The sequence below is a fragment of the Neophocaena asiaeorientalis genome, unplaced genomic scaffold (genome assembly GCF_003031525.2).
Source record: "Neophocaena asiaeorientalis asiaeorientalis breed wild unplaced genomic scaffold, Neophocaena_asiaeorientalis_V1.1 scaffold25, whole genome shotgun sequence".
In the NCBI taxonomy this organism is placed as follows: Eukaryota; Metazoa; Chordata; class Mammalia; order Artiodactyla; family Phocoenidae; genus Neophocaena; species Neophocaena asiaeorientalis.
Genome location: NW_020172492.1, coordinates 4,025,027 through 4,075,658, shown reverse-complemented (window position 1 = coordinate 4,075,658; position 50,632 = coordinate 4,025,027). Strand labels below are relative to the sequence as shown.

Below are 50,632 nucleotides of genomic sequence, written 5' to 3'. Positions count from 1 at the left end.
TATATATATATATATACTAAATATTCTTTAATTTCATTTCTGCAAATGTTTTGAGCTCCTAGCTGGCATCCTTAAAAGGGATCCCTGTGAATCTTTAAGAATAACTATTTTCTTAAAATCAATAATTCAAAAAGATTGAAAATAAATTTTCTTTTAGATTTGTTAACGTTTTTTTTTAATATATACAATTTTAGAGGAATTAAAGCATTAACTACAGGAGATCAAAGACTTGGAAAGACTAAAGCACATGCTACTGGTGATCAAAGGCTCTGATAATTCCGGATCTTCTTTTCTACTGACCTCTGGGAATTTGTAAGAATAAATCACTTAATATCTATCATCTCTGCCTTTTTTTTTTTTTAATGTAAGTTATGGTCTAGATCAGCATTTCTTAGATATTTGGGTTTCATGAAAAAAAAGAAGGTGGAAGCTGAACCAACTTTGAGTTGCCGTTTCTTTTTTAATAAGAACATAAAATAAACAATCCTACAAACTGCCATCTCTAGTTACAATATTTCATTAAAAACATTTTAACATTAAAAAAGGCAAAAGGACAAATTCAGAATAAGTGCTTCATATTAAAAATAGATACTATTAAAAAATAGTTTAAGGAAAAAATTACATATGATCTTTTATTCCCATTTTCATCATGGATTGGTAAAAATTTTACAAATGTCTGAAGTCATTCCATGGACCTGTGCTTAAAAATCATTGAATTAAATGCTTCTTACTATCCCCTTCAACTGTGAAACTCTATGATCTATCTTCTTATTTTGATACAATATGTTAAGCAAATGTGATTAACATTACATAGCATTATGTCAGTTAAATGTAATTTACCTAATTCAATGTATTTAAATAAGTAAAAATACTTAATTTTAAGAACAAGGGAAAATATGATTGGTGTAGCACTTTGCCACACACATTTTAACGCGTACTACACACGTTAAAGACCTTTTTAAAAAGTTCCTGTGGGAAATGACAGTGTCATTTGGGTCTAGCATCATTCTGGTTGCACAAACTAGAAAGAGAAGTTGCGCTGTGGTAATACTAGTCTTTATCTCAGAGACCAAGAGTCATTTTGCAAATTTGTAGTATCATTTCCCTAAACAACTCCGGACTGAATTGTACTTTAGTTCCTCAGTTCTATATTTTTGCAGAGGCAGAAACCCAAGCTCTTGATTTTCTTTTTTAAAGTGTTGCTGACGGGTTGAGATAACTTTTTACTCCATTATGTATAACCATGGAATAGCATTAACAAGTGAAAGATGTAATAAATTAGACATCTCTACATTTTAGAGAGAGAAGATGGCAACATCATTGTTTTTCTTTTCTCAATTAAATATGTGTGAACCAAAAGAAAAAACTTTTTTCAAGTTAATATATGGTTCAGGAAAAGAAGAAACAAGCAAAGAAGCCAAAATCAGGTAAAAATCATAATTTTTTTAAGTTAGCCTTATACTTTTAAAAACATGATTGACATTGAATATTTGTTAGCACTTGTTTTTAAAATATCTGGTTGAAAATATATTGATTGTAATATTACAACTGAAAAAAATCTATTTATTAGGAGTAAATAGCTGTTAAATCTAAAAGTGTTTTTATTTTATTTTTTAAAGTGCAACAATTTTAACCACACAGGAGAACTTGTAATAATATTTATTGAAATATAATCTCAAATACTTTAAAGTCACTGAGGGGAAATAAAACAAGTATATTTCACATATGCTATCCTAATTCCTCCATAAACAGTATTTAAATGAAATTCTTAAGAAAACCACTGAGCGTGTCCAGAGTGAGGGAGGTGGGTGAGAAGGGGTGTCCAGGTGATTACCAATCCCAAATCTGTTTGTCAGTCAGAAGGAGAGATTTCAATTGTCATCCAAGTTGTCCTGAAGCTAATGCCTTTTCATTACAGAGCTAAGGAAAAAAGAAATAGGCTAAGTCTTCTTGTGCAGAAACCTGAGTTTCACGAAGATACTCTTTCCAGCAGATCTGGGCAATTGGCCAAAGAAACAAGGTGAATAACTTGTAATTATCTGGGGGGGACATTTTGCTGATTCTATCGTTAAAGATTTAAGAAAGATGAAATTAGGGATTACCATTTTATTGGATATTACACAGTAATATAAGGAAGGGTTAGCGATCTCATTTCAAAAAAACTAGATATATTCCATAAAATTAAACCATTTTAATAGCTTGAATTAAGTAATCTCATAAAAGTTTAAAGATGCTCTTTTAAAATTATATGCCTGCCAATTTTAAATGATATATTTTACTCCTTCATCACTTTGTATTTTAAACTGATGAAATACTCATTAATTTAAGAGTTTGCACAATGTCATTGAGAAATGCTATTCATCTCTTTCTTCAGTAGTTTGGAAAAAATGCCCTAGGTACAGTATCAAGTAAAGCACAAAAAGGGATGTTTTGTAACTTGTAGCCATTTCTTTAGTTCAAACAGAAAATGGAATAACTTTATACACTAGGATAATATAAATTTTTCCAAATATGAACAATAAAAGATCCAAGACAAATATATTCAATTATCAACATTTCTAAAATATTTGTTGTATTAAGAATGTTTCCTATTTCTTACCCTTTTAAAACTTCATTAGTCAAACTTCCTGTATCTGTTAAAAAAATTGTTGCATATTTTGGTAAGAGTTTCAAGGAAATTGCAGTTTTAAAAAAGTTTGACTGAAAGACACTGTTAGATTAGGTTCTCTTATTTGCCAAATTAAGAAAGATAATTGACCTGATTTCTTTGTTTTTAACCTAACACATGATTATTTTTCCCTAGAAAATAAAATAATTCATGAGAAAATAATGTTATTTTAACACATTGTTTTATAGGCAAAACCCAAAAGAAAGTTGACCAATGTTTTTGAACTTTCCAATATAAATACAATTTCCATTGTATAATAATCAAAGGAGAAATCCTGTGAAATATGACTGAAAAGAGCAGTATGATAGCACATGTTAGAGAAGATTCATAAGTAGAGTTTCTGCACACTCCATTATAAAACATTGTTTCTTGAACAGAATCTCTCCTGAAGAAGCAGTGATATGGGGTGAATCATTTGACAAACTGCTTTCCCATAAAGGTTAGTGCTACTTTTCCCAAATACTTTATTCTTTAATGGAAAAGTATACAAAATATGTGTGTAACTATACAAAGCAGGCTGTCATAAAAATTTAGTCTGATTGATAATTTACAGCAATACGAGTTTTTGATCCACAGAAATAACTAAATAATAGAACAGTCAGCTAATAAGAGTATTTTAAAAATACTCTTATTTTATTAAGAATTAATTATCGTGGGGCTTCCCTGGTGGCGCAGTGGTTGGGAGTCCGCCTGCCGATGCAGGGGACGCGGGTTCGTGCCCCGGTCTGGGAGGATCCCACGTGCCGCGGAGCGGCTGGGCCCGTGGGCCATGGCCACTGAGCCTGCGTGTCCGGAGTCTGTGCTCCGCGACGGGAGAGGCCACAACAGTGAGAGGCCCGCGTACCGCATCCAAAAAAAAAAAAAAAAAAAAAAAAAAGAATTACTTATGGTGGATGAAATATTTCTTGGTGCTGGATGAATAGTTTCATATTTTCAGTGTTTTTAGTTTGTGAATGAGATCCTTGGTTTTATTAAATCCCAGATTATCTGTGTTATTTTTACTGTTAAGTGATCAAAAATCTAAAGCAGCTCTTTTCATGGATATTTAGGAAAACTTCAGGAAAATATATATTGTTTTAATTTTATAAATGCTTCACTCTTTGCATCAGTCGTCAGAATTTTGCAGAGTAGTTGAGAATCAGGTGGGCATTTAAGGTGGAGCTTTGTAGATGAGATGGAAAGTGAGGACAAACACTGAGTTTGTCCAAGCCCAGGTCAGAGGACAGGCTGCCTGGATTGCTAATCCTTGGAGTCAACTGCATAAGGAAACAGCTGAGTAAGCATTTTTTCCTGGCCTTTATTCAATCCACAGTTTCTTTCAGGGAGCAAAACTGACAGAGTGAACTGAGTAGGCAATGAGGCTAAGCAACCACAGGGTTCATTGCTTTCCACGTTAAACCAGGCACAGTCTGCTTAAGAAGCAACACTTTATCACTACCAAATAGCCACACACTTCCTCTAGCCCACAGCTTTTATTTGTATCTCCAAATTCTTCTATTCCTTACTGCATTTCTTTGGGTTAGCCTGAGGCTAACTACTGTTTACAGCGTTGCCAGTGGTTTTCTCATCCTAAGGTGTCTACTGGAAGCAGGAGCTCCTGTTGCTGGGAGTGCAGTACTTGCAGTTCAGCCTCAAGTACTGTGCACTCTTTGATGAAACCAACTTTTCTAATCTGTCTTCATGTCCTGTAATTTTCTCCTAATTGTCCATCCACCTATAAGGTTTTGGTGACCGGTTCATGTTCCCCTGGATTTACTGACAGAGAATCCTATTTCTGCAGACTCTCCCTGAAGACCTTCCCTCTTCTAATGAAAACAGATTCTGCCTCTGAATTGTAATATTGACTCAGAGAAAGAAAAGTATAGGTAGAGAAATCAAGGCTTAAATTTAGGCAAGGATGTAGTGACAATGGAGGGTAGTGGTAAGAAAGGAAGTTCATACTGAAAAAAATTTAATGTGTTACTCCATCCTCATTTCACCTTAATGATCTATCACTCCCTATTTTGGAGAAAAATAATGTGAACAGCTTTCTCCAACTTTTCTTCATTCCCAATATCCACCCATTGCCAAATATATGTAAAACCTATCTCCCATTCTCATTATCTCCTCTGTCACTGTCTTGGTTCAGGTATTTATCTAATTACAACCTGTGTAAAACTTTCCTCCCTAATTCATGCCCCCCAAACTTATTTCTTCTTTTAATCTCCTATTATTTCCACCATTTGGGCACAACTCAGCCCTTGAGCCTCTTCACTAGTCAGAGCAAGGAAAAAAAGAAGTGGAATTCATTTTTTTTTCCAGTTTGAATGTTTATTATAAGGAAACATGTCTTTTCATCTGTGGATCGCCAAACCCAGCACATCACCTGGTAAATATTAAGTGTTCGAATAATATAACCAAATTTGTTGCTAGGAAAAACTGTCCTGGGTCCCTTTCGAGATTTGAGCTCTGGTTCTCTTCTGCCTCACAATCACTTTCCTAATCACTTTCATATTCAGCCCCCTCAACTGTAAATGGAGATCACAATGTCTTTAGCTCCAATAGAAATAAATTTCTGTCAGGATTAAATGAGATGAGTAAGAAGCCAATCACTGTTTTCTGTTTCTTTTTTTTTTTTTAACATCTTTACTGGAGTATAATTGCTTTACAATGGTGTGTTAGTTTCTGCTCTGTAACAAAGTGAATCAGCTATACATATACATATATCCTCATATCCCCTTCCTCTTGCATCTCCCTCCCACCCTCCCTATCCCACCCCTCTAGGTGTTCACAAAGCACCGAGCTGATCTCCCTGTGCTATGTGGCTGCTTCCCACTAGCTATCTATTTTACGTTTGGTAGTGTATATATGTCCATGCCACTCTCTCACTTCGTCTCAGCTTACCCTTCCCCCTCCCCATGTCCTCAGGTTCATGCCCTACATCTGAGCCTTTATTCCTGTCCTGCCCCTAGGTTCTTTAGAACCATTATTATTATTATTTTTAGATTCCATATATATATGTTAGCATACGGTACTTATTTTTCTCTTCCTGACTTACTTCACTCTGTATGGCAGTCTCTAGGTCCATCCACCTCACTACAAATAACTCAATTTCATTTCCTTTTATGGCTGAGTAATACTCCATTGTATATATGTGCCACATCTTCTTTATCCATTCAGCTGTCGATGGACACTTAGGTTGCAACAAGCCACTAACTGTTTGACACTACACAAATGTAAATGGCTTCTGCTATCATGAAAAATAATTATCAACAATAAATTTAATAATCTTTTTCTGTTTTGCAACCTGCTCCCAGCTGTATAAACATCACTTACAGGGTTAAATTTCAATGGAAAGAAATATATAAGCTGGACTTTTCTTTAACTTAATACATTGGTATATAATAATTTCATCATACTCTCACGACCCATTAGAGAGAATAAAGGTTCTCTCTAGGCAATTAGTCCTACAGAAAATCCTCCCCTGGCATTCTCTAATCATGTTGCTTTACAAGTAGTCAAAACCAAATGGAAAAAAATCTGCTCCTCTCTGTTCTCTACTGGTGGAAATATTAAAGTTCTGTAAAACAGCAGCAGTTGGAACCTAGAGGGCGTAGCATGAATAACAAAAATCAGCACTGACCCACTTAGACATTATTATCATTGCTCATGATCAAAGTGCTAATTAAATTATACTGGATTCATAAAAAATTATGTTAATGGTATTCTTTTAATCAATCCCCAAAATTCAGTTATTCTAAATTGCAAATCTTATTGTACTATTAAATTATAAAGCTTAAAATAATCACCTAAGAAAGTCTCATGGGTGCAATGGTCAAATTCAGCTCATTTCTATTGACTTGACTGTAGGCCAAAAAGAAAAAAAAAAGGAAAGTTCCTATACTCATGCACACACAAACACACACACACACTTCAAGACCTTGCTCTATCAGATTTTATAGAATTTCCGTTTCGTTAAATGTGTAAGTTTCTCAAATTCTGTATGCCATATCTATATAAAGGAAATGGAAAATGTATTAAATTTATTCAAATGGGAAGTGAAGTGATAAGTCAAACAAAATACATCAGAAAATTTGAGTATTTATTTGACAAAAAAATGCCTGATACTAAAACCACTGCAGAATAATTATTAGCATCTTTAGGAAAGGAGCAGAGTAGATGGTTCTTATGCTAGATTTTAGGGGATTAATAAAAAATTCACTAGCTGGACAAAGAGAGAAAGAGATCATCCAAGCAGAAAGCCAACATAGGCATGGGGCATTAAACAGTGCAATTTATTTAGCGAACTAGAGAGAAAGTAATTCTTTATTGAGAAACATAATTTGAAAAAGGGTGGCTTAGGGTAACAGGTAATAGATGAAACTTAAGCAGAAAGAACAGTGTTTTTGCTGTGTTCCACAGAAACCAAGGAATCCATGGAGTGTTTTGATAATTCCACTATTATATTCAAATTTCATTCCTAAAATGTAGCTTAACTCTTTTAAAATTAAAAAAAGCACAGAAGGTAAAATCCAAGGAAATATAACCAAAGTAGGGACTTTAGTTAATAATAATGTATCAGTATTTTTTTTATTAATTATAACATATGTAGAGGCTTCCCTGGTGGCGCAGTGGTTAAGAATCTGCCTACCAATGCAGGGGACACGGGTTTGAGCCCTGGCCCGGAAAGATCCCACATGCCGCGGAGCAACTAAGCCCGTGCGCCACAGCTACTGAGCCTGCGCTCTAGAGTCCGCGAGCCACAACTACTGAGCCCACATGCCACAACTACTGAAGCCCACACTCCTAGAGCCTGTGCTCCGCAACAAGAGAAGCCACTGCAATGAGAAGAAGCCCACGCACCACAATGAAGAGTAGCCCCCGCTCGCTGCAAGAAAGCCCGTGTGAAGAAATGAAGACTCAATGCAGCCAAAAATAAATAAATAAATATATATAAAAAAAATTATAACATATGTATCTTACCAATGTAAGATGTTAATAATAGCAGGGATCTGGAGGTGTGGGGTGTGTGGAAGCTCTGTCCTATCTGCATAACTCTTCTGTAAATCTAATCTATTCTAAAAGTAAATGTTATTTTAAAAAATGAACTCAAATATGTTATACAGTAAATTTAATACACTGCAGTCCATCAATAATTTAGCCTCCGTTCCTCATTTGTTTCTCTGCAGATAGGTAATTTTTTTCCTGCCTTCCCTGTTTATTGACAAATTTGCCTGAAACTGCAAAATGAATCATAAAAATCTATGATTTAAAACCATATATGACAATAATTTCTAAATGTTGTTTAAGAAAAACAAAAAGAATAAACCAAAAACCAGTATCAGACTGTCATTCATAATCAATTTCAAACTTAGTTATCAGTCTTCTTACCAATTGACTTTATGAAAATAAATGTTACCAATATGAACTTAGCAAATCAATTAATTCCAATAAAATTACATATATATGTATATTACACTCACATATTTGTGAGTGTTTGTATGCATATATTTATATGGTTCTGTGTAAGACAGCTTTGAAAGTAAAACAATGCTGCTGATAATACATAATTTTGAAAACAATTGGATAAATAGTTTAAAAAATGCCTGTAGAACTTGCAATGTTTCATGTAGGCTTTAGAAAATCATTACATGAAATTATGTCGATGTGTGCAAGATCTCAACAGGCAGAGGAAAAGGTTATTCCTGAGTAGAGAAAAAGGCAGGAAAAGGGCTAGAGAAATAAGCGATTTGCGCTTACTGGGCTTATAACCTAGGAAAGCAAGCAGGTCGCATTCACTGAGGTAAAGAGTAGTGAAAAATCACATTGGAAAATCAAGTTGGGGACAAACTCAAGAAGAGTTTGTTTGTTAGAAAGCTAACTCTGATGGATAGAAAGGTAGAATTCTATGCATATAATAGGACTACCTACAAGGTTGTTACAAATATCAAAGTTAACCTCAACGTAAGGGCTATTTTGGAAAGAAAATGGAAGAACTTGGTGACTGAATGAATGTGTGCTTATGTTGTAAAGTGAGGTGGTGAAGAAACAGGAGATGAAGAAAAAGGAGCCAAAGATCTCTAGATTTTGTTCCATATTAATAGGAAGGTAAGAATGCCTTTTATAGATCAGAAATAGAGGTGGAAAAAATAGATTTGGAGAAGATAACAGGTGAGACTTTGAACTTTTTTAGTTGCTGGTAAACTTTATCAGCAGTTTTGCAGGGTTTTATAGGCACACACCTAGAATATAGAAGCATGATTGATTATGGAAACATTTTCTAACCATCTCACATACTTGATAAGTAAAGATTTGAAAGAGAAGGTTATTTCCTATGAAGGGAGTCTCTGTCAATAAAAAAAAACTTCCAACTACTACCTGTTTATTTTCCTGTACATCCTTTTTTCCAGTCACTGCAAATAATTCCAGTATTTTTAGTCTTTTTATTAACAACTATTTGCTTGGACTTTTTGCACTTTAAATTGTGATTATATATACTAAGCTTAATTTTGAGATTAATTCATGATAAGGTAGGATAAAAGGAATATGTGAGTCATTTCACCCCCGTGATTTAAAAACATGAACTGATGATACTGTGGGAAGTACATATTACTGACTTTGAGGAAAGGCTGCAAGAAAGTGCATACCTCTCTTTTGGGGAAGGAAATTAGCACTTCTCCTTACACTTTTCACCTTGTGGCTCTTTAAGCTGCCCTTTCCAATTTTCAGTTACCAGTTTTCTGCAAGATAAGGGATTCCAGGATTCTACAAATTTAACTTTCTGAATCAAGCTGACCCATAACAAACATGCAATTACTTTATCTATCTAAAAAATAAAAGTAAGTAAACTCCAGTCTAGATTATAAATGGGCCACACAAACAAAGCATTATTGCACAAGTAACCACCACATTCTGTGGCAGGTCCAAAGTCAAATATCAAAGGAGAAGCAAGGCAACCTAGTACCTAAGATACCACACTGTATTTGGGTTTCCAACTTCTGAGTTCCTTGACTTTTTGTTTCATTTGGTTTCTTGGCATCAGAGAAATACTCCAACAGATGTCAGAGTTTCAATTTAGAAACATGCAATTACAAGCATTTCATATTTGTATGACACATTGAGCCAGCTTCTTCCAGTGTGAATTCTAATCCCGGGTTCTATCAAGCGCTTTTGGCAGGTGTCTTCACCACTGCTTCGTTCTAAAGGACTGTTTAGTAAGTTACTGCCTCTGTGTGAGAAACGGTTCCATTGTGACCTGACTTCATGCAGCTGCCCCAAGTGAGTAAGAGGAACAGGAAGTAACTAGTGTGCTGGGATAATCCTGCACGATATTATGTATTATTTGTTTTAAAAGTCATTTACTTAAACTTTTAAATAGATGAACTACCTTCTCATTCATCATTAATTTGTTTCTTGAAGCAGTATTTATTCTCCCCTATTATATTCATATTATGGCAACAAGATCCATTCACTTTAACTCACCAGGAGCACTTTTAACACACAGCGCTTTTCCTTACGTTAATGCTGTGACTTCATTTTGAATGTCTGTATCAAACTCAAGACTAAGCACGGTGGTACTCCAAAGCCCAACGGCTGCTACAGAGCTGACACTCACTCATGCTTTGTGAATTAGTGAAGGACTATTTAAGTAGCATTCATGTTATTTTCTGGAAGGCTTCTATAGTCATCTTAAGTAAGCTGATTTTTCTCTGCTGCTCCAAACAGAATTAGTCACCCCTGCAATTCTCATTTCTTAGTCCTTGGTCTATACATGCCTGTCTTGCCTATTAATCTCCATATTCCTCAACAGTAAAGACTTTGTTGTTTCATGGCAGTTGAAAGACAAATGTTCTATAATTATAAACAAAATAAACCTGGATTCAAACCCCTGTGCTGTCTTTTCCCAGCGGTAAGATTCAGGGCAACTCAATTTTCTGAACCTCAGCTTCTTCATCTGTATAAATGGGTAGAACAGGACTTAACTCCTTAGGGCTGGTGTGAAAATTAAATGGAACTGCCTCAATAAAAGGCATATAGCAGTGTGCCACGGCCTTAGCAAAGACTCAAAACTTCTAACTATTGTAATTAATATCATTGCATTTTCAGTTTATAATACCGTCCTCAGGTTCATACTGTTTCACAAATAATTAAAAGATAGACAAAGGAAGTTATTTTTAATAAGTAACAATTTCAGTTGTCTGGCATATGGATGATCCCTTCTAGGTGTCAATACAAAAAGTTTCTTATAATTGAGATTAATAGGAAAAGTGATGACCATATCCTCCTAAAATTGTCACAGCAATTTATCAACTTGCTTTAGGAACAATTTGGTATTTAAAAACTTATCAATCATGCTTATATATGACATATGGATAGAATAAAATGAAATCCCAAAAGCATTTCCCTTCACTGGGGTCAAAGCAACTTTATTCATAAGCCCAATAAAGCATATTCTTAATTTCCTCTTTCCCATCTAGGTCTGACCTGGAACAGGCTGTTCTGTTGTAAGACAGCAGGCATTTCATTTGCTAACCTTGCTTTAATTTCCATTTAAATAGTAACAGAGGAGCAAGTAAGAACAAGACAGTTGTCTCTCACTGTGGGAGGGGAAGAGGCAGGACCCACATCATCAACACACAGGGCAATACCACCCAGTGACAGGCTTTTCAATATCAAAGTGCACATTTCCATACGACCACTTTTTTTTTAATTAGGATTACCTGAAGATGTTCTCACCATCATTTTGCTGTCTTGCTTCCAATTGTTTCCTAATATCTAGTCAAGGAATCCTCCTCAGAAATCTACTTTACAGCAGCTACCGAGCAAATAAGAAATTTCAGAATTCTATTAAAAAAATACAAAGTATCTATCAGTTGTGAAGATAATTATGAGATAAATTAAGAGAATATACATATAGTTAGGATTCAATCCAGCAAAAAGTGGATGTTAATTGGAGGAAAAAAGGGCAAACATTTTAGAAATTTTAAAGAGGAAGGAAGTATGGGTGCTAAGCAGAGGTTTTTGATTACACTAAAAATTCATCAAGGGGAAATTCTCAATATATTTTTTTAAAGTTCTGGCCAGAGGCTGGGGCATGACTATGTAACTACCTAAAGTTTGGTTTAAGCCAATTGGTCTACAGATGGTTGTTTTTGTTGTGACTTTTCTTTCACACACCTAAACATTGCCCACATTTCAAACTCTACTTCAATTTTGATTTAGGGGTTGAAAGGCATGTTTTGCCTTAGTCTCCTTGTTTCCTTCTGGGATCATTACACAAGAAGAAGAAGGAAAAAAGAAAGACAAAAAGTAAAACCAGAGATTAGGCAACAAAACGATCTTTCTAGTCGCATAAATGGAAAAGGAAGAAGTTTTCAAGCTGTTGCCAATCAGTAGCCAAATGATGCTCATTCAGCCTATTTTCTAAAGTCATCAGCCTGGGGCTCCAGCTTTACTTGAAAGTCTGAAAGGTTGCTGCTGCGATGTAGCTTTCCAAAATTAGAGGAATGTAACCTTCGACAATAGTAATGACTCAAACTGCTTTTTTACAAGTTCAGGTACTGAGCTACAGAGGGTAAAAGAGTTGTGGAAAGGAAAGTCAAACATACCGCACTGAGGAACAGTAATCCCTAAGAGTGCTGGTGGGTTAACAAGTCAGGGTAAAACCCACTTGTCTGACTCCCTGTTTTTCACTTTGATAGCTATCTTGGCTTAAAAATAATAAAAACAGAGACAGATCATTAACTTTACTCTGAGAATATATACATTTGTAGGTATTTGGGGAAAATCTTCTATCTGTCAAAAAGCTTCAAGGAATCATTATCCATTTACATTTGTCTGCTACATTCTGAGCAAAGCACACTACACAGCATGAGAACTGGATCTTGAAAATCAAACACTAACTGTGCTAAAGAAATAAGAACAAGAGTGGTTCAATATCACTCACATTGATCATTCTTCCTTCTCCTCAGAGACTAGAACTTGTTGACTTAAGCAGGAAGCGCTTAGAACTAAGGCCTCCTTAAGACAGCTGTGTTTGACTAGGAATTATCTTACCAGCATCTAATCACTGTGGACAAGTTCTGGGTGGCATGTCAGTCCTATGATGCCTTCTCAAATCCTTGCTGAGACTGACCTTTGCTTATCTTCCTAGTTTCTTCGCTAAGGTTTAACCACTAACATCTGGTGCTCAGGATCAATTTACCAAGGAAAAGGAATGGCAGACTCTCCCCTCACCCCAATGAAAACACCAATGGAAGGAGCAGTGGAGTAGAAGAGGCCGGCCCACAGGGCTCCTCTATCATGGTAGTGTTTGGAGAGATCCCATACCTACCACTTAGGGAATGTCTGTAGGTTATGCCATTTCTGGCTGTTGTTTTCTTACATTAAGTTCCTGGATCTCTAATATAATCAAACAGTTGCTTTCAGCATTAAAAACAAAAATGAGAACACAATGCTTCATGACAAACAGGACAAGTTCTAGATATAGGAGAAGTAAATGGTGACATGTAATACATGATTTGAGGACTATAGTAGTTTCTTGTGGCTGTGTAACAAGCTATGATAACTTTAGGGACTTACAACACAAATATATTATCTTACAGTTCTGTAGGTCAGAGGTGTAGCACGGACCTCACTGGAAAAAAAATCAAGGTGTCATCAGGCTGTTGTCCTCTGTGGAAGGTCTTGGGGAGAATCCCTTTCCTATCCATTTGGGTTCTTGGCAGAAGTCAGCTCTTTGCACTTTTGGACCAAGGTCTCCATTCTCCTGCTGGCTCTAAACTAAGGCCACTCTCACCCTCTGGAAGCCACCACACTCTGGCTCTTGACCATCTTCTGCCATCTTGAAGGGCAGCAAGAGTGCTTCTCACATCGCATTCCCCTGACCCACTTCCCTGCTTTCCTCCTTCACTTTTAAGCACTCATGTGATGAGATTGGGTCCACCTGGATAATCCAGGATAATTTGCCCCTCTCAAGGTTCTTAACCTTAATCACATCAGCAAAGCTTCTGCTCCATGTCAGGTAATGTAGTCACAGGTTCTGAGGGTTAGGGCATGGACATCTTTGAAGGACTGTTACTCTACCTATGACAGAAAGTGCTGCCTTCTTGAGAAAGATCTACTTCTACAACTTGTTTGTTTGAAAAGTGAGATCTGGGACAATTGAATTTATATGAATCTCAGTTTTCTCAGATATGAAAATTAATATAGGACATATTCCAGACATATGTTGTAGTATTAAATGTAGTAATGTGTATGAACAGCACTTAGCCCTCAAAACCTTTAAACATGTTAAAAATGCAAACCCTCTTAGTTATCACCATAGTTCTACCACATTCATTCTTCTTGCTTCATTCTATATGGAACTTATTATATTACAAATAATCATGGACCATGAGGAATAGTTCTAGAGAACAGTGAATAGAAGAAATGAATATAAGTGAAAATGAGTAGACAAAGAAAGTTATCATTTACTTCACAGTTTTTTTGCCTTAATGCTAGAATGTATGCTTCTCCCTCTTTAAATTCCTGAATTTAAGTCTCTAATATTTTGTTCAGAATCTTTACATCTGTGATCATTGGTCTATAATTTTCTTTTCCTTTCTTAATCGTTATTTCTGGGGGTGCTGTTGGTGTTACATTTGTCAGGTTATGGTATAAGAGTTATCCTAGCCTCTTAAAATGAGAAGGAAATTATTCATCCCTCCACTGTTTTCTGTAAATTGTATAAGAATAGAATACTTTTTTCTTAAATGTTTGATGAAATTCACCAAATCTGGGCCCAAGATTTTACTTTGGGGGGGTGGTATTTTTATTATAAAAATCTATTAAGTTAATAGTTTCAGATTTTTCACTTCAGTGTCAGTTTGGGTAGGCTTTCTTTACACAATTTTCCCATTTTATTTAAATTATATTTATTGGCATAAAATCATTCGTAATATTTACTATCTTTGTAATATGTCTAAGATCTGTGGAAATATCACTGATTTGCTTCCTACTACTATGAAACAGCCTCACTAGGAGTTCTATTTTATTAATGTTTTTGAAGAACCAACTTTTGCCTTTGTAAATTTTCTCTATGGTTTGTTTTCTTTTACATAGACTTCTTTTATAATTTTTTTTCCTTCAACTTACTGTGGCTTTAATTTTCTCTTGTTTTTAAATCTTCTTAAAGTAGAAACTCAGATTTTATTTTTTACTAGTATAGCATTTCATGTGGTAAATATCCCTCTAAATGGGGTTTAAACTGCATCCTACAAAATTTGATGCGCTGTATTTTTATTATAATTCAATTGTAAATACTTTCTAATTTCTCTTTTGATTCCTTCTTTGATCAATAAATTATTTATATGTGTTGTTTTATTTCCAAATATTTGGGGGCTTTTAAAGCTATGTTACTAGTTGATTTTTTTTAACACCTTTATTGGAGTATAATTGCTTTACAATGGTGTGTTAGTTTCTGCTTTATAACAAAGTGAATCAGCTATGCATATACATATATCCCCATATCTCCTCCCTCTTGCATCTCCCTCCCACCCACCCTATCCCACCACTCTAGATGGTCACAAAGCATGGAACTGATCTCCCTGTGCTATGCGGCTGCTTCCGACTAGCTATTTTACATTTGGTAGTATATATAAGTCCATGCCATTCTCTCACTTTGTCCCAGCTTACCCTTCCCCGTCCCTGTGTCCTCAAGTCCATTCTCTACATCTCTATCTTTATTCATGTCCTTCCCCTAGGTTCTTCAGAACCTTTTTTTTTTTTTTAGATTCCATATATATGTGTTAGCATACGGTATTTGTTTTTCTGACTTACTTCACTCTGTAAGACACACTCTATGTCCATCCACCTCACTACAAATAACTCCATTTCGTTTCCTTATATGGCTGAGTAATATTCCATTGTATATATGTGCCACATCTTCTTTATACATTCATCTGTCAAGGGACTCAGGTTACTTCCATATCCTGGCTCTTGTAAATAGAGCTGCAATGAACATTCTGGTACATGCCTCTTTTTGAATTATGTTTTTCTCAGGGTATATCCCCAGTAGTAGGATTGCTGGGTCATATGTTAGCTCTATTTTTAGTTTTGTAAGGAACCTCCATACTGTTCTCCATAGTGGCTGTATCAATTTACATTCCCACCAACAATGCAAGAGGGTTCCCTTTTCCCCACACCCTCTCCAGCATTTATGGTTTGTAGAACTTTTGATGAGGGCCATTCTGACCAGTGTGAGGTGATACCTCATTGTAGTTTTGATTTGCATTACTCTAATGATTAGTGATGTTAAGCATTCTTCCATGTGTTTGTTAGCTACCTGTATATCTTCTTTGGAGAAATGTCTATTTAGGTCTTCTGTCCATTATTGGATTGGGTTGTTTGTTTTTTTGATATTCAGCTGCATGAGCTGCTTGTATATTTTGGAGATTAATCCTTTGTCAGTTGCTTCGTTTGTGAATATTTTCTCCCATTCTGAGGGTTGCCTTTTCATCTTGTTTATGGCTTCCTTTGCTGTGAAAAGCTTTTAAGTTTCATTAGGTCCCATTTGTTTATTTTTGTTTTTATTTCCATTGGGCAAAAAGGATCTTGCTGTGATTTATGTCACAGAGTGTTCTGCCTATGTTTTCCACTAAGAATTTTATAGTGTCTGACCTTACATTTAGGTCTTTAATCCATTTTGAGTTTATTTTTGTGTATGGTGTTAGGAAGTGTTCTAATTCCATTCTTTTACATGTAGGTGTCCAGTTTTCCCAGACCCACTTATTGAAGAGGCTGTCTTTTCTCCATTTTATACTCTTGCCTCCTTTATCAAAGATAAGGTGACCATATGTGCATGGGTTTCTCTCTGGGCTTTCTATTCTGTTACATTGATCTATATTTCTATTTTTGTGCCAGTACCATACTGTCTTGATGACTGTAGCTTTGTAGTATTGTCTGAAGTCCAGGAGCCTGATTTCTCCAGCTCCATTTTTCTTTCTCAAGATTACTTTGGTTATTCAGGGGCTTTTGTGTTTCCATACAAACTGTGCAATTTTTTGTTCTAGTTCTGCGAAAAATGCCATTGGTAGTTTGATAGGGATTGCATTGAATCTGTAGATTGCTTTGGGTAGTATAGTTCATATCTTGGGGCACAAATCAAGCCTTGGTAAATTTTTTAAAAATGAAAGCATATCAAGTATCTTTTCTGACCACAATGCTATGAGACTAGATATAAATTACAGGAAAAAAATCTGTAAAAAATACAAATACATGGAGGCTAAACAATACACTACTTAATAACCAAGAGATCACTGAAGAAATCAAAGAGGAAATCAAAAAATACCTAGAAACAAATGACAATGAAAACACAATGACCCAAAACCTGTGGGATGCAGCAAAAGCAATTCTAAGAGGGAAGTTTATAACAATACAATCCTACCTCAAGAAACAAGAAACATCTCAAATAACGAATCTAACCTTACACCTAAAGCAATTAGAGAAAGAAGAAAAAAAACCCCCAATGTTAGCAGAAGGAAAGAAATCATAAAGATCAGACCAGAAATACATGAAAAAGAAATAAAGGAAACAATAGCAAATATCAATAAAACTAAAAGCTGGTTCTTTGAGAAGATAAACAAAATTGATAAACCATTAGCCAGACACATCAAGAAAAAAAGGGAGAAGACTCAAATCAATAGAATTGGAAATGAAAAAGGAGAAGTAACAACTGACACTGCAGAAATACAAAGGATCATGAGAGATTACTACAAGCAACTATATGATAATAAAATGGACAACCTGGAAAACATGGACAAATTCTTAGAAAAGCACAACCTTCCAAGACTAACCAGGGAGAAATAGAAAATATAAACTGACCAATCACAAACACTGAAACTGAGACTGTGATTAAAAATCTTCCAACAAACAAAAGCCCAGGATCAGATGGCTTCACAGGCAAATTGTATCAAACACTTAGAGAAGAGCTAACACTTATCCTTCTCAAACTCTTCCAAAATATAGCAGAGGGAGGAACACTCCCAAACTCATTCTGTGAGGCCACCATCACCTTGATACCAAAACCAGACATATATGTCACAAAGAAAGAAAACTACAGGCCAATATCACTGATGGACACAGATATAAAAATTCTCAACAAAATACTAGCAAACAGAATCCAACAGCACATTAAAAGGATCATACACCATGATCAAGTGGGGTTTATACCAGGAATGCAAGGATTCTTCAATATATGCAAATCAATCCGTGTGATGCACCATATTAACAAATTGAAGGATAAAAACCACATGATCAGCTCAATAGATGCAGAGAAAGCTTTTGACAAAATTCAACACCCATTTATGATAAAAACCCTCCAGAAAATAGGCATAGAGGGAATTTACCTCAACATAATAAAGGCCATATATGACAAACCCACAGCCAACATCGTTCTCAATGGTGAAAAACTGAAACCACTTCCTCTAAGATCAGGAACAAGACAAGGTTGTCCAATCTCACCACTCTTATTCAACATAGTTTTGGAAGTTTTAGCCACAGCAATCAGAGAAGAAAAAGAAATAAAAGGAATCCAAATTGTAAAAGAAGAAGTAAAGCTGTCCCTGTTTGCAGATGACATGATACTATACACAGAGAATCCTAAAGACACTACCAGAAAACTAGTAGAGCTAATCAATGAATTTGGTAAAGTAGCAGGATACAAAATTAATGCACAGAAATCTCTTGCATTCCTATACACTAATGACAAAAAGTCTGAAAGAGAAATTAAGGAAACACTCCCATTTACCATTGCAACAAAAAGAAAAAATACCTAGGAATAAACCTACCTAAGGAGACAAAAGACCTGTATGCAGAAAACTGTAAGATACTGATGAAAGAAATTAAAGATCATACAAACAGATGGAGAGATATACCATGTTGTTGGATTGGAAGAATCAACACTGTGAAAATGACTAGTTGATTTTTGATTAAAACCCTTATGGGCAAAGGACATACTGTGTAAGACTTCAGTCTTTTGACATTTATTTATATTCATTTTACATCCTAGCATGTGATCCATCTTAGATAATCTTGCTTGTGCACTTGAAAATATGTATTTGGTAGAATGTCATATAATTGTCAATTAGGTCAATTTAGTTGATAATGTTCAAGTTTTACATATTCTGATTGACATTCTGTCTATTTGTTCTATAAATGTATGAGTGAACAGAATTAAAATCTGGAAGTATAATTGTGAAATTTTCCCCCTCGTTTCCTGCTATCCTTTTTTTAAAATTTTTTAAAATTTTTGGCTGTGTTATGTCTTCATTGCTGTGCGCGGGATTTCTCTAGTTGTGGTGAGCAGGGGCTACTCTTTGTTGCAGTGTGTGGGCTTCTCATTGCGGTGGCTTCTCCTGTTGCCAAGCACAGGCTCTAGGCACGCGGGCTTCAGTAGTTGTGGCACAAGGTGGGCTCAGTATTTGTGGCTTGTGGGCTCTAGAGCTCAGGTTCAGTAGTTGTGGCACATGGGTTTAGTTGCTCTGCGGCATATGGGATCTTCCCAGACCAGGGCTCAAACCCATGTCCCCTGCATTGGCAGGCAGATTCTTAACTACTGTGCCACCAGGGAAGTCCTCTACTATTCTAAATTAAATAATTTCTATTTTCCCATCTTCTAGTCTACTCATCTTTTCTTAGGCAGTTGTTAATCTGCTGTCATGCTGATCCAATGAATTTTTTTTGCTTCAGGTATTTTCCATTTTGGTTCTAGAAGTTCCATTTGATTGTTTTCTATAGTTTCAATTTCTTTTCTGAGTTTTTGCATCTATTCACTCCTTATTTCTTTTTTAAACTTTTCATTCTTCAACATTGTGCTATTTCCAACATTTCAGGTATCTTGTGGTCTGTTTCTATTGACCACTTTTGTTATTGATAATGGGTCACATTAGACATTTCTTGCATGCCTAATAAATTTTTATTGTATGTGTGCAAGGAGGAAGATATCGGAGTCTAGATTATGCTGTCTTCCTTTAAACAGCATTAGATTATTTTTCTGGCAGTCAGTTAAATCACGGGTGGATCCTCTTGATTCTTTCTGATCAGTTTGATATTTAAAACCAATCTCTTTCCAATTTATCTTAGTTTGAGGACAAAGACCTTGCCTGTAGTATTTATACCAAAAATATAGCCTTTCTTGGATATCTCCACTATAGCTGGGCCAGAAATCCAAAGTCTCCCAGACCCATGCAAACTCCCTGATCTCCATTTACCTCTCAGCACCACTGTAGCTATACTCTTCTGGGCTTCACAGAGTTTGCCCTGCCCGTGTACAGCCTGACCCTCAGCCAAGGATCTACAGGTAACCTGCATGTAGACTTCCAGGCACCCTCTGCATGTTTCTTTCTTCTCTTTTTTTCCTCTGTACCCTGACCCACAAATCCCAAACATATCATGATCCCCAAACTCATCTCTGCCTCCTCAACAAGACTTTTTTGCTAGAACTTTTGTATTTTTAATGAAAATTTGTACTTTTTCTCATGTGTTCAATTATTACTTATTTCTTTCAGTAAGTAAATATTGAGTGATTTCTTCATGCTGGGGATTTTTGTGGCAAATTAGACAAGGGCCTTCATCTCATGAATCTCACAATATAGCATGAGAAACAAAAATAAGGAAGCAACTGCAGCACAACAGTTTAAATGTTACCCACTGTAGGAAGTCATACATGAAGGACACCCAACTTATTCTTGAGAGATCAGTGAAATCTTTCCAGATAAAGTGATCTCTAATTTAAACTTCAATGGGTGATACAGATTAGCCTGATGAAATTAGATTGATAAAATTGGAGTAGGAAGAGAAAATCTTTCCAATAGAAGCTAAAGAGATGTGGGAACATGGCACATGAATGGAACTCTAAGTTATTTCACTGTGCTTGGAGCTTAGAGTGTGAGAAATAGAGTGGAAAGAGATTAAGGGCATTGTTGGAAATTTTTCAACAGTGAAGAAACATAATTAAGTTTGTACTCTAGAAAGATATTACTGACTAGAATGTGAATAATAACTTGGAAAGCGTTGGTGGGGGGTAGCAGGGGAGGGAAGCAAGTGAAGCCTGGAGTCAGAGTCACCATTTAGAAGGTTTTCATAATAATCTATGTAAAATATGATCCTGGTCTGAATAAGGGTAATTCCAGATTGAATAAAAATAAAAAGACAGATGCATGATACATAAAGAAGATAAAGTTGAGAAGATTTGATTATCAATTGAGTTGAGAAGAAAATTGGAGATCCCTAAGGATGCCAGGGTTGCGGGTTAAGCTGTTGAGTGGATGGTGTCATTGCGTGGGAAACATTCTGGGAAGCTTTTGGGTGAAGATATTGAATTCAGCTGTGATGTGATTATTTTGGTGGGAAATTCAGAGAAGATGTTTACCAAATGTTGGGTGATATGAGCTTGGAGCTCAGGAAAAAGACCTGAGCCGGAGATCATTTCTGAAAATCATCAGCATATTCATTGTGTTAAAGTGTTGAAGTGATTGCCCTGGAATTGGAATTAAAGAGAAGAAGGAAGAAGGATAAACTGAGAAGTATTTAGAAAAGCAGTAGTCAGAGATATAAGAAGAAACTCAAGAGTGTATGTGCCATAGAAAAGAATTACAGACATATTTCATCTTTGCCTGCTGTCATAGAGAGATGAAGTAATATATGGATTGGAAAAAAATTTTTTCCATGGAATATTACAGTAAGTCATTTTGGTAAAAATTATTTAAGTCAAGCGTTGAGTAGAAACCACATTTTAATGTATGGGGAGGTAAATGAGTGAAGGGGATTAAGAGACCAACTGCAGAAAGCTTACTCAAAAGACTTTGTAAGGAGAAAGATATAGATCAGTAGCTGGAGGAATATCTGAGGTGAAGAGAAAAATTTTCTTCTAATGATTTCTTGTAATGAGATTAAAATCTTTTAATTAGATCAAAATTTAACTCAGAGAAACTTTTATTGTTTTGCAAGATTGTTTGTAATGCCTTCTTTTGCCTGTAGGTGCCAGCAGTATGCAAAAAGTACAGAGGGAAGTAAGGGGGAAAGGAGTTTCAGGAAAAATGTTAGAAGACGAGGATACAGGAGGATAGAGAAAGAAAAGGGAGGTAGAAGAGGCAAGAAAAGGAGAAGAATGTAAAGAACAGAATCCCAGCGAACATCACATTTAACCAGGGAACAGAAGACATTAAGCCAGGCTTAAAGTAATCGGATGGTATAAATTAGGAGGTATGGTGTCCTAGAATCCTAGGAAGAAGAATATTTCAAAAAGGAGGGGATCATTATTATCAAATGCTGCTAGGTGAGAAATCTAGACAGGACTCATGAAATTTCCTTGTGTAATAACTCACCTGTGATAGCAGAAAGAGAAATAGGTCATAACTATGAGTAGAGAACAAATCTAAAGAAAGATTGCTAAAAATCGTTTGTATCCAACTCAAATGTGAATTTCTCTGAGAAAATTTATTTATTTATTTATTTATTGGCTGTGCTGTGCAACATGTGAGATCTTAGTTCCCCGACCAGGGGTCAAACATGTGCTCCCCGTGTTAGGAGCACAGAGTCTTAACCACTGGACTGTCAGGGAAGTCCCTGAGAAAATTTATCTGAAAAATCTAGAAGGAACATTTTTACCTTTTCTCAATGCTTCTATAATGCTCTCTTCTCTATTTCAAATACCATATAACTGAACAGCTTCACTTCTCTTATCCCACAGAAATGAAAACTTACGTCTACACACACACATACAAAATCTATACATAAATGTTTATAGCATCCTTATTGATAACAGGAATGGTTAAACAAATCCATACCATGGAATACAACATGGCAATGAAAAGGTACAAATTACGGATATACTGATGAATCTCCAGCGGATCATGGTAGATGAAAAAAGCCACCCCAAACAATATATACTACATGATCCCACTTATACCATATTCTTGAGTTGACCAAATTACAGCAATGGAGAACAGACTATTGGTTCCTAACATTTAAGGAGGGGTTGGGTGTGGGAAAAATGTGAGTATAACAGTAAAAAGGCAACATGAGATATCCTTGTAATCATGGAAATATTCTATATCTTAACTATATCATTATCCTATTTGTGATATTTTTACTACAGTTTTACAAGATGTTATATGGGTGGAAACTGGATAAAGGGTACAGGGGCTCTGTCTCTGTTACTTCCTACAACTACATGTGAATCTATAATTTTCTCAAAGAAGTTTAATTAAAAAAAAAAATACCGGGGCTTCCCTGGTGGCACAGTGGTTAAGAAGCTGCCTGCCAATGCAGAGGACACGGGTTCGAGCCCTGGTCCGGGAAGGTCTCGCATGCCGCGGAGCAACTAAGCCCATGCGCTACAACTACTGAGCCTGCGCTCTAGAGCCCTCGAGCCACAAGTACTGAAGCCCGCGTGCCTAGAGCCGGTGCTGCACAACAATAGAAGCCACCACAACAAGAAGCCTGCGCACCGCAACAAACAGTAGCCCCCGCTCGCGCAACTAGAGAAAACCCAAGCGCGGCAACAAAGACCCAACGCGACCAAAAATAAATGAAAAAAAAAAAACCTATTAGCCCAAAAAAGTAGAATATCATAAATAGTTGAAAGAACCCTAGTATTAAAGTCAGATTGTCTTAGTGTTAAATCCTGAGTCTGCCACAGTTTTATCTATGAAACTTTACCTAACTGAGCCTAAAAAAAAAGGATAGTCATCAAGATCATCAACATCATCATAACCATCACCGCCCCCCATCAAAACCCAGATAGAGTACTTGCTATATGCCAGTTTCTGTTTTAAGCCTCCTGCACGTTTAATTCTCTAAACAGCTCTATCAGGTCGGTTTTATCATTATCTTAATTTTAAATATTGAGAAACTAAGACACAGAAAGGAAAAGTAATTCCCTCAGGACCACATAGTAACTAGCTGAACAAGAACTTGAACCCTGGTAGTCTTCCATAAGACTTGATACCTGCCCCTAACATTCATGGGGCTCAGGAAAAAAGTAAAAATGGAGGCCCCATACTATATTTCTAAATGCTTAAGAGTTACAGATCAGGCTAATAAACTGTTAAAAATAGACATCTTGGGCTTCCCTGGTGGCGCAGTGGTTGAGAGTCCGCCTGCCGATGCAGGGCACACGGGTTCATGCCCCGGTCTGGGAAGATCCCACATGCCGCGGAGCGGCTGGGCCCGTGAGCCACGGCCGCTGAGCCTGCACGTCCGGAGCCTGTGCTCCGCAATGGGAGAGGCCACAACAGTGAGAGGCCCGCATACTGCAAAAAAAAAAAAAACACACACACAAAAAAAACCACATTTTATCCTTCTATTGTGACACATGGTAGATTACGTTTGAATATAAAATTCTCAGACTCTTCCCAGTTCTACCCTATAAGCATAGCTCACCTCGCTTCACTTTCCACCCATGGTTTGGTTCCACACTGTGAGAGGCCTCTTTGCACATTTGGGTGGACACTCCAGCGTGCAAATTCAAGTCCTGTCCACACTCAAGCCTTGGGGTGTGCATTCCACTGAGACAGGTGCCTTTGGTGGATGTATCTGGGGAAGAGGACTGTGCCAATCCTGGAAACACAAAGCCTTTATTTTTTCTTTGAAGATGTTGGGGGTAGGAGTTTATTAATTAATTAATTTATTTTTGCTGTGTTGGGTCTTTGTTTCTGTGCGAGGGCTTTCTCTAGTTGTGGCAAGCAGGGGCCACTCTTCATCGCGGTGCACGGGCCTCTCACTATCGCGGTCTCTCTTGTTGCAGAGCACAGGCTCCAGACGTGCAGGCTCATTAGTTGTGGTTCACAGGCCTAGTTGCTCCGTGGCATGTGGGATCCTCCCAGACCAGGGCTCGAACCCGTGTCCCCTGCATTAGCAGGCAGATTCTCAACCACTGTGCCACCAGGGAAGCCCCACAAAGCCTTTTAAAGGGAATTTCAGGGTCCTGAGTCCAAGAAGCATGGTCTAGAAGTTGAGAGATGATCTCCAGCTGGAATGGCTCTTTGGCTCTGTAGAATAACCCTACGACACTCACCCCAAGGAAAGGCACAGCTGAGAGAGACCCAAAGTGAGGTCCAGATTTAAGGTCCCTGTTACTCAGGTCTAAGTATGATACCAGCCTCATTTCAACAGAAATGGTACTTACCTTTCATAGTTGTGAAGATTTCAGCTAATTGTTAACATGGTTCCTCATGAGCAAGATGTGTGCTACTGCCCTGAATTAGAGGGAAGACGCTTCTTCTGCTAACACTCACAGTTGTACTTCAATATCAAGTAGCATATATTCGCATCAATATATTTTAGTTAAAATATATCACTTCTTTCCTTGGTAGATGGACTGGAGACTTTTACCAGATTTCTTAAAACTGAATTCAGTGAGGAAAACATTGAATTTTGGATAGCCTGTGAAGATTTCAAGAAAAGCAAAGACCCTCAACAAATAATTCATAAAGCAAAAGCAATATATGAGAAATTTATACAGAATGATGCTCCACAAGAGGTAAAGATGATTGTAAAAATTTACATCTGAAAATTTTTTGAGAGAATATGTCTTCGTCAAATCGGTACTGCCATACATTCTAACAGAAAGGTCAGAATTTTGTTGAAACAAAAATGGTGGTTATTTACAAGCATGCCTCATGTTATTCCCTTCACTTTATTGCACTCCACATATATTTTGTTTTTTACAAATTGAAGGTTTGTGACAGCCCTGCCTTGAAAAGGTCTATCGGTGCCATTTTTCCAACAGCATTGGTTCACTCCATATATCTATGTAACATTTAGGTAGTTCTCACAATAATTCTTACTTTTTCCGTTATTATTATACTTGGTATGGTGATCTGTGATCAGTGATCTTTGATGTTTCTACTGGGACTCACTGAAGGCTCAGATGATGGTTAGCCTTTTTTCGCAATGAAGTTATTTTTTAATTAAGGGATGTATGTTGTTTTTTTAGTCATAATGCTATCACACACTTAATGGATTATCATGTAAACATAACATTTTTATGCACTGGGAAACCAAAAAATTTGTGTGACTCACTTTATTGCGATATCCCCTTTACTGAGGTGGTCTGGAAGGGAACCTGCAATATCTCCGAGGTCTGCCTGTATATAGATTTCTATTTACAAACAGAATGCATTATAAGATATTGCTATGGAAGGAAAGGTATAACTGAAGTTACTCCTCAGGGTATTTTATTCTAGACTAAGAGTGAACACAATTAATTGCAACATTTAGATTCATCCATTTATCATGTTAATCACCTTAGCACAAGTAACTGCCGGTAGAAACTAAATATTTTTGCACGTGATGAAGGTAAGAGAAATCAAGAATTTTGCAATATGTACTATTTTAATGTTAGCTCATCTGCCTGTACAAAGTTTCATTTGCCCTGTAATTATTATTCCTACACATTAAGATGGACTAAAAGAAAATTTCATAATAGAAAGATGAGGAAAACCTAATGTGGCAATGGTTCAAGTGAAAAAACAATTGTGATTTTTTTTTTACTGCAAGCTCAGTATGAGGTAACTGTATGAAACAACTGCTAAAATGGCTATTAAACCAGCAAATATTACTTCACTATCCTTGAATATGAATAGAGTTTCTGTATTTTTAGTACATGCTCAATAAATAGTGTCTTTTCACTGAAGTGTAGAACTGATAACCTGTCACTGTTAAGAGTTCTGTTTGACTATAAATTGTTGTTGTCCACGAGGTAGCACTGCTTATGTAGATACTGTCGCACATGAAATGACAGTTATTTTCCTTGTTTCAGTATGTCTCAGTCTGTTTCGTGTTTCAATGTATTATCCTGTCTTCCCCTTACACACAAGTAAACAAAGGCGGCTGGTTATGTGGTGTTACCCACAAAGGAAAAGAAACCTGCCTGAAAACTTAGCACCATCAAAGCCGAATATATCATCAATGTTTTGATAAAAAGCATTAAAGGATTTTATACAGTTATACACACACACACACACACACACACACACACGTATATATGCATATAGGCATTTTCAGCACACGTTTGCCTGTATGAAAACATCATAATATAATGAAAAGAGCACTGGGATATAGCAAAAGCCTCACATTGAAATCCCAAATATGCCCCAAACACACTGCTTGCCCTCACTCAAAATAATTGAATTTCTACAAAGTTTAGTTTCCACTTTGAAAATGAGTTGAATCTAACGATCTCTAGGACACCTAACATTACATTGTTCCATGATCCTACACTGGCAGAGACTGATAAGGACCGGGTGCAAAGGGAGAGAAGAGCCAGGTAACATGCCAACCCAGAGTGAATCACTGGATCCCTGGACCCACAACAGGAAAAGCACCAAGCATCCAAGTGCTGTATGCCCCCTCCAACGTGGAGTCAGTCCTTTACTTCTGTTTCTCAAAGGCGTTTACTTAAGTAGATTGACAATAATTACACTTTTATTATTGTTATTATTATCCAGGTTAACCTTGATTTTCACACCAAAGAAATTATCACCAGGAGCATCACCCAACCCACCCTCCACAGTTTTGATGCTGCACAAAGCAGAGTGTATCAGCTCATGGAGCAAGACAGTTACACACGTTTTCTGAAATCTGACATCTATTTAGACTTGATAGAAGGAAGACCTCAGAGACCAACAAATCTTAGAAGACGATCACGTTCTTTTACCTACAATGAATTCCAGGATGTAAAGTCAGATGTTGCCATTTGGTTATAAAGAAAATTAATTTTGCTCATTTTGCTGGCAAGCTTATATATCTGCTTCTAAGATATAGCGTGTTTACGTTAACAAATTGGTAAGTCTTTTAAAATAAAGTGCGTCATTTGAAATGATTTAAAAAATGCAAACCAAAATTTTTATTCTGACAATATATACTCTATCTACCAAGATATTCTGTAAAAGCTTTCATCTGACTTCATTTCATTCATAGTCAGAAACACTTACTGCTTAATTAAAAGGCAGAAAAGAAGTAATAATGATGTTGTATAAGATTGTAAAGGTTAAACTTTTGCAAAATTTCAACAGTTTGGCCAAATATCTAGTTTGGACTTTTTTTCTAGATGTAAACTATATGATGCTCAGATAGCCATGTATTTGGACAACATTTTCTATAATGATGAAGCTTTTCTCTGGCTCGGTTATACAGAGTATAGAACCCTGGCTCAAGAATAGCAATATATCACTTCTAGTTAAAAGCCAGCAACAGGAACTTTTGGGAGGACACATTCATCTCTACAGAACTTCCAGGTCATACAGAACCTAGGTTGATAATCAAGAATGGGATCCCCATTTGTGCTCATTCCTAAGTGAGCATAGACTTACTCAGTTATACGGAACCACTTCTGCTGGTTAAAGAAACATGACCAGATGCTGCAATAGCTCCAGGTTGGGACTGAGTGGAGCATCTTCTCATCTGTGAGAAAAACTTGCCGCTAAAAGAGTGGGCAGTCAGTCATCTGAATGATGACCAGAGGAGGTATATCCCCAGAGTCATGAACCTTTATTTTTGGAATGAGAGGAAATAAAGAGGCAAGGAGTCCAAGGCCCTGGAAACTCAGGCACATGCCACACTGGCTCATATTCAGATAGTGTTCCTCCATAGATCATGTTCTTATTCCAAATCTCACTGAATCATTTAATGCTATATTATTCAAATATGATGATGCTAATAAGTATGTATATCTCTAACTATAGGGAAATATTTACTTTTAGATGTGTGTTGCATTATATGTAAATGTCTGTATTTAAAATATCATACGTTTGGCTTTGGCAAATGTTATTTTAGTTGAACTGTAAAGTATAAAACTGTAGATCACCTATAGTAATAAATATTTTTAATTTCTTCATTCATACAGTTAATGTTTATCTGACCACTAAATGCTCTCACCGATTACTGATTATCCTTCCTGTCATCAAATGAGACAGACATATTTTCTTATTTTAGAATGATATTGGAGTAGAAAGTATTAATCGAGTTATTTTGTCACTGATCTTAATGCTAAATCAACTCCCAATACTGTTGTGAATATGAAAACAAGGCATTATGCATTTCAAAGATCAACTAAGAAAATTATTTTTCTTTTTTCTTTGGCTGATTTGTATTTTCTTTTTTTGTGGTAGTCTCTTTTCAAAGAGTTTGATAGCTTTATACAGAGTTAAGACTTTATACAAGCTGTCTGATCTCATCAGAAAAAAATCATGGACTGATTTTAACAGCATTTTTCTAGGACCGCAGATAGCTAGTATGTAGCTTTTTCATTTGTTAATACTCTTTAGAAGCACCCAATATCTTGTTTAAATTATGATATATTCCATGAGACCCTTCAAAAACATAACAGGACTTCTTGATGAAGTTAAACCTTGACTTCAAGGAGTTTGTGTCTGTAGGGGGGATAAGAAGTCAAATACAGAAAACAAAATAAACAATTGTAGAAGTGAAGTCAAGTAAAAATGTGCAGACAGGGCTTCCCTGGTGGCGCAGTGGTTGGGAGTGCGCCTGCCAGTGCAGGGAACGCGGGTTCGTGCCCCGGTGCCGGAAGATCCCGCATGCCGCAGAGCGGCTGGGCCCGTGGGCCGTGGCCGCTGAGCCTGCACGTCCGGAGCCTGTGCTCCACGGCGGTGAGAGGCCCGCGGACCGCAAAAAAAAAAAAAAAAAAAAATGTGCAGACAGTACTGAACGCTGGCTGAAGGAATTGTAGAAATACACAATGAAAGCCTGAGAGTCAACATCTGGGCTCCTTATCAGATGCCCGATTCTCAGAAATTCATTTAATTTCTAAGCATCCTTCCTCTTTTCAAGATAAGGACTCATGATTTCTAATTTTCTTTATGGCCCTCACATTTATGGATTCTATTGATTTATTGACCTGATATTCTCCAAAGCACCTCTTGGTTGATGCCCAAACAAGAAAAAGAGGCAAATAACTATGATTAATGAAGGAAAATTTCAGACTAAACGTTAATATGGGATATTGGTCTAAGAATAGGGAACAATTTTATAAAAAAAATTAGAAGTACATGAAAGGAAAAAAAAAATCACAGGAAATATAGCTTACATTTTTTTTGACCAGTCACGTGTATAAATACAGAATGTCTTTAAAGAGAGACTTGGGTTGAATTAAATCATCTGAGGTGTCATAAAGCCCACAGACAAAAGTCAATACCCAGACTGTTATATTTTGTACATAACAGAAGCTCAATAAATGACCTTGGAATTAAATGGAAGCAATAGGAGGCCCTATGAGGAAAGTAGTACATATTTCAGCAAAAGGTAAAGGCTTTCCAATGTGGCATATTTTTATTTAAATCCTGGCTCTGCCACTTATCAAAAGCAATATGTTGGGAAAGCTACTTAAATATTCTGAACTTCACTTTTTCATTTGTAATATTGGAATAAAACATTTACAGTGTTCTTAAGACGATTAAATTTTAAAATATTTGTGAAGTGCCAAGTATAGATTAATTTACTTTAGTGCATGGACAGGATTATGAAAAGTATTCCCTGTATTTAAGTACCACATTTTATTTATTTATTTTTAAAATACTTTTCTGATTTTTTTTTGGTGTTGTTATAAAGTTATTTATTTTTGGCTGTGTTGGGTCTTTGTTGCTGCACGTGGGCTTTCTCTAATTATGGCAAGCGAGGGCTACTCTTCATTGCGGTGTGCGGGCTTCTCATTGAGGTGGCTTCTCTTGCTGCAGAGCACGGGTTCTAGGCACGTGGGCTTCAGTAGTTGTGGCACATGGGCTCAGTAATTGTGGCTCACAGGCTCTAGAGCACAGGCTCAGTAGTTGTGGCAAACGGGCTTAGTTGCTCCACGGCATGTGGGATCTTCCTGGACCAGGGCTTGAACCCGTGTCCCCTGCATTGGCAGGCAGATTCTTAACCACTGCACCACCGGGGAAGTCCCTTAAGTACCATATTTTAATTATAATATAAAATTTCTAGTAATGTCTAGGTTACAAATCAAACAAATATCCTTTGAGAAAAATGAGATTTCCAGAGTAACATGTGCAGGCAGCTATTGCGCTCATGAAATCTTTTATAATTTTGCACTACAAACAAAAGTAAATAATGACTTTTAGCTAAATGAAAAATACTGGAACATTAAAAGCTTAAATTGTTTTTAAAGACAAAGCTGAAAAAGCTTAACTTTTTGGTTATGTGCAGTGTAGCCCTTCTTTAAGAGAAAAAAAGGGGACAAAGAATATTGAAGATACACAAACGCTGAAATGCTCACAGACTTAACTATATAGCATTAACTAATTTAAACACATTAAATTTACTTTCACTGTGCCATAGTAACTGGCCTTATATTTGATTGTCTCGCTCTTTAATTATCACCTGTCTTAAAATGAAAACAAAACTGAAAACCCTTGATAATTTGACAAATTTGTTCATCTACATCACCTAAAGTATTTTCCACAATGAAAATAAAAGGTAAGATAACACATCCAAATCCATTTTCTGTAACATGTTGGTTGAATGAACAAATATTTATTGAACACTGTGTATTTGATTGGTACTGTTAGCTGTTGGACATTCAGATATGAATCAAACAGGAGTGAAAGGCAGGGAGAAAGAAAGAAACTTTCTTCCTGGATGTTCTCTGATAAAGTTTGCATGCTACAATATGCAGCTGAAAGCCACACTTAAACAAGACAATCCTTCAAATTTATCTCAAATCGCAAATCCATCTGTGACTGATGATCCAGGTATCATTTATCTTTTGAAGCTAGGAGTTGAGTAGCTAATTTCATTTAAGAGAAAAACAGTAGACCCACTAACTTGCACAAACTTTGCTTATCTTATAAAATGAAGGTAAAACTAACCAAAAGCATACACACATATATAAACACATTATATTTAAGGTTTTTTTGTTGTTAACTTCATTTCATTGTTTTTGCCTTATAAGTCAACAAATTGTAGAAAGGGCCTCCAAAGAGTGAGAAAAGGTCCTTCAAATGGTTAAAGAAAAAAAAAAACCCACATAACTGTAAGCTACATTTTAAAAAGTAATATCACTTGAGAAACAGTAGAGAGAAATTAACAGCAGAAGTGGTAATATATTGCATTTAATAAAATTAAAAGACAGGGCTTCCCTGGTAGCGCAGTGGTTGAGAGTCCGCCTGCCGAGGCAGGGGACACGGGTTCGTGCCCCGGTCCGGGAAGATCCCACATGCCGCCGAGCGGCTGGGCCCGTGAGCCATGGCCGCTGAGCCTGCGCGTCCGGAGCCTGTGCTCCGCAACGGGAGAGGCCACAACAGTGAGAGGCCCGCGTACCACAAAAACAAACAAAAAAACAAAACAAACAAAAAAATTAAAAGACAGTATTAACTGTGATTTTAAAGAATATAATCATTCTACAGAAAATCATATTTATGTGGAACTTAGCCTTCTAATTAAGTTTTCTATAGTAGAAATGCAACTTTTAGAATTAATAACCAAGGGAAATTCTTTATCATAGATTTCATAAAAACAACAGCATTATCTTTAGATAGTCTGTTTACAGTCTCATCTCTGATATCTTTACCTACTGGGAGGAAATAAGTAATAATTGTGGGGAAGATGATGATTAAAACTGTTAAATCTGGAGCTACTAAAAATATCAAAATTGTGCGTAATAGACCCTATTTACTAGAGCAAAGAACTGAATAAAAACATTTGAAAAGATTGCCATCAGTATGTGAAATCTCCAAATTATTTTCTGAACATTAAACTATTGTGACCTGCAGAGAAAATGGAATATTTAAACATGAACTTGAATGAGGGCATATCTGTATTAATGACACCAGTGACACATGTATTTAATAACCCATACTTTGGAATACCTCATGCCTAATTTATCCTTATTTAATCATACAGAGCCGCTGCAGTTCAATAAACATTTGCTACAGCTTCACCTCGGTTCAAGTTACTGTACTGTATGGTAGGAAGGCAAAGATGAATAACACAGTATAAAGTTTATCACTGAGGATATTACACCCCATGGTGTTCCCGTGTAGGCAAACACATAAATCAGTCATTTCAATATAACATGCAAAACATTCACATATATCTTGCTTCACCTATCTCTAAAAAATGGCAAGACAGTTTCACAATGATGTAGTAAAATACCAGAGTTATACCTTTGTGTCTTCACAATATGTCTGAGTATATTTTATGGTATAAGGTTATGTACTGAATTGCTCTTTCCAATGAAACACTTTAAAATGCTTTACTTTACTTTAAAATGCCAATCTCTGGAAACCTGAACTGATCTCATAGAATAGATAAATGGGCATTATTCACATCATAATGTGATTCATTACAGGCTCCCTTTAAGTAGGAGCTCCCAGAAATGTATTTAGGCATTATTCACAGAAAATTATTTCACATAGAGTCTTTGGAAGTAAATTTTTGGTAGAAAACTGAAAAGCAGAGTGTTAAAAGACACAGATAAATGAATATCACCCCAAAACCAGATATATGACACCTCAAACTATGAAGTAAATTCATTGAAAAATCATGGTTCAATCCATAAAATTTTATTTATCTATATTATTCATAAGCATATCTGTTATGAAATGTAATATACACATTCTCTAAAAAATCATAGGATCATGAAGGAAACAGTAACTTTGCAACTTGATCCATTAATTTATTTTTGCTAGCCAATTTCAGGTATATTTTCTTCTATTCTGTTTTTTCTTTGTTTTTTTCCTCTAGGTGGCTATTTTGCCAAGAATTTGTAAAATAAGATTTCAGGGTGATATAGATAGATCCACATATAGATAGATATGTGTATAGATATATAGATATATACACACATAGTTTGATTTTTAAAAGATAAATTTTTAAAAGATAAATTTTAGATAAATATATAGATAGATATGTGTATAGATATATAGATATATACACACATAGTTTGATTTTTAAAAGATAAATTTTTAAAGATATTTTAAAAGATAAATAATAATTATAATTATTCTTCAGTCTACTGGGTTAAGTGTATTTTCTCTGTCACTCAATTTCACTACTTTTCCCTCACTGAAGAAAGTCCTTAGGCAAATGTTTGGGGTAATATAGTATGACAATATTTACACTTTGCAAAGGATTTTGATTAAAAAATTAAGGTTATAAACATCAAATAAAAAGTATTAGAGAAAAATCAATAAAATAGTAATTTGAGGGCTTTAAAAAAGTGTGTGAAAAGAAGAATTTTTAATCCCTGAATATTGCAAATACTGATTGTTTATTCCAGCAACCGTATCTGCCTAAAAAAAGAAAAGATATCATTTAACCTGCATTAAGACAAAGACACGATGAATGTAATAATGGCTCCTAAAAGACAGTATTTTATTACAAGTAAAACACTGTGGGATTCTCTTGAATAAGAAAAAATTAGCAAGATTTGAAATTTTCTATTCAAAGCATGACATTGTTCTGAAAAGGGGAATCCAGTTCACTACTGGGAACCTGCTTTAGACAGCAGATTTCTTAAATTTTATTTCATCACTGAACACTAGTGCTGAAAGGAGATTTAGAGATCATGTTCCATCAACGTTTCACATTTTAAAAGTCAGAATAATGAAGTCATCTCTAGAATAATTTAGAGCAATAATAAAGAATTTGAGTGAAAAATGACTCAGATATCAACCATTATTGTTTATTTATTCATCTCATCAATAATAATTCCTTAATGCCTCCTAAGTATCAGGATTCTCTTCTGATAAAACACAAACTGTCAAAAAGTCATCTTGTTTGTTTTACTGGAAATTAAACCTTAATCAGAACTCAACATGAAACTAGATTCTTTCCTTCAAATTTATTTTTGCTGATATTATAAATATGTGTTAGTGAATATACATATACACAGCCATAATTGTGCAAAGAAATGCAAATTATATTAAATTCAATTGTTTTTTATTTAATTTTACTTGTAAAATGCTAAAGATATTACAATTTAATTGAATGATAATTTTCAAAGCAATAAAAATTCAAAGAATTTTATTTTATGGAAGAAATGAAGTAAATTAATTATGTTTATTGGCATAGTATCTGAATTTGTTAGTGATAATTCTTATCAGTATTTAAATTCTAGTCATTTCTTGACTTCCTGATTTTTGGAAGTATTGAGATACTTAATAATTTTCATATTAAAATTGCATATTTAATCTAATAACTACTCAATTGTAAAATACTAAGTTTACATACTTCTGTCTTTGGCTTTAATACTTAGGATAAGTGTCATATAGTAAATGAGTTGATCTCTTAAATTCACTTTTAAATAGAACTAACTTAATTTTTAGATATTTGGTTGAGTAATTTTTATAAAACCTAATTAGAGCTACTGGTTTATTCTTGTGTTTTATTTTAAAATGTCCATTGTTTCTTTTTACTACTTTATATATGCCATGCAGGTTTGCTTCCAAGATTCCAATACATCTATAGAATAAATGCTGGAATGACTACTACTGGTTAAAATTAATAGTATACAAAGTAAAAATTCTAATTATAAACTTTGATCACAGAGATTAATTTTTCTCTTCCATGTCATAAGACTGAGTCTTTAGCAAAGATATAAAATGAGTTGTTTGTTCAACTCTCTTCAAAGGATGCTTCAGACCAGACTTCACATTAACAAGAAAAAAAAAAAAAAGTCTCAAGATACCAAATGTAAAATCACAATCATACATTTGTAAGTTTTTGATGAATATATCCTTTTAAAACCTCTAATCATGTTACATAAAGTAAAGGAATGTTTAACATCATAGAAAAACAATGAATCACACTGAAGGAAAAGTAGGCTTAGACAGAAATGGGAAAGAAGGAGGTTCTGGGAGAACCAGATAATTAATCTCCATGAAAACATTCTCAAACAGGAAAGACTTTTGTGCATGTATTAACATGTTATATGTAACTGAATCATAGACTTTATTAAAAACCATCGAATCTACTTATAGTTTTTGTTTTACAAACACTGAGGTCAACAGCTTGACAATCTTACTACTTTATATGTTATGATTCTTTCTTCTACTTTTTTAAAATTAAAATTTCTAAAAAAAAAAATTGGGACCCACGGGGTTTTATAGATTGGCTATTTTATCTCCTAGACTTCATCTTCTTCAACTAAGTAATTGGTTATTGAGATTATTCTGAAATCTATAAGCTCTCTTTATAGGTCTGTTGCCTTTAAACCTGGCTTAAAAACAAAACTATTCCTGGGTATGAAAATAAAACACCAATACTTCTATTTTTGATTCCATGCATGACATTACATTCAAAAGCACTTTAAATTGAAAATTGAATCCGGATGTTTAGATAAAGGAAGTAAAGTCCATGTAATATGATTTCAGAGTTTGAAAATAAGATGCAATGTGAATTTAAAATAAATGGTCATGGGAAACCCAAAGTTTTTCTCCTTCTTCTTTAGTACACAAGACATTAGTGCCACTAGGCATCATAAGGTTATATTTGTGAATTTTAGGAGGCAGCTGAGACTTTGTGAACAGAAAATACACAACTTGCAGTTTTATTTTCTCAGAAATCGTCAGAGATTAACAAACTAATCCAAAAGCACTCATAGATAAAACTGAAAATAGTTTATTATTTGTAACTACTACATGCAAAAGCACATCTTTCATTTCTAGGTATTTTTGTTTCTTAATATGTGAATATATTTTGGAAGTACAAATTGAGGATTTTCAGATATTTACAGAATCAAAATGTCTTTGTCTTTATATGTGTTTCACCAATTTCAAGCAGCCTGAGAAAAATGTCAAATATGCCAATATATGGTATGAAAAGCACCCTCAAATTCTGAGAATATTCAGAGCTAATTGTTGCCAGCACTTTTTTCTTTTCTACTATATTCTAATATTTTAAGAGTTGTTATTTCATTTTCATCCTGAGACAAAATATTTTAATTTTTTGCCAATTGTCTAGATTTTTATTTCATTATATAATAAGATCGATGACTTGGCATGCTAAAAGCATCTCAAACTTCAACGACATAGAGGAAGAAATACTTTCTGAAAATGATTTTCCTAAGCAGATTCATTTTACAATTTAATTTCCTTCAGTGAGGTAAAGGTCAGTATGAGGCTATAAGAAAGTTAATTTGCATGAGGTATGCATAAGGAATATGAAAATAATACAACATGAAATATTCCTAAATCAAGCTTTTAAAACCAACCTCAGGGCTAAAAGAGTAATTATCAGAGAAAATAGCTCAACAATTACAACACACTTTTTTTGATGATGTCAACTAACACACTCTCATCCTGAGAGACAGAAAGAGACAATCCTGTAGAGTAACAAATTCTTAGAATTAGCAATACTTTGTATTGCCTCCTTCATATGTTCATTGGCTTTAGAATATGCTTATCAGTGCTAAGTTTGTCAACTCTTAATACAATTCTCTGTGCAGTTCTACTAGTCAAGTAATTCTAAGCCAGTTTTATCTTTATGCTGATTACCTCTTTGCATCTCACCAAACTTACACTAGCATTTTTTTAACCATAGCAACCGACACGTGTTTATTCATTGGCTATGCTCCATGTTTATCAATTTGAACAGGATTCTTATTCAAATTGTACTCTTATTCACAATAGTGTGGCAGACATCTGTTGATCTGTTGTTTATCTAAAAATCAAATTTTTTTAATAAAAGTGTCATAGAATTATGATCTCTCTCAGGGTCAATCAACTGATCCCTACCCTGTTCCCTTTAAATCAAAATAACTAATAACTCTCTACATTTCTTGATAAGGAAGTCTGCTTTTCCTGAACCCTATTGAGCATGTAAGAGAGTTTTTTGAAATTTTATGATGGATCCTGCAAAATATTAATTCAGAGACATGATCTTGTTTCTCTGCTGAGCTGAGTTGCTATAATGCCTTAAACAAAGCATATTGCATGGCATATCCTGCTCCCAGATTTCTTCCTGGAGCATTTGGGTGTGAAACCTTTTATAATCCCTCTATGTCTCCTGAAGCTTCCTCTCTTTCACAGCCACCCTGACCTAAGAGAGCAATCCCAACATGGAGTCCAGATTCTTGGTAGTTTGTTGTGGAGACTTTACCCAGTGGTAGTTTGCTTCTGTTTTAGTTTGTATGGTCATTTTAAGATTTTGTCTTTTTATCTTTCCTGGGTTTTCTTAGTCAATATACTGAGAAGTCGGACAGCACTACTGCAAGCACTGCTAAACAGAAGTTACTGTGAATTAGAAGTTCTTTCCTAATTTGATTTTATACTTCTCTAGGATGGGTACTCTTCCAAAGAGGTTCTAACAGAAAACTGTAACAATGCTAGTTAAGTAAATATATGTATTCATGTCCTTTTGGTTTTTCTATACTATTTTCTTCTCTAATAATCCTAAATAATAATCAAATTACTAACTACGTTTTTTATTTTGGCTGTGCTATGCGGCTTGTGGGGATCTTAGTTCCCCAACCAGGGCCCCCTGCAGTGGAAGCACGAAGTTCTAACCACTGGACCGCCGGGGAAGTCCTACTAACTACATTTATTGAGGGTATAATATGTGTTAAGCATAGTATTCTATCCTTGCCACTTACCGGTGTTTTGACTCTGACAACCGCTTCGTGACTGTTTTCCAACTATACAGGAGGCGATAATAATGTCCCTCCCTTACAGTTTCTGGAGGAGTAAATGAGCTAATGAATCAAAAGAATTTAGACAAATGTTTGATACACAATAAGCATTCAGTAGGGCTTCCCCGGTGGCGCAGTGGTTGAGAGTCCGCCTGCCAATGCAGGGGACACGGGTTTGTGCCCCGGTCCGGGAAGATCCCACGTGCCGCGGAGCGGCTGGGCCCGTGAGCCATGGCCGCTGAGCCTGCGCGTCCGGAGCCTGTGCTCCACAACGGGAGAGTTCGCAGCAGTTGAGAGGCCCGCGTACCGCAAAAAAAAAACAAAACAAACAAACAAACAAAAAGCACTCAATACATGTTAGCTCTTGATCCATGAAACAGGCCGATTTCCAAATAGCTGAACTATAGGTAGAAAAGAACCGTCCATCCTCTTTCCTTACTCCCATTCCTAAAAGCAGATAACAGTGAAGAAAGCGTAATATTTAAATGACGGTTTTCCTTGACTTTTCCTCCGTGTGTGTGGTGTGTGTATGTGTGTGTGTCCTTATATATTGAGGAAGCCAGAATTCTAAGATGGCCCCCAAGACTCTTGCCCCTGGTGTACACGTCTTATAAAACCATGAACCCTTGAATGTGGGTGTAACCTGTGCATATGATGGGTACTCACTGCCTTGGCTGGGTTATGCTATGTAGCAAACTATGATGGAATAGTCACTCCAGTATTACACAACCAGGCCAATACCTTGATTTCAGCCATGAGACCCTCAGCAGAGAACTCAGGTGAACCCTACCCAGAATCCAGACCCACTGATAAGTTTGTGGTAGTTTGTTACACAACAATGAAAACACGAATAAATGTCTTTAAACCTCTAAACCCCTTTATGTGCACACCTTTCATGATATTTATATAGTCATCAGCTGATACTAATCCAGCTATTAAATATTTATTGAACAACTATTATATATCACGAACATATAAGAAGTGTTGGGGATACATAAGCTGATAAATTAGACATGATCGACCTCTTATTTTTAAAATGTTATGCCCCAAATTGACCAAATACATCAGATGATTTCACACCAGTGCAAAGTTCAATGGGACATTGATCTGACTGTACACTTTGCTGCAGACAAAGGAAGCAATAGATTTTTGGGGGCTATTTATTCAATGTTAGGTCATTTATTCCCAAAGAGAAAATTCTTTTTTGCAATGACATTTTTAGAGAGGAGATCTGTTTCATTTTTCACGGAGTTACTGTGAAACACTACAAAGATTTTTAAAAAGCATTTTAAGCCTCTTGAAGGAAGCATACTTTGCAAATGCTAAAGAAGTTTACTATTAATAAAAGACAGTTTAATGATCTTATCTATAGAATCACCCTTATCCAAATATATTGCCATAGTGTCCTATTTATTTAAGAACAGACTTAATTTTTAGTTACTTCATCAGATCAAGTATCTTCCACCATGTTTTAAAATCTGTTAGGCAATGATTAGTGCTAGAAATGAATATTAAAGGGCATTTTTATAAGCATCTTTTAAACCATAATTTCAACAGGCATCAGAATCACAGTTGATTATGGTTTCATAATTTCAAGTAGTATAGTAAATTAAAATACAATCTTATATGTGACCCTCATTTTAATATTACATTTAGAATTCCCAAGACAGATGTCAGTGTAAAGTGCTGTCTAACCTAATCACTTTACTATTTTTTTACCAACAATTCCTGTAAGCCTCCAGACAAGACAACTGATATATTGAAATTCCAATTGCCAATTGCCTGCTGCCATGCTTAATGACTCCAGGATGCAAAACCTTTAGGTCAGGTTGCAATTAGAGACAGAACAAAACCACCACAAATAAAGAATAGACACACACCTTTTCAGGGTGGAACCCAACTCTGATTTGATTTGAAAAATAATACTGGGAAAACACTTGCTTTTCATATCACACATATACACACCCATCTTTAGCTTGAAGCAGAAAAGTAAAATGTCAATTAGAAGCTACTGTTGGTGCTATGGAATGAACCTAAATCAGAAAGCAGTGGACATTTCTAGAAACATCTACTGTAATTGTCTTTGGAGATTAACACATAGTAAAAACTGTTTTATAAGCAGCTTCATGATACTATCTGAACTTCTGAACTACTTAATGTACACTAAAATTATTAACTTTTAAAATAATTCTATGATCTCTGAAAACAAATATAAAAAACAAACAAACATGAACTTAGTAAGCAAATATCTTTCATGTAAAGGCCTATGTTTTTTCTGACCTTTTTGAACATTTTCTTTCTTTACCCTGTGACCAAAATTTGGTCTCATCCAGTATGAGACACACATTCTAGGAGGATGAGTAAGGGGTTAAGAGATGGTGGAAGAGTAAAGGAATTCTTCTAAGGTTAGTTCTGCAAAATCCAGGAGCCTGTAAAGAAGAATCGTATGTCGGAAAAGAGTGTTTATGAAACTCTGCTTATAGTAATTCTAGTAGCAATATCCTAGCCACCATCACTCTAGCTGTTTACTTGCCTCTCTTTCCATGAAATCTGAGTTCCTGAAGGATGTGAACACAGTTGGGCAAAATGGAAAAACATAACTAGTGTTGGGAGTTGCTCACCCCTATGTTTTGTCCTAGCCTTTCACCTTCTCTCTGTGTAATCTTGTTTGTCAAAAATCAGCAGTGGCTAAGTCAACTTCCTTTTTCTGTCTTAATGAGCAGGCGAGGGCTGGTCTGGAGGCTGAATAGGACATCTGTAGGCTAGGCTCCTTTTATCTTTTTGCTTGATTTTCTTCTCGTATGCCTTTGTCCCCATGGTTGCAACGTACTGCCGCCACCACAGGCCTGATGTCTACTTGCCCAACCGAAAGAAGAGGACGAAGGGAAGAGTGCAAAGGGCTCCCTCCCAATGAAATACCACCTCCTTTCTGGACGGACACCCTCCCCAAGGACTAATCACATCAGCTGTGTTCCCTGGCCACAGGTAGTGTGGGGATACTGCAATTTCAATTTTATAATTTTAAAATGAATGACATTTAAATGATATAATATACATGACAAGCCTGTCATACTGCCTGACTCACATTAAATGAATATCAATTACATGAATGAATACATAGAATATATTTATTTAGAAATTAAAAAAATATTTACTGAAGTATCAAGTTTTTTTTGTTTTTTAAAATTTATTTTTGGCTGCGTTGGGTCTTCGTTGCTGTGCGTTTTTAAATTTATTTACAAATAAATGTATTTATTTATTTACAAATAAATCTCATTTGTAAAATGAAAATAGTTATTCCTACTTCCTTTATTTTTTAGATTTTAAAAATTCAAGCATAGTTGATTTACAATACTACATTAGTTTCAGATATACAACATAGTGATTTAGTATTTTTATACATTATACTCCATTTAAAGTTATTATAAAATATTGGCTATACTCCCTGTGCTATACAATATGTCCTTGTATCTTATTTATTTTATACCTAGTAGTTGTACCTCTTAATCCCTTACCCCTATATTTCTCCTCCTCCCATCCCTCCCCCTACTGATAACCACTAGTTTGTTCTCTATATTTGTGAGTCTGTTTCTGTTTTGTTAGATACATTCTTGGTGTCATTTTTTTAGATTGCACATATAGGTGATAACATAGAGTATTTGTCTTTTCCTGTCTGACTTATTTCACTAAGCATAAAACCATCCCATTCCATCCATGTTGTTGCAAATGGCAAAATTTTATTCTTTTTTATGGCTAATACTCCATTGTGTGTATGTGTATGTGTGTGTGTGCGTACACACACACACACACACACACACATACCACATCTTCTTTATCCATTCATCTGTTGATGGGACACTTAGGTTGCTTCCATACCTTGGCAATTGTAAATAATGCTGTTATGAACATTGGGGTACATGTATCTTTTTGTATTACTGTTTTTGTTTTCTTCTAATATACACCCAGGAGTGGAGTCGCTGGGTCATATGATAGTTCTATTTTTTAGTTTTTTGAGGAATATTCTTTTTTTTTTTTTTTTTGCTGTATGCGGGCCTCTCACTGTTGTGGCCCCTCCCGTTGCGGAGCACAGGCTCCGGACATGCAGGCTCAACGGCCATGGCTCATGGGCCTAGCCGCTCGGCGGCATGTGGGATCTTCCCGGACCGGGGCACGAACCCGTGTCCCCTGCATCGGCAGGCAGATTCTCAACCACTGTGCCACCAGGGAAGCCCGAGGAATATTCTTAATTGATTTAATTGCTTGGGAAACTAAATAAGACATTTATCCAATTAATACAATATTTGCTTAAAATTCACTATGCTCAAGGTTCCTAGTACTTACTTAGAACAGGGAGCCTCTTTTATTTTATTGCCAAGAAAATTTTTTTGTCTGGCGTACTCAACACCTCTTGATTTTTGTCTTTCTGTGTACTGGCAGAATTCTTTTCCAGCCATATCTCAACACTATTCTTTGCTAAATACTCCGTGACTCTGAACTGAAAATTGTGCAGTCCTCGTCGAGCCTCCCAATCTCTTTTCTTTTGTAGAAATATTAGACATTTGTCAAGGTAAATACAGTGATCTCCCCACTTCTCACATTTCAAATCTTGAATGTTGGAAATGCTCTAAATTCTAAAAACACATAGATCACATTTTGATGCAATTATCCTCTGTACAAGTTTATGATTAGTTATATTACATTCTGTTATCCTCCCTACGTAAGAGTCTCATTGAAGATTCTAACTATGGTTTATTTACCTTTGTATCCAACATAGGGTCTTATACACAGTAGAAATTGAAAAAAGTTTCAATGAATAAATGAATGTCTGAGCTGAAAAGCAGAAATTGACTTTTTCAAGTCAATTTTACACTAAAAATTATTTTAAACATCCACTCCTGTTTTTTTTTGTTTGTTTTTTTTTTTTGCAGTATGTGGGCCTCTCACTGTTGTGGCCTCTCCCGTTGCGGAGCACAGGCTCTGGACGTGCAGGCTCAGCGGCCGTGGCTCACGGGCCTAGCCGCTCGGCGGCATGTGGGATCTTCCCGGACCGGGGCACGAACCCGTGTCCCCTGCATCGGCAGGTGGACTCTCAACCACTGCGCCTCCAGGGAAGCCCATCCACTCCTGTTTTAACTACTTTAAGGGGATAGTGGTTGAAACGGGATTAAGAGTCAGATTCAAACAAAGAGGTGCCAGTGCTTATGACACTGGCACCTCTTCAAGGGACTTATATGTCTGGGAGACAAAAAGGACAAAAGATGGTCGGGTCAAAAAGGCTCCGTGTGAAAGACACAGTGGCAATTTATTTTAACAACCACACACACACACAGAGTGTACATAAGTTTGAGATTTTTATAAGAATAAATTGTATAAGAATTTTATTTTTATAAGAATACATTTTATACTTATATTCACACTTTGGCAGCAGGGGAAGAGCAAGATGGTGCAGCACACAGGGGCTGCCCTGATTCAGCTTCACTACAAACACACCGATACCGTTCTGTCACTGTCCGCATACACAGGGCAACACACTTGCAGTTTAGAAAGCTAATGGAAATCTACTTCCTGTTGCACTGCAGCAGAAAATTGTAGCACTTTCTTATATGAATAAGAAAGATAAGTTAAGAGGAAGATTTTTCCTAGAATTTCAATTTTCAGTAATTCATCTATTCTGTCTCTGTAGTTTCCAAAGTTCTACTTGTGCAAACATTGACTCATCCCACCATGGAATTTTTATATGGTTGCCAAAGGTATCGGGAAGTGCATTAAATCACTTAAGTCCTGCTGAAGGGAAAAATAATAACCATGAAGAGAGTTAATTCTGAAAAGTAATTTCTTAGCAAATAATCTAATTACCTTTTACATAAGCTAAGGAAGGAACTCACTGTTTTCTTTCATTTCAGATATGCTAATAGGTACAAACTGCTGAAAAATAAAGATTTAATACTCTTTCACTTGAAGAAGATTTATTTTTAATATAAGAGGAAGTGAGTTTAGCCATAAAATATGATAAGAATAACTAAACAAAGAATACATAAAACATAGGCCCTGTGCACTTAGGAGGTTATTGTCATAACAAAATTCACGAAACATGCTCAAGGTATTGGGTAGCATATATTACAAAGGTAGGACCATATCTGCCCTCGGGATTTGAGGTGGCAATCTTTGTTTTGTTTCTGTCTTCTTTCATCTATGGACTATTTTGTATCATTCTCTATTCTTACTGTTTACTATGTGCATTGAGAACAATTATATTCTATTTCTACCATAAAAGTTTCAATATTCCAAACCAAGGTAAAAGTGGAAGACCATTATAAATGAAAACTACCAAGAGGATCGTAGGATGCATAACAGAAGAGAGTCAAGGAAAACTGATGAAGACAGGCTACTACCTTCAGTTTTTAGATAATCATCATGGATATAAGGCTTTGTGACAACAACAAAAAATAAAGGTGCAAGTTATTATTGGGCGGATGCAGATCGTTAAGTCTCCTGCCTTCCTTATTCTAGGTTCACAGTATCTACCCTTGGAATCTCTCTTTATTATGGTAATCACAACTAATCCTTGACACAGTAACGTGAAAATCCTCTGTAAGATGCTTGTACAAAGTGATATTTTAAAATCTATCTTGAGCAGCCTCTGGATATTACAGTACACCGTCAACAGCAACATTGCTTGAATACTGGAGGTATAAGAAATTTCCTTTCAAGTCTGTTTCAAAAGCAAGGTGGCATTGAGACACACCTTGTATAATGAGCAGAATATAAGAGAGATGGAAAGGGGCATTTCAGACATGTAAGGAAAAGACAGCCAAAGTCTAGATGTATGAAAATGCTTCTCCTCTTCTGAAAATGGCTAGCTAGTACTTTGGATGATAATGGCACATGAAGCAGGAGATGGAGATGTGAATTTGTGAGGAGAGCTTTGAAGACAATGTGGCTGGAAAGGGACTTAGGGACAGATTGTAAATGGATTCAATGGTTTCATCTATGAAGCCAATGTGCTGTGGAAACACCAGAACAACATTCGCCTGGTGAAGGAATGAATCACCAATGACATTTCAAGCACAAAGATCCGGTGAGCCCTCAGTAGGGACCAGAGCATTCGCTACTTGGTACCAGATCTTGTCCAAGAATATATCGAAAAGCATACTTTGTATAGCTCCAAGAGTGAAGAGAGGAATGTTGGGGTTATCTTGGCTCCTTTGCAGAAAAATACTGTAGAAGCTAATGCATAAGAAATTCTACAGCATGATATTTTGGACCTCCTTTTAGGGAATTTTAAATAATCTGGGTGTTAGTAACTGGGGGAAGGAATTGTGATCCTCTTTAATAAACTAAAGCTTAAAAGTTTGGTTAAAAAACGTTTTTTTGAAAAGTAGATTTTAGAGTCAGATTTTCATATCGTCAATCATTTAACAAATATTTGGGGCTTCTATTAGGTATTAGGTATTGTTCAAGATGCTCGGATTAATGGCAAAAAAAGTCATAGTGCTTCAAAGAGGCTAGAGTGTGACTGGGATGACAGATGATCAGACTATTAATTATAATAAGTTTTGATAAATATATGGTGCCATGCCAATCAGCAATATAAAAGACACCTAATGTTTGAGGGTGTCAGGGACAAATTCCTGAGGAAGTAACATTAAACTAAGGATTAAAGGATGAATCCCTGCCCTCTGGAAAAGAGAGAAGGAGGCTAGCATAAAAGGAGATGTGTTCCAGGAAAACATAAAAAGAAACTATTGCAAAGATAAAAAATAATCAGTACTGACAAGGATATGGAGAAACTGGAACACTTCTACACTCCTGTTGGAAATGTAAAATGGTGCGGTGGCTTTGGAAAAGCGCCTGGCAGTTCTTTAAAAGGTGAAATAGTTACCATATGACTCAGTAGTTCCACTGAAAATTATACATTCAAGAGAACTGAAAACATATGTCCACACAAAAACATATGCACAGATGTTCATAGGAGCACTGCTTGCAATAGTGAAAAAGTAGAAACAATCCAGAAGTCCATCAACTGATAAACAGATAAATAAAAGTGCTGTAATATCCATACAATGGATTATTATTTGGCAACAAAAAGAAATGAAGTACTTATTCATGCTACAACACAGATGAGTATTGAAACCATTATGTTAGGTAAAAGAACACAGACACAAATCATAAGTGTAAGATCCCATTATGACATGTCCACAGGAGGCAAATATAAGTTGACAGAAAGTAGATTAGTGGTTGCCTAGGGTTGCAGGAGGGTAGGGTGGAGAGGAGAGGACCAGACTGAGGTAGGGAATGGCTGCTAATGGCTATGGGGTTTCTTTTAAGAGTGATGAAAATGTTCTTAAATTGATTATGTTGATGATTGCACAATTCGGTGAATACACTAAAAGCCATTGAATTGTACAATTTAAATGGGTGAATTGTATGATATGTGAATTATATCTCAATAAAGTACTGAAACTGTTGCAAAGCCTAGGGTGCAGGAAAAAGCGTTAGTTCTCCAAGAAACAGAAAAACCCTGTAGAGTTAAAACTAGACTATACGGAGAAGAATCTAAGTGATTATACTAAAGATGTAAACAAGGGTCAGATATTTCTAGACTTACAAAACATGTTAAGAACTTTGGGTTTTATTTTAACACTCAAAGAAAACAATTAAGTTTTATGAACTAGGAGAATGACACAATCATCTTTTTTTTTTCTAGAGAGGTCATTAAGGCCAGCATTGAAGAAAATAAATTAGAGAAAAATAAGACAAGAGGCAAAGAGATCATCAAAATGCTGTAGCAGTAATCCAGGAAAAATGATGGTGTATTGGCAGTGGAGACAGAAAGAAATGGATGCGTTGGAGAATAATTTAGAATCAGATACAATGAAACTTGGTGATTCCTTAGAAGGCACGGTGAGGAACACAAAACAGATACAGACTGTGCTTTGGGAGCTGGTATGGCTAGTTGGATAGATATTAATATACTAAATTGAGAAGGTTAAGGTTTTTGTGAGGCTAGGTAAAAGGAAGCTACAACATTGCACATACTAACTTTCAAACACCCATTAACTAGGCAAGTGTATAGGTGCAGTGAGAAATGTATGCTCTGTATGGATCCAGAGCATACTGATTCAAAGTGCATTAAACTTATAAAATACTTATAAAAAATCATGTCTTTACTATTTCACAAGAACAGATGTATTAAAGTTTTCTTTTACAGTTCTCAATAGCATCTTGTATTATTCTTTACAGTAAAATCATAGAATCAGTAAAACTTTTTCTTCTGGTTTGAAAGCATATTGTAAATGAAAAATTTTAAATTATTTTTGTTGGGTATACAATATGCTGTAAATCACATCGCAAGTTAACATCAACATGTACAAATAAGGCAGAAGTAAATATTCAACATTTGATACCCATATGCATTTTTAATACCATTCGTTTTTCTATAAATCTAACATATGTCTGTCAAGCTTTTTAGTCACCTAAAATAATATGAAAACCTTGTTTATTTCCACTTACTCAAGTAAAATATTGAGTATAAAATTTTAGTGAGGCATAATGATAAAATCCTGTCTCATTAAGATCTTGGCCAATTTTATAAATAACAAAATAATAGTGGAAAATTTTTCCACGTTTAGATTTAAATCAGTAAGTTGTACTTGATCTCCGAGCCAGTGCATTTGATATTGAAGTATTGATTCTACTCTCCTGATAGCTATGGATAATCACTATGGAATATGGTGTTTTAGAAAAGAAAGAGTCTTTGAATAAAAATAAAATTTTAAGAATGAGATTTTTTATTAGATGATTGACATTCAAATAAAACTATACAAAAGATTATATTTTAAAAACATGATTAATTATATTAGATGATAGTGATTTGCTAAAATTAAGACAATACAAATTTAAGTACCAAAAGATGCAAACTATTATATATAGAATGGGTAAACAACAAGGTCCCATTGTGTAGCATAGGGAACTATATTCAATATCCTGTGATAAACCATAATGGAAAAGAATATGAAAAAGGATGTATATGAAAAAGAATGTGTATATATATATATATATATATATATATATATATAACTGAATCACTTGGGTGTACAGCAGAAATTAACACAACATTGTAAATTAACTATACTTCAATAAAATAAATAAATTAAAAAAAAATAACTGTCTTTTAATGTTTTCTAAAGCTTTTTTCTTTTAGAATTGTATTAAGCTTATTTACATTTATTTAATCTTATATTTAATTCTGTGGAGATGTTGCTTGCTTATCTGCTGGATTTTAATGTTGTAAAAGAGAAATCCAAGGTCAATCTTATTTTGATTTTCTTTTTACTTCGAGGTTTTTTTTGTTTGTTTGTTTATTCTTAGGAAGAAAAATAGGTCCATTATGCAATAATGGTGCGCTAGGTAATTCAGAAAACCTCTGAGAACATTTAGAAAAGACATAAATAGTATAGAAATCATCTGCCTGAAGTCATGGAAAAGGCTATAAGGCAGTAAAATATTATGTGACTAAGATCCATGAAAAAAAGAAATCGTAGAGAGAGAAATTTGATATTTTGGGGTCTCTTCCTGTTTGAACTTCAAGCCTGGCTTTGCTCAAATACTAAGTAGCATTTGTCATACCTTTAAGGAGCTGTAGGGACAGAAATGGAATGTAGGACAGTAATGGAGGAGATGCTTGATAAACCAATCTCACAGTTTGCACTCTGAAGGCATATATCCAGTAGTAAGGGGTAAGGGTGAGCTAGAAATAAAGTGAACCCTAGCTTCTAGATGCCTCAATCCCAGAAACTGATTTAAGAACACCTGAAATTACCAGCTCTTTAGCCTCAGATTAGAGGAAAAATAAACCCTCCCTAGGAGCAGAAAACAGTATCTTAACTCTCAAATTATCTTGACAATTTTTGATATAAACTTTCCATAACTCAATTAAAAATAACTAGACACTTGAAAAGTTATGATAATAATAGGATCAATAGATAGCAGAAAACAAGTCAATAGAAATAAACCAACAATTGACACAGAAAATTAAGATACTGGACACAAACTTTACTAATTATATTCAACATGCTCCAAGAGATAAAAAAACTGTATCGGCAGAAAATTGAAAATTACAGATATCAAATGGAAATTCTAGGACTGAAAAAAAATGGAAAAAAGTGAGCATTCATGGGTAGATTTAACAGCAGATTAAACAGAGATGAAGACAAAATTATTAACCTGAAAGTTGAATCAGAAGAAAATACCCAGATTGAAAGTTGAAGAGATAAAAATAATGGAAATTTTTTAAAAAGCTTGAGAGTAAAGAATACAGTAACATGTTCTAATGCTTATTTTAATTGAAGGACCAAAAGCAGGGGAGAGAGAAAACAGGAGATACAAAATATGTGAAGCAATAATAACTGAGAATTTTCCAAAGCTAAGGAAAAGTTGATAGTTCTGTACATCTCAAGCCAGAATCATTTAAAAAGTCAATCTAATTGTGTCATAGTAGAACAGTTGAAAATCAAAGACAAAGAAAAAAAAAGTCTAAAAAAAATTGAAGTTGAAAAGAAACCCCACATTTCCTTCAGTAAAGCATCAGACTGGCAGCTAACTACTAAACAGAAATAAGGGAAACCAGAAGTTAAAGAGGAGCAATATTCTCAAAGTCTTAACATTAAATAACTGTATATAGAAAGCTATCCTCAGGAAATAGATCCATCAAGGATAAAATTGAGATACAAACATATCTGGGCAAACAAAAACTGAGACAAACCAACAGTAGCAAATCAAATGTAATATAAAAACTAATAAATATTCTTCAGAGAGATGAAAAATGATCTCAAATATTCCTTTCACAAAAAGTAGATCAAAATGGATCACAGAATTAAACATAAAATGCAAAAATATTAAAGCTTAAAAGATAACACAGGGAAAAACTAGACGATATTAAGATTGGCTATGACTTTCAGATAGAACCCCAAAGGCATAATCCATGAAAGAAATAATTAAGTTGGACTTCATTAAAATTTAGAATTTCTGCTCTGCAAGGCACTATCAAAAGAATGGGAAGAAAAGGCACTGACTGAGAGGAAATGTTTGCAAAAGACATGTCTGATAAAAGATTGTTACCCAAACCATGCAAATAACTCACAAAATTCAACAATAAAAAAAGGAGGGCTTCCCTGGTGGCGCAGTGGTTGAGGGTCCGCCTGCCGATGCAGGGGACATGGGTTCGTGCCCCGGTCTGGGAAGATCCCACATGCCGCGGAGCGGCTGGGCCCGTGAGCCGTGGCCGCTGAGCCTCTGCTCCCCAACAGGAGAGGCCACAACAGTGAGAGGCCCGTGTACCGCAAAAAAAAAAAAAAAAA

General features: G+C 35.6%; 1 protein-coding gene across 1 annotated transcript; it reads left to right on the top strand.

Moving 5' to 3' along the window:
• The first annotated feature begins 1,078 nt into the window (after positions 1–1,078).
• Positions 1,079–30,318, top strand: RGS18 (regulator of G protein signaling 18). Its single transcript, XM_024738198.1, has 5 exons — positions 1,079–1,427; positions 1,919–2,020; positions 3,046–3,107; positions 25,003–25,169; positions 27,139–30,318. Exons 1-5 carry the CDS (start codon positions 1,309–1,311, stop codon positions 27,394–27,396), a joined length of 708 nt encoding a protein of 235 aa, XP_024593966.1. The 5' UTR covers positions 1,079–1,308; the 3' UTR covers positions 27,397–30,318.
• The last annotated feature ends 20,314 nt before the right edge of the window (positions 30,319–50,632 follow it).

What these genes read in the sequence shown, in the direction of transcription:
- RGS18 (XM_024738198.1), top strand. Translation starts at nt 1,309, where the DNA reads ATGGCAACATCATTGTTTTTCTTTTCTCAATTAAATATGTGTGAACCA. An exon ending in AGCAAAGAAGCCAAAATCAG is followed by an intron (nt 1,428 to 1,918) that starts GTAAAAATCATA and finishes TTTTCATTACAG; the next exon opens with AGCTAAGGAAAAAAGAAATA. An exon ending in AGAATGATGCTCCACAAGAG is followed by an intron (nt 25,170 to 27,138) that starts GTAAAGATGATT and finishes ATTATTATCCAG; the next exon opens with GTTAACCTTGATTTTCACAC.